General features: G+C 31.0%; 5 protein-coding genes and 1 long non-coding RNA gene across 6 annotated transcripts; all 6 read left to right on the forward strand.

Moving 5' to 3' along the window:
• Nucleotides 1-16950: 16950 nt before the first annotated feature.
• LOC107897224 (molybdate transporter 2) lies at nt 16951-18863 on the forward strand. The gene has a single exon (XM_016822597.2). It carries the CDS (start codon nt 17021-17023, stop codon nt 18431-18433), a length of 1413 nt encoding a protein of 470 aa, XP_016678086.2. The 5' UTR covers nt 16951-17020; the 3' UTR covers nt 18434-18863.
• A 7208-nt stretch (nt 18864-26071) lies between these two features.
• On the forward strand, nt 26072-30015 carry LOC107897225 (uncharacterized). Its single transcript, XM_016822599.2, has 2 exons — nt 26072-26275; nt 26378-30015. The coding sequence occupies exon 2, from the start codon at nt 26572-26574 to the stop codon at nt 29758-29760; it is 3189 nt and encodes a 1062-aa protein (XP_016678088.1). The 5' UTR covers nt 26072-26275; nt 26378-26571; the 3' UTR covers nt 29761-30015.
• Nucleotides 30016-34639: 4624 nt separating this feature from the next.
• LOC107896081 (uncharacterized) lies at nt 34640-35673 on the forward strand. The gene is made up of 2 exons (XR_001683584.2): nt 34640-34816; nt 35021-35673. It is a non-coding gene; the product is annotated as an uncharacterized lncRNA (long non-coding RNA).
• Nucleotides 35674-39896: 4223 nt separating this feature from the next.
• LOC107897226 (pleiotropic drug resistance protein 1) lies at nt 39897-47076 on the forward strand. Its single transcript, XM_041078743.1, has 24 exons — nt 39897-40509; nt 40621-40741; nt 40839-40927; nt 41025-41109; nt 41228-41387; nt 41502-41578; nt 41766-41819; nt 41923-42013; nt 42104-42405; nt 42495-42776; nt 42863-43179; nt 43301-43461; nt 43562-43665; nt 43755-43911; nt 44013-44081; nt 44181-44332; nt 44424-44756; nt 44943-45233; nt 45320-45403; nt 45508-45641; nt 45735-45962; nt 46044-46215; nt 46317-46571; nt 46653-47076. The coding sequence occupies exons 1-24, from the start codon at nt 40187-40189 to the stop codon at nt 46908-46910; spliced, it is 4299 nt and encodes a 1432-aa protein (XP_040934677.1). The 5' UTR covers nt 39897-40186; the 3' UTR covers nt 46911-47076.
• A 6377-nt stretch (nt 47077-53453) lies between these two features.
• LOC107896082 (probable inactive 2-oxoglutarate-dependent dioxygenase AOP2) lies at nt 53454-54772 on the forward strand. The gene is made up of 4 exons (XM_041078744.1): nt 53454-53856; nt 53941-54265; nt 54355-54601; nt 54641-54772. Exons 1-3 carry the CDS (start codon nt 53483-53485, stop codon nt 54595-54597), a joined length of 942 nt encoding a protein of 313 aa, XP_040934678.1. The 5' UTR covers nt 53454-53482; the 3' UTR covers nt 54598-54601; nt 54641-54772.
• Nucleotides 54773-59818: 5046 nt separating this feature from the next.
• LOC107897227 (probable 2-oxoglutarate-dependent dioxygenase AOP1.2) lies at nt 59819-61114 on the forward strand. Its single transcript, XM_016822601.2, has 3 exons — nt 59819-60268; nt 60350-60671; nt 60767-61114. The coding sequence occupies exons 1-3, from the start codon at nt 59895-59897 to the stop codon at nt 61013-61015; spliced, it is 945 nt and encodes a 314-aa protein (XP_016678090.2). The 5' UTR covers nt 59819-59894; the 3' UTR covers nt 61016-61114.
• The last annotated feature ends 10975 nt before the right edge of the window (nt 61115-72089 follow it).

Genomic DNA, 72089 nt, shown 5'->3' on the forward strand with positions numbered 1-72089 from the left:
ATTATTAATATATTGATATTATCTTTTTTATATTCTGACACATTTAAATTTTATTAATTATAAAAAATGATTTTAACATTATTAAATTATATCTATTTAATTGAAGTTTTTATTATTTTTAACATAATGATGTTATAGATATAAAATTTTATTAATTAATAATATATTATGTTATTTTTTAAGTAGAATTTTTAAAAGATATGATCAAATTAATTAATTTCACGTTAATATATTATTATATTAATTAATATTATTTTTATTATTATCATATTATAATATTGATAAATTATTATTCTAATGCCAATTTAGTAACATAATTAATAATAATTGATATTCTCGTTAATTTAAAAAAAAATTCAAACTCATGCTTTTATATATATAATATATATATTATAGATATCGTATAACACATTTTTATTAATAATTTTATTTTAATAAGGATTTTAAAACTGGTTATGTACTCTAAATCGTAAATTACTATATTAAGTTATTGTAATTTAAAACTTCAAAGATAATGTTGTTACGAGTGTAAAAATCTTAAATTTTCTAAAAGAATCTATTATGTATTTAATTATTATAATTTTATCCAAAAATTATGAAAATGCCCAAAACATAACAAATCTTATTAGAAAAAGACCAATATAAGAATTTAGAATTTAATTACTTATTTGTACGTTAATATGCTATATTCTAATTAAATGTAATTGAATTTATTTTCATATGTTTAGTTCATTTAAAGTTTAAAAAAGGAATAAAAATTGCATAATTTTATAGAGAGAGTTTAATAGTTCTACCTTAAATAAATAAATATTTTTATTAATTTTAATATAATCTAATATATCATGTGAACTATATTTTTTAAATAATAAATTACATATTTAAATAAGATAAATTTATTAAATTTAAAATTTAAAATATTTTATTCGTTCACTTTTAGTAGCTTTGGAGTTCATACTACACGATATGTTCAGTTTTTGGTGTACACAACCAGATTAAATAAAAATCATTGCGAATTACAAAATGTCCAAAAGGAAAAGGATAAAGAGAGCGACCAACATTAATTTCATTGTTTGAGGACATTCCTAAATGTTGGTGGCTAACATCTTCAATTGGCTGCAGGGAATCACCATTATACCCCACGGCTTCTGAACTTGAGGATCTAACCACTGGCTGGTCTATCAATGCAAGATATCACCCAAAGTCATAAATTAATTTCTTTTATTTAATATAATTTTTTAACAAAAAAAAATTGAATAAAAAAAGCTTATCACTTAATGTAAATAATTTTATTTTTTAAAAGAATTAATATATTTTTATTTTTTGTTAAAAATAAAATATTCAAATTATCATATTTATTTTTATCCAAAACTATCCAAAAGAATATAAAATATTATATTAATAAGATTAAAATTAAAAAAATTAATATTTACTTTTATTAAATAATATAATTATATTCAATACTTATATTTACTAATTTACCAAACAATTTTTAATATAATTTTAATACTTATAAAAATTAATGGTAAAAATTTATTACTTAAATTTTCAACTTTTAAAGTTAGAAGTTATTTAAACACACTCTAAACCTTTGTAGCTTTGAGTAAGTTGCAGCTCATCATATTGGAGAAGACTTGGAGAACTTGATCATAGTAGATGGAGAAAGCTAAGGATAACCAAAGCATGGACATGCCATTTGCTTGAAATGAGATATGAGGGTGAGAAAACAAAACCATAGAAAATGTTTGCAATTTTTCTTTCTAAACCATGCCATTAGTTTGTTTAGTTATAATTATGGTTGGTTGAATATTTCTGTAAAATTCAAACTTGTTAATTCACTCTCAGTCCGAATTTACCTAATTTTTTTTATTATTATTGTTTTATTTGTTATCTGCTATTATTTTAATATTGTTTTGTTGTCATTTTATTATTATATTGATACTATTTAATTATTATTGTTTAGAGAATATATAACTCTTGTTTTTATTATTAATTTTACTATTATTTTAGACATATTTGTTTGTTAAGTTACAACTATTTTAATATTATTTAAATATAAAGACTTTTTTAAATATATTTTTAATTTGTTAAAAAATATTTATTTAATATTTTTAGTGTATTTGATGTATTATATTTTTTAAATTTATTTTTATAATAAAAATAAATATAAATTTTTTATAATATGAGAGTGTGAACTCAAATTTAATATTTTATATCTGAATTCAACTTTAACAAAATTTTAACCTCGTTTTTCAAACTAAAGTCAAACCTAAAAACAAATCTAAAATATTATATCCACTCAACCTAACCCATAAAAACATGTCATCGTTACATGACAAAAGCAAACTAGGTGGCCATTAGGGCCAGTTGAACGATGCGCCTTCATACAACTCATTACTTTATCTATTTTTTTTAAAAATACTTTATCTAATTAAATAAATAATATATAATTGTTTTGGTGTATGTGTATTTTAATGAGAAATAGAGATTGTAATCTAATTATGTACAATTAGAGATCTTTATGGGTCAAGTTGGGTTCAGTTAGACTGAACTAAAAAATTATGTCTATTTATTGGGATTGGGCTGGGCTTGGTAAAAAAGGGTCTAAAATTTTACCTAAGCCCAACCTAAATAAAAATACTAAAACTCGGTCAGGCCGTATTAATTTTTTATATTATTTTAAATATATATAATACATAAAAATACTAAAAAATCAAAATAAATATTTTCTAATAAATTGAAAATAAATTTTAAAAAATATATAGACTTAAATAACACTAAGATAGATGCAATTTAACAAATAAATGCCTCTAAAATAATAATAAAAATTAATAAATGCCTTTAAAATAATAACAAAATTAACAAGAAAATAAATTTTATACAATATCCAAACAATAACAATAAAATAGTAGCAACATAATAGTAAAATGGTAGCAAAATAGAGAGAAAACAACAAGAAAATAACATTCGAAAATAAAAAAAATGTAGATTTTTTTCCAGGCCGAGCCCGGGCTAAAAATACCTTAATTGAGGCCCAACCTATTTTTTAAACGGGCCTTATTTTTTTGTCCAAGCTCATTTTTCGGGCCTATATTTTTGTCTAAACCCTCCCACATTTTGAGCAGGCCTTTGGGCCAGGCTGGGTAGCCCAGCCCAGCCCATGAACACCTCTAATGTACAAATAGTTTCAGAATAATTTGACCTAAGGTGAAGTTTTAAAATTTTTTAAGGTCGAAACTAAATTGTAATTTTTAAGATAATAGAAATATAATTTTTAAAAAATTAAATTAAAAATTTTAAAGATTTTAAAGATTCAAAATAAAAAAACTTTCCATTTTGAGAATGATACAACCTCTAAATTTGCCCTTGATTTGACCTTGCCAAATGTGAGTATCCCCAAGTAATATATAAATATGTAAAGACCCATTAACAAATTCAGTTTATTGAAAAATAATATTTTAAAAATATGTTTTGGTACTAAATAGTTTAATAAAATGTTTTCACTGAAAAATCTTTTAAAAAAATTAGTGGTGACTTATTTCAGTCAATTCATACTTTAATTTATTAGTTTAATCAATTCACAATAATTTAAGTTAATTATTTTTATAATTAATTTGAATATTGTTTCAAATTTATGATATTTTTATATCTAACACTTTAATCTTTACGGGATATTTATTTTTATACTCAAATTAAACTTATTGGTCAAATAATAAATTTGACCAAGCAATTTTCAGTTTCTTAACATGTAGACCCATATACATACTCTAACTATTGATTAAAAGTTTAATCTTGAATTGATGACCTTTACAAATGTTATATTATTATTATTCTGAAAAAAAAAATTCAATAATTTAAATCAATCTAATTCGAAATGATGTGAATAAAAAATAATTTAAATTCAAGTAAATTACACTAACATTCATTTAATTTTGATGTAGCTGACAAAACAGACACTTTAGTTTTAATTCAATCACTTAATTTTTAAAAAATAACAAATCAGTTACCCATTAACATTTTCAGTCATAGGTTTAACGAGACAGCTACATCAAAGTTGAGTAACGAAAATGACTGTCAGTATAATTTACCCTTTAAATTTAATGTAATGTTAAACTCAAAATGTTTTGAATTGAGAACCACTTAACCCAAATGACCAGGGCTTCACTAAAGTATATAATTAGAAAAAAAAAATTAATTTAATATAAATAATTTCCTACAATATAATTAGTTGAATTTTTTTTAATTTTATAACTTGTAATTACAATTTCGTAGTGTGATCAAATACGCAATTACGTATAAAATAATGTAATAATTATATTTTCTGAAATCTATAATTGTAATATTTATAAATTTGAGAAATGAAAGTAAAGTGTGAGAAATTATTATGGGAACATGGAGTGTATTTGTTAAATATCAAAATAATTCTTCAATATACAAAATATATGGTTGTTATGATACAGGTTTTGGGCTGGATTTTATCGAGCTCATGGACTGAGCTCGCAAGACAATAGGTACCTATATTTTTTTGTGATGTCATGCGTGAACCTATGCATAAAGCCGCATGAACATGTGTTAGATCTAAAATAAGAAATATTTTGACATGTATAAAATCTATTTTACCTACTAAATATATCATATTAATAAATAATACATATTTTATATAAATATACAAACTTCACCATTTAAGAGAAATACTCAATAATGATCATTTTGTATCATAATATATCTAAGATGGAATGATATGAAGATAAAAAATGAGAGAGAGAGACTTATACGAAGGATTTTATCAATTATCATCAGCTGGTCATGAATAGTAAATAAATGTAAAACAAATATTTGATAAATACCTGGAAATTGATCCTCGTTTTCCCAGTTGTCTCCCATGATCTCAGCCTCACCTGTCTGCTCCTATATTTTACTATATTTCATCAAACATATGGAGAGATTAAATCTACTGACTGTTAAGGATGGGAGTTCAAATGTTGCTCTTATATTTTACTTAAAAAATTGGCTGCACGTTTCACGACAAAAAAAGAAAAATAAGGCTTACATTGAGATCGACTGATTGACGTGGGTTTGAATTGACGTGGGTTTGAATTTTTTCGGTCAGCGAATTGAAGAAAGTGGCTCAATCGACCGATAAGTCCCAGCATCGACCGATAATATTCTTATATCGACAGATTATACCTACGGCTTGTGAACTTGAGGATGTAACCAGCAGTAGTTGGTTAATTTTTTTATTACTATTTATATATTTTAATAATTTTTGTGATTTTTAATAATTTTTATGATAAAAATATTAGGTTAAACAAAAAAAAAAGTAGCTAGTGATACCATCTTACTGATCTAGAAATTTATTTTAACATAATCAATGAGAAAAATTAATTAATGATAGATGGTTGAAATTTGATAGAGAAAATTAATTAATTTTTTTGGTGAGATATAAGCATTTAAAATATATATCATTTATGATTCAACATAGGGTATGAAGTATGGAGAAAGGATTGTATAAAACAGTGACGCCACGTCATCTGTATCTCTTTCCAATAGTTTTATGTCACATCAGTATTTTTATCTTGAATTTTAAGATTTTATCTTAAAAAAATCAAATCAAAATTAAAATACTAAAATTCAGGATAAAAATACTGATGTGACATAAAACTATTGGAAAGGGATACAGATAACGTAGCGTCACTGTTTCATAATCCTTTCTCATGAAGTATGAATATGGAAGGCAAAAAAAGAAAAAAAAAGACAAACAAACAGAAATAGAAGTTGACCTCTTATGTTACAACTACAGAGAAACTAAAGAAAGTATTTAGAAATAAAATATTACATTAGATTTGTCACTAAAACTTTTACAATACAAACATTTATTAAAGACAGACTCTTTAGGGTGCAATCCTACAATACGCCACTTCCACTGTATGCATAATAACCCAGTTTGCCGCTTTCTTGGCGTATTCCTAGTGTTGTCCCTCCTGGCGTATTCTCTTACCACACTACCTAAAACAATAACAAACCTTGTAAGTTCAAGAGAACTTGGTGAGCTTAAAGACAACATACCTTTGGGGTGGTGCTTTTAAAAATATGTTGAACATCTATCCACTAGTTATCCTTCTTAACATCTTACTTTTGTTGGCCGAGTACTTTCACAATTTAGGCTTACACTCACACGCCAATTACCATACTTCTAGTGTACCAGTTCTCTCTTAACTACGTGATTGACTTAAGATCTTTCCAGATATTATATTAATGTATTCTTTCTCTGAAAACCACAAATGTAGTTTTCACAAGAATATACCTTTAATGCCCAATTGACATGGGCTATTTCTTCACACATACTCTTATTTCAGAACGATTGTTCACAGATAGTATTTACTGGTAGATTCTTACACATTTGACGAATTCCCATGATAAATTGAATACCATCAGTTTACCAACTCAAATCATTTTCTACTTCAAACTCAATACATACTTATACTGATAATGAATTATCCAGATTATTTAGAATACTTACCTACATATCTATTACAAAAATGCAAATCCACTCCTAATGGCAAACAACTCAGATTCCATAAGATTTCAGAGTAAGACATAATACTATTCAGATATGACAGATACCAGATACCCAAATTTCAGCACTACATAATGCAAACAAACTTAAATTGTCAATTGCTTATATCTTTCACAACTACGAATACACCCATATTCAAGACTAACAAATTACTATAGTGGATACCCTTTTTGAACATACAAATACACCTTTTCAAGAACTTCCTTTCAAACTTATTCGATTACATCACTGATCTAATTCAACAAAATTAACGTTAGATGAATCATAACCTTATCATAGCAATATCACACACATAACACTTAGAATTTATTCAGTGTAACATCCCGATTTTGGGCCTAGTCGGAACAATGGTTTTGGGACCACAAATTCGATGTGAAAAATTTTATTTTTATTATATTTTTATGGTATACGATTTCGCAGAATGATTTCGTGAAAATTTCGTTCAAAAATTTCGATGTTTGGGCACTCAATTTAGTAAAAAGAACTAAATTGTAAAAAGTGTAAAAGTTGAGTTCTACATGTTAGAGGTGTCCAATTGTCATGAAATTTAAAATTGGGAGTCCTTATGTGGTAATTATACCATTAATTAAGTTGTGGACAAAAATGGACATGGTTAGGTATGTTTTAAATTGTTTTTCATTAAGGGTATTTTAGTAATTCGGCTAATAAAGACAAAATAATATGAAAAAAAGATGTCATCTTCTTCATTTTCATGCCTTGGCCGAAATTTTGAAGACCACCATGGCTAGGGTTTTTTTCAAGCTTTCCAAGCTCATTTATCAAGGAAATTGAGATTCGGGCTTAAATCGGGAAAATACAAGGTTATAGACTAAAATGGTAATTTGCCGTTTCTAGATCTGAAGTGGTTACTGTGTAAATGAGGTCCTGCATATGTTGCAGTAAAGGTTGTCTCGAAAGGGTAATCTTTTGATCTCATTATGGAAAGGAATATAACCCAAAAGGGTAATACTTGAAAAGGATTTCTGTATCCAAATGGTACAATTTGAAAATGTTATGTACACTTTGTATGTACACTTGAAAAGGTTATGTACACTTTGTGTGTACAATTGGAAAGGTTAGATATGCTTTGTGTATATCATATGAAAAGGAAAGGTATACTTTGTGTGTACCATTCAGAAAGAAACGTACACCTCGAGTGTACAACTGGAAAAGGAAAGGTCCATCGGAAATTCAATAATTCAGTGGTAATGACATACATAGTGATATAAAAAAAATGGCATGATAAAATTATCTATGCTTAGTTGATACTAGTATGATGCATATGATTGTCTTGTTTGGATGAGTGGTTGTGCCAAGAGATAGCACAGATACATACTCGAAACCCATGAGTATGTGTTTGACATGTGAAATGAAATGGACTTGTGATAAGAGTGTAAATGAATGAGTGATATTTATGAGAATAATTTCTATGACAAACTTGTAATGGTTATCATTAGACCTGCTCGTGCGGCCCGCCCGAAATGTGGGAGGGTTTGGGCAAAAATATAGGTCCAAAAAATGGGCTTGGACAAAAAAATGAGGCCGTTTTAAAAAAGAGGTCGGACCTCGGGTAAGGTATTTTTGGCCCGGGCCCGGCCCGAATTCACTAAATGAAAAAAAAATTCTGCTATTTTTTTGTTTTGTTTTTTAATGTTATTTTCTTGTTGTTTTCTCCCTATTTTGCTACCATATTACTATTAGTTTCTCCTATTTTGTTGCTATTATTTGGATATTGTATAAAACTTATTTTATTATTAATTTTATTATTATTTTAAAGGCATTTGTTAATTTTATTATTATTTTAGAGGTATTTGCTTGTTAAGTTGCATCTATCTTAATGCTATTTAAGTCTACATATTTTTTAAAATTTATTTTCAATTTGTTGGAAAATATTTATTTTGATTTTTTTAGTATTTTTTATGTATTATATATATTTAAAAATTATATAAAATAATATAAAACTAAATACGAGCGGGCCGGGCCGAGCCGGGCCCGGGTTTTAGTATTTTTATTTGGTTCGGGCTTGGGAAAAATTTTAGGCCCATTTTTTGGGCCCGACCCGACCCAATCCCAATGAATGGGCCTAAATTTTTAGTTGATCCCGGCCCGAACCCGGCCCATGAGCACCTCTAGTTATCATTATGTTGCACTAAGACAGATTAGGACAATAGCAGTGGTCCGACTTTAAAAATCCACTAAAATAATGGAAATTGAGTTAGAAGCTAAAAAAAATATGGAATTAAATCTTATCGGGTCTAGTTTCTGATAGAGGAAATGGTTTAAGTAAAGGAATCTTATATGATGAGATTTTGGAATTTTTGTGAAACAGGGTCAGAGTGATCTCGGACTCCCGTGTCTCAACTTTGGAAAAATCACTAAAAATTGTACAAAAATAATTATGAGTTAAAATTAATATGAATGAAATCCTTAATGAGTACATTTTCAAGAGAAAGAGACGGGAACATTATCCGAGTCTCGTACTATGACATATTTGATTTTTAGTGGATAAAGGTTGAAGCTGTCAGATAGCGAAACAGGGGAGAGTTTAAATAATAAACTGTACTTATTGGCTAGACAAAATATTCTGAAAATTTTATGGTAGGAAGGGATATGAGTCTAGTTTCTGGAAAAATTAACGGATCTTGATTTGGAGTCTTGTAACTCCGGATATAAATGATTTAATGACTGACTCGAGAAAAATAGCTTAGCTGGAATTTGAATAAATAGAAGAATTTGGAAATAACATGTTATCTCATTGCTTATTATTTTCATGTGAGCTTACTAAGCGCAAAGCTTACTCACTCCTTTCCATTTCTTTTAGTTTTGTCAGGTCAGCTCAGGGTTGGAGATAGTCGGAGGCAGCATCACACTATCGAGCCATTACTCTTGGAGTATTGACATGTGTATGTTAAATGTTTTCAGGTGAGTGGCATGTATAGGGACTTAGTTTTTCTATGATAAAAATTGTTGTGATTAGCCAAATGTATTAGCTTATATTGATTTGTTGTTTAAGCCATGAGATGTGGCTTATATTGATTTTGGCTTGTAAGCCTATTTATCCATGATAAGTGTTAATGCCTTGTGATTGTGCTCGTTCACTATGTATGAGAAGTATATGACATATGTACACGATGAATGCCTTAGGACCGTTCGAGGTGGTCATGGTCATGGAATGATTGTGTGATATGGTAATAAGTTATTAGTGCCCTAAACATGGATGTTGATGTATAAGTTAATAACCATAATATAATGATATAAGTGATTAATAAGATGACAAGGTCAAATGTATGTGTGTGCATGTGAAAATGACAAAAAGGCTTGAAAATTAACCTAAGTTTTAACCAAACGGGCAGAGACATGGCCGTGTGTCTCATCCGTGTAGAGGACACGGCCTCTCGCCACGGACGTGTGCCTTGGTCGTGTGCCCTTAAACGATTGTTGATGTCACAAACAGAGAGTTACATGGGCTGAGGACACGAGTGTGTCCCAAGCCACATGGACGTGTATGACCACACGGCCCAACCCACACAAGCGTGTGGCTCTCCAAAGCAAGAAAATTAGTTAAGTTGCCCAAAGATTTTCAAACTTCTCAGTTTAGTCCGATAGCACCCCGATGTATGTTATAGGCTTCGAAGGCCTGTATAAGGGACGATATGCATGTGTTTGAGATGTTTTAATTTTAGGCAAATATTTTGTGGCCCGGTTTTGCATGTTATGAATGTTTAAGTCCAGTAACGCCTCGATAACGCCTCGAACCTTGTCCCGGCATTGGATATAGGTGAGGGGTGTTACATTCAGAACTTACCATAAGGGCAGTGTAACGCCCCTATACCCGATCCAGCTGTATAGACCCGGTATAAGACTATTACATTTGGTGCCAAAGTGATTTTGGCTAGACATTGTATAATTCAATCAATCATACATAATGTATTAACTTATTTAACCCAAAAATTATTAATATAAACATTCGAGATTATTAATGAATGTTCGTTTGCGTTTGGAAATGATTTAAAAATTATTTTTAATCAAAATAGGGGCAAAATATCGATACTTAAACAAAAGGTATCGATACCTTATGAAAGGTATCTATACCATTGCACAAAATCGATACCAAAATAGCATTCTGGAACTCCAAAAATTCAAGTTTTGATGAAGGTACTAATACCTAGGCTTTAATATCGATACTTCCTAAAAAATGATACCAAAATTGCTCTCTATTTCTCAAATTTTGATTTTGGGTGCTATTGATACCTTGGTTATAATGACACAAAAATAGTTGGAAATTTTGCTAAAAAGCTCGCTACACTAACTTAAAACATTCAAACACTTCCAAACCAATTCAATTACCTCAAACTCATTAAAATTCACCAAAAAATCCATGAAATAACATCATATATGCATGAATATGTTAAGCTATTATAAATTCCTTTCAAAAGCTAAAAAAATATGCTATTAGATCACCAAAATAACAAGGTTTCCAAAGTTTGTATTTTTGGTCCATCTAACATTCACCTATACCAATAACCTATGTACATACCATACTAAACCCAAAATTCATACATAAAACCTTGCCTCTTGGAAAGGTGATGAGATGGGATACACTCGACCTCGATATTAGCCCAACGGGATCTACTGCATCTACGCGTTAGAGAATTAACGCGGTAAGCCTGTGAAGACTTAGTAAGTACTTCAAGATTTTTAAAATCTACTACTAATGAAAATATAAAATAAAATTATATCCATTTTATAGACATATAATTCATATCAAATTAGTCCCTAGAGTTCAACATTTTTCTAAAATCGTGCTTACCATTACTTACCGTAACCCATTAATTGATAATAGTTGAGTTACGACACTGTATCCCAATATAGACTAGTTGAACACTTAGGATATACGAAAATAAACCGGTAATGCATTGTTAATGCATATCATATATCACTAAGCACAAAGTGCAAATAACGATAAGCACCAAAGTGCAAAATAATAACGATAAGCACTAAAGTGCAAATTTTTACAATGATAAGCACTGAAGTGCAAAATAATACGATAAGCGCGCTAATTTTTCTTAATGTTATGCCATCAGTATCCTAATAGTTCGGAACTCGTCTACATGAGATTTTCTTATTATTAAATTATTTCATTCATTCACTTGACAAAATAATATAACTTTGTATTTTTCACGATTTAGTCCTTATCACAATAACACTAAAACTTGTAAATTCTCTTTACTTTTACTGCACACAACACTATAATTTTTACATCACTTCATTCAAACTCACTTTCCATATATTCATAATATCATAACATATTTTAATTTCTTTCAATTTAGTCCTTTTTTTATTATCACCACAATACGTCTTATAATGGTACACCAAAGTCAACATTCATAACATTTACATTATTTACCCCTACTAAAACTTATTATGATATCATTAATTTAGTAAATAAACTGCTTAATTAACATAAATTAAACAAAATTACTACTTGAAGTACTTACAACCAAAATTTGGATGATGGTTTTCTCTTCTCTTCTACTCCTTGTCCATTTCTTTTCCTTTCCCTTCACTTTTGTCCTCAAACTTCTCTTTTTCTTCAATTTCATAACAACATATAACATTTATAAGTTAAAACTAAAATCAAATAAACTTTTCTATGCTAGATTATGAAAATAAACATGTATGTTATGAGAGTTTCCATCATTCTACTTTAACTCTTTGAAAACTCAAAACCCTAACTCATGTATTTCTCTCTTTAACCCATCTATGCAAGTTTCCTCATGAAATAAAGTTTCTCATTAGTCTTCTTTTTAGATTTTATTAAAGAAATTTTAAAGAAAAATGAAGGTTTAAAGCTTGTATGGTTCAACAATGGAGGAATGGCATGAAAGGAAATAAAAGAAAAGTTGGATGGATTTGGGGGGTGAGTGACGATTTGGTGTGTTGGGAAAAGATGATATCTTTCATCTTTTCTCCACTTTTCTACACATTTTTATTAAATGGTCAATTTGCTAATAAGTCCTCAAGCCATCCATTTTTACACTTTTACCCATCATCATTACACCTTAAAATATCTACTTGTAATTCTATTTAGATATAATTCTATTTGTACAATACACATGTAAGAGTTAGGATAGAGGCTCACCTAATACTCACATTTACCATAGCTTGGAGTTCCAAACTCGATCATCTTTCTCAAACCATCAGCAGCAACTGCTTCATGGACATAAAACCATTATCAAAAACCTATTTATAGATAGATTGCTAATAGCTTAACTACAAATGACCCCCATACTGGACTTCTTATTCATAGCTTACTGTTAATACGCTTCCTAACCTCCTTACCCTTTCAAAAAATTTAATATGCAGAGATGCCATACTTACTAGAAGATCGAAACACTCACTTATTAAGCCAAAATCCTTAGTTTTCATTTTACAAAGTAAAGAGAACATTTAAGTTTAAAAAGAAAAACTAAAGAGTAGTATTGAAAGAAGGGAAAACCGTCCTCAATGTTCTTTTCTCACCATATATATATACACCCATCTTCTCTCAGTGGACTTTGACAAGTGTCAACTGTATGCAGTAATTGTCCTTTAATTGGCCTACAACGACTAAAAGAAATATAAATGAGAGTCTTATACATGCTATTTGACTAGTCAACTCATTAGCTCCCAACCAGATCCCATTGGAAAAATCCATTTAGCACAATGCTTAAGCAAACCAGACGTACTATACATTTGGTGATAACTTATATATGGCATGTAATATTCCACTAAAACTCTGAAACGCTCTTTGCACTCGTCTTATTCCTTCTCAGATGGAGATTGTTATGAGAACTAAATTTTGACATACTTATTTGGGCAAATACTCTATGCGCCCAACATCACTTCCTTAGAGGCTTAAAAATTGGCGGACTTACCATTAGAGTGCGCCAAAACAAATAACCTTCACAATTATATGCCTTACTTTCGGATCTGCCCGATTTGGGATGTGACATTGATGGTTCTGTGTTTGATTCAAACTTGTTTGAGCCCATACTCGAAGTAGTTTGTGGTATGAGAATATCGTAGAAGGTCGTTTGGTTGAAAGTTTGGAACGAAAAGGATTCTTATAGCCGAAAACACAAGTGCAATTTTGGTAAAAGGTTTATTACTATAAATATTATAAACCAGCTCAGTTTTTAAATTTTTAATTTTTTGTTGTGCAAGAAAACCATTTTCGAAACGAATTTTTCCAACAACATATTAACTAGATATTCATATGTTTGCTTATGTGACCCAGTTCACGTTCTAAGTTAGACAAATCAAGTGCTTCATCTTCAACTTTAGGAATTCTAGAAGGACGAGCATCAGAGCTTAAAGGAGCAAATGATGAAGGTGGTACCTTAATTTGTGACATTTCTGGAGGTGATTGTGTTGTCTGTGTACTTTTCTTTTTTTAAAAAAATTAATTATTGTCGACTTCATAACTACAATTTCTTAAAAGATAAAAAAAATTAATAACTATAAACTAAAATTAAACTATAAAATTTAAAACACAATAAAAACATTAATAAAGTTGCAAAAAGATGAAAAAAAAACTTAGAATATGAACCCAATGTCGCGTTTGAAGGAAAGGCGTTGATAACAGTAAATGTTAATAGCAATATAAAAAAATACATTTTTACTAGTTAACAAATTAAATTTTAACCTAAATTCATATTTAATATTAAATTAAGAAGTGACCAACTATTATCCAAAAACAATAAAGTTGTTTAGTGTTGGGACCCATTATATAATATATTATATAAATATTTAAAGCTTAAAAAATAACATATAAGGTATGAAGAACTTCAAAGTTGGAAGGGGAGGCAAACAGCAACATGGGGGCCGGGGATTATCAAAAATTCATTTTTATAGTTTTAGGGGTCAGACTTACTGGTCCTTAATTTTGTCACTGATATAGATATTATTAAGATGGTATTACAAATTAATTCAATATTAATTTAAGGTTGATGATAACATCTTAATAAGTAATTGTATTTATGTGTTTAAATTTTATTTTACTTGTAATATAATTTAATTTTTTCTTACAATATTTTATATATTTCACGTGTTATTATTGATAATTAATTTCAAATAATATATACATATATTTATAGTTTGTAATTATAACATCGAAGGTGACACCTTCCGGCTCGTCTCATTTTGGCGGAATAGGCAAATTTTGGCCACAGAAATGGAATAAGGAATTAAAAAGTTTGTTGGAATTTAAAATCATGGTTTGAATGAGATATAATTATACAGAAAAATAAAATCTCAATAAAGCAAGACAACAAAATTTACTTGAATAATACGTAGTATATACGTGTTATGTGTTGATTTATTTGAGTTTCGTTAAAACTTACCATGCGCATATTCCCTCGGATTATTCCAATTTCCCAGCGTTTCATTAGTTGAAAGGATAAATTCTCAGATTTTCAAAACTTACATAATTATTTTTAAAATTATCAAATTGTTATATTTTAATCATTTTGATAAAGGTTAATAATTAATTTAGTCTCTAAAATATTTAATTGATACTTTTTAATTTTTTCTTAATAATAATTTTAAAAAATTTAAAAAATAAACTGCTCAGATAGTCATCCAATCTTCAATGCGTTTTTATTTTGGTCATCAATTTTTTTTTTTGTTAATTTAGTTACTTCTATTAGATTAACTGTCATTTTTAGTCACTCTACCGTTCAAATGCTTTGGTCTTTGAATAAAATACTAACATAACAGTCTTTTGATTGGTATAATAACAAATTTAGCCTTTAACGCTTTACACATTTTGTAAAGTTGATCCTAATTCTAGAGAAATTCAATAAATTTAACTCTCAATGTTTGCACATCTTGTCAATTTAGTCCAAATCTAAAAATTTAAAAATTTTATAATTTTAGAAACTAGAAAATATATATAACTTATTATAAAAAAGACATAAATATATATAATTACATAAAGACTTAATTTCCATTTAGTCCTAATTCTAAAAAAATCAATAAATTTAACCCTTAATGTTTACATACTTTTCAATTTAGTCCAAATTCTAAAAATTCACAAAAAAATATAAATAAAATATTCAAAAACATAAAACATTCAAAAAATAATCAATCAAAACCAAAAATCAAAGTAAGTAAAGTTTTCTTAGTTATAATTCAAAAACATGAAAAATCCATTGCAATCGCACAACATTGTGGTTAAAAAATTACAAGAAAAAATTTTCATTCTCGTTACCAGATTTTTTATTCAACCAAACAAAAGAGAAACTTCATAAAAAAACATTCATCCGTTTGTTGAGCACTCACCATTAAACCCACACCCAAATTTGGTTTTTTTACAGACATACCCAAAATCGATTTCGCATTTTCTTTTAATGAGAAAAAGTCAATCAGTGAAGCACCGCTTAGCCTTAAGCATTTAAGTCCCTTAAAGCCCTACAATTTACCATTGGAATGGAGCTAGACATATTTCTATAAGTAAAGGCTTTTTCATTTGCATCCCTTAAACTAGTTGTTTGATCATGGTGTTGGTTGGATTTGGTAGTGATTGGCTCAAGCAATTAATTCAAGTGACTCATTTAGCTTGACGGGGTTTAAATAAAAAAAAAGAGAGAAAAGATTGATTTAAAGAATTCAAGAAAAATTGAGAGTTAAAATTTGTTGAACCCCTATTTTTTTTTTGTTAAAACTAAAGAATTATTAATTTGAACCCCTCAACTAAATTCATATTTAAGCCTTTATGTAATTATATATATATTTTTAATATTTAATATTTTGTCTTTTTATAATAAAATTTATATATTTTCAAGTTTTTAAAACTATAATTTTTTGAATTTAGACTAGATTGACAAAATTTATAAATATTGAGGGTTAAATTTGTTAGTTTTTTTAGAACCAAGACCAAATTTACAGAATGTGTAAATTATTAAGGGTTAAATTTGTTATTATAACAATCAAAAGATTGTCACGTCAACATTTTCTTTTGTGACCAATGTACTTTAATGGTGGACTAACTAAAAATGTCAATTAATGGGGTGACTAAATTAACAAAAAATTCTGGTGAACAAAATAGGAACACTTTAAAACTTCAGTGACAATCTGAATAGTTTAGCCTTTAAATTTTTTAGAATTATTAAACAGATTTTAAAAGTATGAAATTGATATTTTAGTTATAGTTCATGGGATAAATTGGTAATTAATTCTTTAAATTAATGTGTAACTTCATTTTTTAACAAAATTTAATCTGATGAGTGACTAAAATATAATAATTTAATAATTTTAGTGACAATTATGTAATTTTCAAAGTTGAATAACTTAAATATAATTTTAATGGTAATTGGTGTCGTTTACGCTACTTGAAAAGGCATTTCATTTTGGGATAAAGCGCAAGCAGTCCTAGCTCGCTGAAGTAGTGCTAGTGCTTCGATTATGGAGCAACAATCTCCTCCCTCCTCCTCCACAACCACAACCACCACCAGCACCACTCCTTTCCTCCCCCAACATCACCCATGGTGGCGTCGTCATTTCCACATGAAAAATTCCCTCTCCTCCGAACTATCAGGAGCAGTGGGAGACTTGGGGACTTTCATCCCAATTGTCCTAACTCTCACCTTGGTTTCCCACTTAGACCTCTCCACAACTCTCATCTTCACTGCCCTTTACAACATAACCACTGGCCTACTCTTCCACATTCCCATGCCTGTCCAACCCATGAAATCCATAGCTGCCGTTGCCGTCTCCGAAACCCCTCACCTTACCACCTCCCAAATCGCCACCGCTGGTGCCTCTACTGCAGCCGTCCTCTTCCTTCTCGGGGCTACCGGTCTGATGTCGACCCTTTACCGTCTCCTCCCTCTCCCTGTTGTCCGCGGGATCCAGCTCTCTCAAGGTCTCTCCTTTGCCTTCTCAGCCATCAAGTACATCCGTTACAATCAAGATTTCGTAGCTTCTAAAGCTACCGCCCCTCGGGCTTGGTTGGGTCTTGATGGTCTTGTTGTGGCCCTTTCAAGTCTCCTCTTTTTAGTCATCTTCACGGGCTCCGGGGATCATTATGATAGAAATGAATCTGATGAGGACCAACCCCGTCGCAGAAACTCAAAGAGGTTGAGAATTTTGGGTTCAATTCCAGCTGCTTTGATAGTGTTCCTACTTGGGTTGGTTTTATGTTTTATACGCGATCCTTCAATTTTTGGTGATATTAAGTTCGGCCCATCAAAAATTGGATTTTTGAGTATAACTTGGAATGATTGGAAAGTTGGGTTTTTGAAAGGAGCAGTGCCACAAATTCCTCTGTCTGTATTGAACTCAGTTATTGCAGTTTGTAAGTTGTCTGGTGATTTGTTTCCAGACAGAGAGCTGTCTGCTGCCAAGGTTTCAGTGAGTGTAGGGGTTATGAATTTGGTGGGGTGTTGGTTTGGGGCAATGCCAGTGTGTCATGGTGCGGGTGGGTTAGCTGGTCAGTATAGGTTTGGGGCAAGGAGTGGATGGTCGGTGGTATATTTGGGGATAGGGAAGTTGGTAATTGGCTTGGTATTTGGGAACTCTTTTGTTAGGATTTTGAATCAGTTTCCTATAGGGATTCTTGGAGTTCTTTTATTATTTGCCGGCATTGAGTTGGCTATGGCCTCGAGGGATATGAACTCAAAGGAGGAGTCTTTTGTCATGTTGGTTTGTGCTGCTGTGTCTTTGACAGGTTCTAGTGCTGCATTGGGGTTCGTGTGTGGGATTTTGCTGTTTTTGTTGCTGAAGCTAAGAAAAATGGAGTATTCTGGTTCTGCTCCTGGTTTTAGCAAATTCAAGTTTGAGTCTACCGTTGATGCCGAAACTAGTTCAATTCCTTAAAACTGCATTTATTTGGGCAGGATGCTGTATGTCGGATGATGAAGCTATGCAGGGTAATTTTGATCTTTCAAATGCAAGTATAAGATCATATTGTAGATTCCTGTGCAGATTTGATATGTATGTTCTAGACTAGCAAAATACTACCAGAAGCATATGATAGAATATAAACCACTGTGATGTATTTAATTCTGGCCTAGCAGTTAGTACATTATTTTATTGGTGCATATTGCCCGATCTGTTGCGACAATAATTGAAGTTTAATGTATCACCTTCCTTGGAAAACTAGTTCAGGTAAGCCAAGTTTCTTAAAACTTGTATCCTAGGGGAAGTTTTTCATTTTATTTATAGAAATCATAGGTATCAGAGCATGTGCTTCTATGTTGTTGAATCCGGAGTTCAGAATCTATAGGGACTGCCTGCTTTTCCAATAGTTTAAAGGGTAAGAATATTGTTTTCAGATGAATGTGTTGATTAGAAATCTCAAGTGACAAGAATGAATAATTTTTTACCAAAAGTGAAAGATGATGGTAGAACTTTCTGTAGTGGATCAATTTTAAGTTTTCTGTGGGATGCTTCTGCGGCATTAGAAATCGAACTGAATTGAATGAGATTCAACGAAATTTACCAACAAATGAAGTGAAAAGTTTTCAAGATTCAGGGATTCCTGAGACTTGATGGAGAGCATAATGTAGTTATTAGCTTTTGTTGGCAAACATGCTGAGTTATAGCCATAGGTTATGTTTGAACATATTATTGCTCTGAACTCTGTTAAGCTGAAGCTGAAGTGGTATGATGTAAAATAATTGAAGCTGGAAATCAAGGCAAAGGAAGCCATTGCCTGAAGCTACATTTCTGCTCTATATTATGGTATTGGGATGTATCTCACATTGGTTAGATTCTACATTGTTTGTGGCCCTTTTCAAGTTGGGTCTTTCCATTTACCGCTTATTAATTTTAAGTTGGATATCTTCTAATCTAGTTTCTTCATTGAATAGCGACCTTAAAGCTGCCTGAACATACATGATCCATAAAATTACATGTTACAAGAGAAGAATGCATAACATGTTTGTACATCAAAGGTATTTTTTTTGAAGTAAAATCAAAATAGATTAATAGAAGGGAGAGCGGGCAAACGAACTTAAGCCATCAGCTTACTCTATGCACCTAGACCTGGAATTAACAAATAAAGCATCGAATTCAAGTAGAAAGAAATCCCAGACCCATAAACGACCTATGCCAATCAATGTGGATAGCATGCAACAAAATTATTGTGCAAGTGAATGAGCGGCTTTTGGTTTAAGACAAAATGCATTAAACATGACTACGATACATTAAAATACAAGACACAAGCACAAATTATCGCCAAGTAGCAAGGTGTACATCCAGCCAGCCTTGATGTGAAAAGAAAGGACCACTGTTTTTGGTTGATTTCTTCAGGCATTGAACCATCATGGATTAGTAGATAAGAACCACACCTACATACGCGTAGCGATATAATTCACTATTAAAATAACATTTAAAAAATGTAACTGCAATGTTGTACCTCTACTTCTAATTTAAGCTGTCTAACAAGGTAGAATCACCAAGCTTGTAGGCTAAATATTGTTGTTCAGTGTTGATGATGTAGACATGGACATTTGCTATATTTTGAACTTTCCAATGGTCTTCATCAACTCCTGGTAGCATTCTTCTAACAAATTCTTTGGACATAAGACTAACTTCAAACACACTAAGGCATTTGATATGGCAGATGTCGGATGGCAGCATCTTCAACTGTTGACAAGACCCAATAAAGAGGTGTTCAACAAGATGGAGTGCATTTTCATCGATTGCCAATCTATTCAGCCTATCCAATTTCTCAAGGATTAAAATCTTGAGTGCTGGAATGTATCCACTCTCGAAATGAACTTGTGTTCCATTGCATCCCTTATAAAGAAAAAGTTCCAACAACTTGGGCAATTCACCAAGAATGTTGAGAGGAATCTAGGATAATTGCGACCAAAGTAGTCGAATCCGAACTAGGCACTTGAGATCGGAAATCCAATGGGGCAACTTTTCCAATCGTGCTTGAAGCCGAAGGCAATACAAAAGAAGAGGAGATGTCATTGATTGCAATTGCAGAGGTTCCTCCTCTTTTGCTGAGATAATCTGTAGTGATTGATGGAGGGACATTTGCTCAATAGCATTGCACAAAGCATCCCACCTTCTGATTTCAGGTTGGTGATTCCCAACTTTCTTAGATTCTTCAACTTTCCCAACTCGCTAACTAAATCAAAGCTCTTTCCTGCATCCACATCTACAAGATAAAGCTTTTCTATGGACTTTAAACTTTGAACATTGCCATGTATTTTCACCCCTTGTCGAATCTGAAAATTGGTATCGGAGTAGGCTATAAAATACTTCAGATTGGAAAGCTTATTGATCTCAAAAGGTAACTGATGCAGACGAGAACGTTTCAAATCCAAAGTTTCTAGTTTGTGCAACTCAGATAAGGACTTTGGTTTGTATCTCTTACACTTAAGTATTTCAGGTGCAACAGATTTCCCAATTCGGCAATTCCTCAGCCAAGCGATCCAATGGAGCTCCCTCAAAATCTAGTTCTTTCAAGAGTTTGAAATTGGCAAATATTGACATGAGCAGGGATTTGGGGAATTCTTTTACCGCAAAAAGATAATTGAATGAGCTTTTGAGCTACGGATGGTCGATGACAAGTTGTTCGAACCAATATTCTGGATTGAGATGTGCCGTGCTGTCTGGTTCAGATTTGTTAATTGCGTTGGTGAAGTTTGAAAGAAAAAGTTAAGTTCATCTGACTTGGAAAGAATGAGCTCATGCATTAAACCATGGACTCGACATTCTCTAACCATGCCGTTAAAATCGATCAATTCAACATGAACCAAGTTTTTGTTTATGAGCTGAGTCAAGGATTGTCTCGCAACATCTTCAGCTGTTGCATCATGTTGTTGTTGCTGCTGTTTCACAAAGCCCTCTGCAATCCACAACCGAATAAATCTTGCACAATTGACAACATAATCTACGGGGAACATGCCAAGAAACAAGAAACAGGATTTGAGATGGTAAGGCAAATCGTGATTACTTAAGGAAAGGATTGTTTTGATCCGCGTGAGATGGTTGTTTTATAGCTGTGCCTTGAGGCTATCGTTCAAGCTTTGCCATTCAACAACATCTCGGCCTTTAGTTGACAGCAGTCCACTAATGGCCACACTTGCAAGTGGTAAGCCTTCGAATTTTTTGGCGATATCAAAAGACAAATCCTTCAACTCCAAGGGATGTTGCTTCTCTTGGTCGAATTGAAATGCTGTTCTGCATAAGAGTTCTTGTGCCAACTGTAGGGTAGAGGTTTCAGCTCACGAACATGAACAAGTGCTGATGTTTTGCAAAACTCTGCAACGTTCCTGTTCCTTGTTGTCACCATAATTCTACTGCTTTTGTCATTACCAAACAATGCATATTGTACTTCTCCCCAAGTCTTCTTTCCATACATCATCGAACACAACAAAATACTCTTCTCCTGCAGAAAGTTTCTGCATTTTCCAATCAGCTCTTCCCCGTCCATTGCATTGACCTCACTGGGACAAGGGTCTTTCCTAGACTTATAAAATTACCTTATCATGGTCTTTAGTAGATCCTCCACCTTGTATGATTGAGACAGTAATACAAGCATGGCAGTCAAAGTGCCCTGTGGCGATCTGTTCATCAGCAACTTTCTTTGCCAGAGTTGTCCTGGCAACTCCTCCCATGCCCACCACTGAAATCGCAGTACGATTAGATTCACCATGTATCGATTCTCTTCCCAAATCTTTTCTCAAATAATCAATCCCCACAAGTGCATTGTTGTCAACGAAATGGAGCCCCATTTGTCACACCAAGTTTTATCCTCGGCACCACCTCCAAAGGTGTTGAAGCTGTAAGGCTTGCTCCTTTCCCGGATTTCACATACCCGTGTCTTGATATCTTGAATCTCTGAAGCTATTTCATGGTGTCTCTTCACACCCTTTACTAAACAATCTACTTTTGCAAGGAAAGCTTTGAATCCATGCCGGTGGTGGCGGTTTCCCACATGAAGCACGTACTCATCCATTATTACGTATATAACAAACATACGACTCCAGTTGCAGTTTTCTTTCTTTTTTCCATCTTCTTTTTAATGCAAAATTTGTTTATGCATTATCCATTCATAAATCTATACACTATATGCTATAATATCTATACTCTATATATTATAAACAAATTACAAGGTAACAACACTTATAATTCAACAATAACTTATAAATTCATAAATTAATAATATATTGTGAATGAAACTTTTGACTCAATAATAAAATTGAGATACTGAATATTTATATATGGATTTTCCATCATATTTATTGTGTTATTTAGTTCATTTGAATTACTAAAAAATAATTTTATATTGAAAACAAACTTTTATTGTGATTTATTTTATTGTTACAAAAGTATGATGGTACGTATCGGCAACTCTTTTTTAATTAGAGATTTGTGATTTTAATTTTGCTATAACACAAAAGTTGGGAGTGACTTGTCATGATAGTTCACACCGTAAGGGATGTGGAGAACTATTAATTTGGAGGCGGTTCGCATTGTAAATGATATAGAGAGCCACTAAGAATAATGGTTTCTAGAAATTTCATGAGCTTGGAAAGCTTTTTAGGAGAGATTTGGTACCACATTGGCTGATATTCTAGAGCCACTTCTTTTTGTGATGGAGAGAGCTTTTATAGAGGGGGAGCTTTGACGTGGGTCTTGCTGTTTAAGGTGACTATAGAGGCATGGGTATAACAACGGCATCCTAGTTGAAGGGAAGATTACAAAGTGATCTTCCCCAAGAAGATGCTTCTTGATAAGGGTTTAGGATTTCCTTATTGCTATGACGAGTCATTATGGGTCTTAAGAGACAAATTTGGGGATATGATGAATGTCTTAAGAAGTTAAACTTGACAAATACCTAAAAAGAAAATGATTATGTGATTTTAGTGATAACATGTAGTTGCATTCTACTTGAGAAATACCTAGAGAGCAAATTTAGTGAAGCCTCCCTTCAATAGGCATATGCTAGAAACAAAACTAAGGTCTTAAGAGGCCTTACTTGATGGGGAATTGGAAACTCAAAAGGCTTCACTAGGAGCGATATTAGAGCTTTCAATAGACTTCAGCTGAAGAAGAGTTGCTTTCTTAATAGTTATATGGTCGTACTTACCAATCCCTTTGACATATGGAGCAATGAGACACCTTAAAGACCAATTTGGTGAAGCACTCCTATAAAGGTGAAATATGAGACCTTAGAGGCAAGCGTGAAAGAAAAATGTCAAAAGTTATAGGACAGTTCACACTCTGATGGTGCCAAGAGATGATAATTTTTTTTAGGATCTAAGATGTTTCCATGCTATTTAGGAGATTTACATGCAATCTAGGTGGAGTTTTATTAGTTGTAGAATTCCTCTTTTGAATTTGATCCAAGAGGGAGGTCCACAGATATGTTTTTCTGACTAACTCCCCTTTTAGCTATAGTCTTGCATGGTTGAACTAGATATATATAAGGGGTACATAAATAATGAAGTCATACTTGAGAAAGGTCCGCTTGAATAAATGATGTAGACATATAATGAGAGTCTAAGAAGGGTATGCCTAGATAAATGAGGTATATATATATAATGAAATCTCTCTTGAGATGTTCGCCTAAATAGATAAAATAAGTAAATGATGATCTTCGTAAGAATAGATATATGTAGTGAACTCTTCAATGAAGGGGTTCATTTGAATGATTAAATTTTGAAAGAATAGATATATAATGAACTCTCTACGAAGGGATTTACCCGAATGAGTAAATTCCATAAAAGTAGATATGTAATGAGCTTTGTATTTTCCCTTGAAATCTTAAAGGCTATGCCTAGTGGAGCTAGCAGTTGCTTTTTAGCAAGCCGAAGCCTTAAAAGGCCATGGGTGCATGATAGGGTGCTAGAGCCTTTAGAGGGTTTGATGAACAAGCACTGGAGCCTTAAGAGGCTTCACCAAAAAACGACAAAGGGCCTTTGGAAAGCCTACGCCCAATAAGGCACTAAAGCCTTAAGAGGCTTCATTGAAAATGATATTGGAACCTGTCAGAAGCTTGTTGTTGATGAAGAGTTGCTCCTTTAAGAATCAATTAACCCCTAGTAAAATTATTAAAATATCTTTTAAGTTCTTCATGTCAACTTTTTTTCTTGTCATACGGTAAGTCAATCGTTACATCATTATTTTTTCTATGTTAACTGCCATATCATCACTTAGCAACCTAAAGCTTCATCAGAAAATTATATTTTAAGAGATCAATTAATTGCTAACTTTTGACCAATAACTCAATTGATTGTAGCTTTCAATCATAGGCTTGATTATTTTTTAATTATATTAGAAGGCCTTTTTTACTATTTAAGCTTTATTATTTAACGCTGGAGATAAAGGGTGCTTGGGATTGAATTTGGGCTCAATTTTCTTGTTATTGGGTTTTTAAAATTTGTTGTCCACTTTCAAAACCCAATGAGAAAAAAAGAGTTAAATTTGATAATTGATATATATTTATAAATTTATTTAATTTTATAATTTTATTAAAAAATAGGCTTATTTGTCATAAAGTTCTTAAAAATGTAAAAAAAAATCAATTAAACTCTTGTATCAAATTTGTACCTAATTAAACCCCCTGTTGTTGATTAAAATAATCAATTAAGTCCTATTGTTAATGATTTTCACCATGATCATGTTGACTGTTAAAATAAATTGACGGACAAATCACATGGTGACACATGATAGCTTTTGGTTTAATCTAATATTTTTCTCATAAAAATTATAAAAAAAACAAAAAGTTATAAAAATTCAGGAAACATTATTAAAAATATTAAAATTGATATAAACTTATTAAAACTATAAACATATAAAAACTTATAAATATTATAAAAATATAAAATTAATAAAATTTATTTAAAATAAAAAATTTATTAGAATTCTTTAAAAATAATAAAAATTGTAAAAAATTATAAAAATATATTAAAAACTTGAACTAGATCGGTTAGCCCAAAATCGACAAGGGTACCGGTTTGGGGAAAGCCATTAGACCGGTTGACTTGGGAATTGAGAAGTTGAACCGGTCTAACGGTTGATATCCTTGTCAATTTCTGTCTGATCAGTCCAACCGACTGATCCGATCTGATCCAATTCAAGTTTTTATGTTTTTTTAGTAATTTTTATAAGTTTATATCAATTTTAATATATACATTTATAATTTTTAATATTTTTATAGAATTTTAATATGTTTTTATAAAATTTTAAATACATTTTATTATTTAATATTTATAAGTTTATATAAATTTATATATATTAAATTTTTTTATAATTTTTTGATTACTTTTTATATATTTTAATAATTTTTGTGATTTTTAATAATTTTTATGATAAAAATATTAGGTTAAACAAAAAAAAAAGTAGCTAGTGATACCATCTTACTGATCTAGAAATTTATTTTAACATAATCAATGAGAAAAATTAATTAATGATAGATGGTTGAAATTTGATAGAGAAAATTAATTAATTTTTTTGGTGAGATATAAGCATTTAAAATATATATCATTTATGATTCAACATAGGGTATGAAGTATGAATATGGAAGGCAAAAAAAGAAAAAAAGACAAACAAACAGAAATAGAAGTTGACCTCTTACGCTACAACTACTTTCCAAGTCTTTCATTTTAAGCATTCTCTTAGATCCAAAGTTTCACCAACTGAATTTCCCAGAAATCTTTGCAACAGCTTTAACTGTTACTACCAAAATTTCAGGTTTGTTTTTTTTCTTTTCTTTTTATTCTACTAAATTTTGTTCATTGAATTTGCAAAACCACCCACCAAGCTATAAGCTTGAATCCGATGCTCTTGCTGTAGATCAACGCTTATGTAGTGACTACAACTTCAGTTTTGATGCGGACGTAGCAAAACTGCTGTATTTGTAAACTTCGCAAAACTGCTGTATTTGTAAACTTCGTTTTGTTCTTTGAGAAATTGGGTTTTGATTTTTAATGGTTTCTAGGAAGTGGGTAGCTGAGAAAAGAGATTGATTATTGAAAATTTTTGGAACCATGAGGAGTGTATATGTGACTGTTGTTGTTGTTTGTATAATGTGCGAGATGTTTATCTTAGGGTTGACAAATTATGTTCCAGAAGTGGAGTTTGAGTTTAAAAAAGAATCTTCTATGGAAGTGGAACACAATTATGAAAGAATCGGTGAGGTAAAGAAACATTGTAAACCAATTCTATCATCAGCTTCTGAATTCAAAGCTGAAGATAATAGGATAGCTGATATAAAAGAGGAGCTCAATTTCGGGTATGGGGATTGGTGGCAGGATGTTGGTGATGCTCCTATTATGCCATTTGATGATAGAGATATCCCTAAGAATTTGTCACAGCCTCCCTCTAATATATCTTCTTTCTGGATCACAAATGTCGATCACAAACATCGGACTAAGAAGTATGTAAGTGTCAGTGGCATTTTGATGTTGGGCATAACATTGGATACTTCATTTGCGGAGAGGCCATACAAGGGTAGTCCTCGATTTCAGATATGGCCTGCTCATACTCAGCTTGCAATTTCATTCGAAGGGATTTATATGGAAAACAAACGGAATGGTGGAGAAAGAGTGATTTGTTTGTTAGGGGATGCAATGTTGCCATCTCGGGAGTCTGACTCAAGCAATCCATGGGAATGGGTGAAGGACTCTGATCAAAACAACAACCAGGTACCCCTTTTGCAAGATGATCAAATATTGCTTGTTCTTCGCTACCCCTTGACACATACTTTGACAAATAAGGTGATACGAGGGGAGTTGAAAAGTTTAAATCCAAAGTCAAATGCTAAGTACTTTGATGAGGTTCACATTTTGGGACAGATGCTCAAGTCGACAAAATATGAATTTGGGTCTGAGAAGATTGTATCCAAGGCATGTGATCCTTATCCATATCGAGATAACTTGATGAGTTCTGGCATCAATGTTTACAAAGGAGGTAGTTTCTGTGCAATTCTTGAGAAAGTTACTAATAGTGGACCTTTCACTGTTGTGCCAAACTGGAAATGCGATGGCGCAGATGACTACTGTAGTAAGCTGGGTCCTTTTGTATCAGATCAAGAGATTAAAGCCACAAATGGGAGCTTCAAGGATGTCATGCTTTACATGCAGGATGTCAGGTGCAAGCCAACTAGTGGGCATCAAAATGATAGTGTGGCAAGAGTTGCTGCAGTTTTTCGGGCCACTCCTGCATTGGAGGATCGGTATAGAGTGCAATGGAGGTCTGGGCTTAGCAACATGACTCTAGCTGCTGAAGGAATCTGGAATTCTTCCAGCGGGCAGCTTTGCATGGTTGGTTGTCTAGGCATAGTAGATGCAGAAGGGAGTAGCTGTAACTCTCGTATATGTTTGTATGTTCCTCTGTCGTTCTCCTTAAAGCAACGAAGCATTATTTTTGGGAGTATTTCGAGTATTGATAGAAGTAATAAGCTATACTACCCTTTATCATTTGAAAGGTTACTGAGGCCCTCAGAGCTGTGGAATTATTTCAGAGTGTCACATCCTTATTATAGTTACTCAAAAATCCAATCAGCTGGTGCAATCCTAGAAAAAAATGAGCCCTTCAGTTTTGGAGCTCTAGTCAAGAAATCCTTGCTGCAATTTCCTAAACTAGACGACACTGATGACTTTTTATCCAGTCTTTCTTTTCTTGCAGAAGATCTGACCCTTCAAATTTCTGCAGCTCCTGATCCTTTTTCAAATTCTCATCCTCTGAGAGTTGATATTCAGATGGATATTTTCTCAATTGGTCCTTTGTTCGGGCGCTATTGGTATTCAAGAAATGAAACAACTGCAGGAGAGACACCTTACCGCAGTAAAGCTGAGTACACAGAAAAGCAGCTCCTTTTGAATGTATCAGCTCAACTAACCATTATTGGAAAAGATTATAGCAATTTTTCTGTTCTTTTTCTGGAGGGTCTTTATGATCCGCATTTTGGAAGGATGTATCTTGTTGGCTGCAGGGATGTTCGAGCTTCATGGAAGATCTTATCTCAGACCATTGATCTAGAATCAGGGTTGGATTGCTTGATCGAAGTCATAGTGTCTTACCCACCAACTACTGCACGGTGGTTGTTCAACCCAACTGCAAGAATCTCCATATCTAGTCAGAGACCTGAAGATGACCCACTATATTTTGGAATGATTAAGCTTCAGACTCTTCCAATTATGTACAGGAAGCAGAGGGAAGATATTCTCTCTAGGCGGGGTATTGAGGGAATCCTCTGTGTTTTGACTCTTTCATTTGCAGTTGCTTGCATTTCTAGTCAGCTGTTTTACCTCAATCAGGATGTTGATTCCTCTCCTTTTATTTCCTTTGTTATGCTGGGTGTCCAAGCCCTTGGGCATTGTCTTCCTCTTATTACTGGTGCCAAAGCTCTCTTCAAAAGAGAGGCTTCTGATTCTTATGAAATGCAATCTTATGACCTTGAGAAGAGTCAGTGGTTGAATTTGATTGATTACACGGTGAAGCTTCTTGAGCTGGTGATGTTCCTTTTGACTCTAAGGCTCTGCCAGAAGGTGTGGAAATCTCGGATCAGATTACTTTCACGATCCCCACTCGAATCACATCGTGTCCCAATTGACAAGCGAGTACTTATTGCAACCCTTACCATACACGGCATTGGGTACATAATTGTTCTGATCATTCATGCTGTTAAAACCAGACAGATGCCGCTTCAAACCGATAGGTTTATAGATTCAAGGGGTCATTCCCGAACACTACGGGAATGGCAAATTGAACTAGAGGAGTATATTGGCCTGGTTCAAGATTTCTTCTTGCTCCCCCAAGTCATTGGTAACTTGATGTGGCAAATCGATTGTAAACCTCTGAGGAAACTCTATTTCATTGGGATTACAGTGGTCAGACTTCTCCCTCATTTATACGACTATATAAGAGCTCCAGTTCCCAATCCTTACTTTGCAGAGGAGTACGAGTTTGTAAATCCGACATTGGACTTCTTCTCAAATTTTGGGGATGTTGCCATTCCCATCACAGCAGTTTTGCTTGCAGCAGTCATCTATTGTCAGCAAAGGTGGAACTATGATCAGCTTAGCCAGATTCTGACCTTCAAGCAATGTAGGCTTCTTCCTGCAAGATCAAGAGCTTATGAGAGGTTGTCTTCGAAGCCTTTTGAAGCTGAGCTTGCCTCTGATGTTAACCAGAGTACCTCAAATAAGCTAGAGGATGAGGATGATGAAGAATAGTTAAATTCCTTCTCAACATTACTGACAGAAACATGTGTGAATGTGTTTGTTTTCCAAGTATAACATGTTGGCATCTATCCTGCATATTTTAATCAATAGAAATCAAGAACAATTTTCTGAACTTGACCTTGCCTTTATCTTTTGTTTAATATCATCATATTATTGCTGCACTTTTGAGGGTGTATTTGCAAATTCTACTTGGAGTTGTATCTAACAATAATTAAAATGCTATCCAATATGAAACCTATTATGCTATGATCTATTGTTGATGATATGGTTACTTTTTCCAGGCAGTGAATGTGTTCTATAAAAAATTAATCCATATATATTCTGTTTCTCTGGAAATCTAAACTTGCTTTATGATAGACTGCAATGTGTAAGCCCAAATATCACTTGCTATACTTAGCGAAATCTATCATCAAACATAAAATAAACTTATTAAATTTTAATTAAAACAAATCATTAATCATGACATGAATAAACCAGTTTATGGGTCTGGTGGCATTTTTCCATCCAAATTCAAATTAAATAATATAATGTTTTAAAAATATTAATATTATTATTATTATTTGTCTTTTTTGATATCTAAACTTGACAATTAAACCTATTTTGATGGTCTTTGAACTTGAAAAAATATAAAATTTTAGTGATATAACACATTAATATTATATCATATTATCATCTAAAAAGAAAAATATATGTACGAAAGTGAATTTAATTATTTAATTCAGAGAACTCTATTCTCAAAACTAAATTACTATGACAAATTATATAAAACATGTAACCAATAAGTACAACACAAACACAAAAAAAATAAACAAATTAGTTTTCAAATTTAACCACAACAAGCTATGCAAATTAATGAAAAATAACGAAAATATAGCATTCATATGGAAATGTGTCAAAATCTACTTAAGAAATTATATTAATTTATATTTAGTATAGCGAAAATATATTTTCTTTATTCCACAAATAGAATTAAAAAAAATATTATTTTTATATATTTTTAATATTTATTTATTTTTAATATTTTATTATATTTTTATAAAACACTTGTTAACACTTTGATTCTACTTGTGAAGTTTAAATATTCCACTAGTAGTGTACTAAATATTTCCCTTATATAAAATAGTATAAACACAATCATGATACAAAAATAACATACACATTTTTAAAACGGAAAATTATTTGATGCAAACTTCACAAGTAGGGTTAGGAAGTTGATAAGTTAATGGTTTAGTCAAATATTAAAAAATTATTTTTTTAAGAAGAAACACACGGCAATTTTTTTAAATTCTTTGGGAATTAAAAAAATACACTGTATTAAATATTAACCCTTTTAAAAAAAGTATAACTAATAAAAAAAAGACAATTCTATAAAGAAAAAGAAAAAGGAAAAACAATTCTATGCAAAAGTATCATTGAGGTCCTTTTACTAGGAGTTAGATTTTATTTTGCCCCCTATATTCAGAAAATTAGTCATTGTATATTAGATCAAAGGACAAATTAATCATTTATGTAAAAAGTTTTAAACATTTTTATAGTTAAAAATTAGCATGGTTGACAAAATAATCAGAAAATTACACGTGGCATGCCAACGTCATGTCTACCTCATTCTGACTTATAGAGACTAATTTTTAATAGAAGAAATAAATGAAATTTTTAACAGAAGAATTAATTTGTTCTTTAATTTAACATACAATAACTAATTTGTCTTTTTTTTTAGTAGAAGAGTCAAAATGTATTCCAATTCTTAATACAAAGCCAACAATTCTCCTATGAATTCACAATATGATAATCGAACCAAATAGATATAAATAATACTGGATTATAGCGGATAAAAAAAGAAGCCTATATAATAAATTTATAAAAAAGTTGAAACAAAAATTAAATGTGACTTTACTTTAAATAACAGATTATAACGATTCTATCGAGCACATATATTTTTTTTATATAAAAATTGTATAATAACTAAAACATTTTAAAAGAAATTATAACCATAATTTCATATAACATTTATAAATTTTGTAAGTTAAGAAACCTCGAAATACTTAGGTGTTACTTACAAGGCCAAACTTTTTAAAGGAGTTGAAAACCACTAGGTTGAAACAAAAACTACAATTTACCCTAGTCTTAGTGGGTTGAAAACCACTATCTTAAACCAATGGCATGGTTGCAACCAGTTTTAAGCAAATATCATATTTAGATCAAATTCAAAATCATGAAAAATCAAAATACCCTGTAATGTTGTAAACATATATAAAATATATTTTAATACAAAAACAATTAAAAATAAATTTTTTTATAAATTTTAAACTTCATGATCATTTAGCTTACTTGAAACCATTAAAACTCAAAATTTATTTGATATTTTGACAATATTAAAAATGAATTTAAAAATTAAATACAGTAGTAAAACTTCGAAAATTGTTTTCTTAAAATTAGTTACCGAAAACATAAGTTTTGAAAACCAAAACATTGAAAATCATCACAATCTATCTAGATTTTCTAGATTATAAACTTAAAATTTTATATGTTTTAAATGCTTTTGAGTAAGTTAAAAATATAAAAGAAGAATGCTACCCTCAAAATAAAATTTATTATTTTATAAAACATAAATAATTTTTAATTGTTTTATAATTTAGTAGGTGACACAAATTTAATAAACAGTAAAACATATTGTCGAGACCATTTTTAAATCAAGTTTTGGAAAATGGGAATCGACTTTAAGAAAAACGAAAACGGGAGTCGCCACCAATTTTTTTAGGTGTGATTGGATCACCAATAAATCATTAGTTTTGGTTTACGAAATAAAAAGAACGGGTTCGGGAATCGATTACGTACGAGAAAGGATTAGCACCCTCGTAATGCCCAAAAATTGGTACCTAATTAATTATCAAATGTCTTTAAGGTCGGAAATTTAAAAAATTTAAGATGCAATCCTCTTTAGAATATTTTGATTTTGAAAAATTGGGGAACGAATCAAAATATCTCATCCAGTAAGTTAGAACACAATATTTTTAAGACATTCGAAACTAAACTAGCTTTTTTGAAAATCTCTATCTCAAAATGACAAAACGCCACATCCAGTAAGTTAGGACGCAACGCTTTGAAATTCTAAGACAGTTGCTCGTATTTTGAAAACCTTAAAAAACTTAGAAGGGTGCTTGACTATTTGAACTCAACGAGAAAAATTGCAACCCAATAAGTTAAGGCACTACTTTTCTCGAAATTTCCAAACACCAAGCATTGCCTTTATTTTTTTGAAAACTTTAGAGTCTCGTTTTTTTAAAATCGATGCATGAATGAGCATATTAACATAACATACGAGATAACATGTTATAATAATAGGTAAATAAAAGCACAATAGCATAATATCATACATTAACTAACATATACATATAAGAAACATTGCAAATTTTAAATAAGTAAAATATACATAAAACACGATATATATTTAAGAAGAATAGGTAAAAACACATAAACATGTAATTCATCATATATTTAAACATATTGATAATAAAAATGATGCATGATATACAATTTGACACATAAAAAAAATACAATAAAAATAATAATAGCACTCAACATTTAATAAAATTATGAGACCAACATCTAATATATTGACATAATATAAAGAAAGGTTCAATATATATATTAAAATATAAAATAAAGTGAGTAATTATTGATAAAAAAATACCTAAAATATAAATTAAAAAATGTTTAAAATAAGCTATATATAATAATATAATATGAATAAAATATAAGGAAATATAATATAAAATAATAAAAATATAATAAGTATTTTGCATATAAAAATATGGTAAAATAAATAGTATAAAAAAACAAAATAAATAATATATAAAAATATAAGAAAGATAGATATTATAAGGAATATTAAATAATAAAAATATAGTATGTAATAAAAATTAATAAATAATTATAATGAAATATAATATGGTATACGTATAATAATAATAAAGTAACAAATATTTTACCTATAGAAACATAGTATATAAAAATGTATAACATATAATAGAATTTAAAAATATATAATGTATAGCTCATATTATAGGTAAAATATAAAACAATAAATAGAATATGAGTAATTTTCATAAGAATATTATAAAATGAATAATATATAAAATATATAAAGAAAAGGTGTAATATATATAAATGGAATATGAATACTATTATAAATAAGGATAATATATACTATTATTTATTAATAATTTTTTTTAAAATTTATTTGCCATTTAAAAATCTAGTAAATAATAATACAATTTTAAAAAAATATATAAAGAAATATATAAAATAAGATATACAATATTATATAATTTATGGATAAAATATATGATAATAAAAAATAATGGAAAATAATAATATATATAGCTAATATTTATAAAAAATATATAAAGTATTTAAAGTAAATTAAAATATAAAAAGGATTAAACTTGAATTTAATTAGAAAATCTAAGGTTAATTTGCAAAATAAAAAAAAATTCTGGGCTTGATTTGAAATGCGCGTTAAATTCAGAGGACTCACTGGGCAATTTGCCCTAGTCCTAAACGACACCGTTTTTTGAATACTGTTTTAAAAACATCGAGGGGACTAAATTGAAACAAAATTAAATAATTAGGGCTAAATTAAAAATAAATAAGATGAAATTATAAAAATTAAAAAACAAGAGGGCCAATTGGGCAATTAACCCACTTTACGAAAACATGCCGATCCTCCCCGGTTAATCGGGTCAACACGCGGACCTTGGAAGCTTTAGAACGACACCGTTTCGGGCTTATTAGATTAAGCAGAAACGATGTCGTTTCGTTGAGGCTATATAAGCCAAATGTTAAGCTTCAAAATCATTTAGCACCTGGTTTAGAAAAAAAAAGAGAGAAATCCTCTGAAATTCTTCCCAGCCCTCTGAGCTCCGGCCCTAGGCCGGTCTGCTCCGTTCATCGGACCTCCGTGCTTAGCCTCACGCGCCGTCACCAACTCCGCCACACACGGCGGTCGGGATCAGAAAAGCTTCGCTTTTCTCGGCGAATCTCGAAGGTATCTTTCTCTCCTCTATTTTAATGTATTATATATAAGTTATTTACAGTAAAGCAATAAAATAAAAGTAGAAACAATAGATCACCTTCGTTTCTCTCGAAATCCTTCTGATATGTTATTGCAAAAATATTTGGAGTACAATATCTTTGTGGTCTGTTTCTCTCTATGTGTATGTTTTTTTCTAAAAAGGATCCCCTTTTACAGGTTACAAAAGATGGCTTTATAGCTAGTGTTTCATTACATAAGCGATTTCTTTCCATTTCTTGCCTGCTGTATCCACCGTATCTTTGACCGTGATCTGCTGAGATTCCTTTGTTTTAGTTTCCTTTTTCTTGCTCTGCTTTTTCGTATTTGCTGTGTTTCCTTTTCCATTTTGTAGGTACCTTGAAGATCTCGGTGATGGTCGTGCTGTTCGTGACGCGATTCGGGTTGGATAGAGAGACGACTGGTGATCGGGGCACTGGTGGGCATTGAAGGCCCTCGGGACAGCGCATTAATGGCGGCCTCGATTTCAAGGACTGAACAGACGCTCCCCGAATCCTCTAGAACTTATTGCGGCGCCATAGTGTTTAGGAAACCCTAGGGTTTCCTGCTTCCCTTAAGTCCTTTGGGCCTTTTGGGCTGTTTTAAATTTGGGCTAGTCTGATAGATGGGTTAAAACCGTCGTGTAATGTAATTGGGTCACGGGCACAAGTGGGTTGCTGGGTTTTAAGTTCTTGGGCCAGTAGTGTTTAGATATTTGGGCTTCGGATGTAAATGGGTACATGGGTAGCGACCGGATTAAATGTCTGGGCTCTGTTGTATTCTGGTACTTTGTAAATGAACTCTTAATAAATTAATATTTGTTTGCCCATTTATTTTCTTCTGTTTAAGCCCGGTCAAATTTGAGCTACTACACACATAGTATAGATAAATCTTTTAAATATTTAAAACTAGTTAAAATTTATAGTTGTGCAAGCTAATTAATTTTATCAGAGAAGGGTGGGGTTTGAATTTCTTTTAACAAGTTAAAAGGTAATGCGAACCCAATTTTTTAGGTGTTACTTACAAGGCCAAACTTTTTAAAGTTCAATTCTTTACATAAATAAAGGCTTTTCATGCATTAAAAGTTAAATTAAAATAAAATATATAACAGCTAAATCATATATTACTTTAAAAGAAAGAAAGAAAATATAAATATAAATTGAAACATGATATACTACATTAGAAAAACTCTTATTTAAACACTTAAAAAAATTTGACAATTATTTGAACACTTTAAAAAATTTAGCTTTCATTTAATCACTTTCGTAAAAATTCGATTCTTATATAATTAGTTTATAATGTTAGATGGATTTGGGTGCATTTGATATAGTCCTAAAAGTTAAAAGTTTAAATTTAAAGGGTTGGCAAAAATGGCAATTCCCAAACAACCACAATTTAATTTCGTCTCCCATGAATAACGAGGAGGATGGTTAAGTTAAATCAATTACATTGCAAGAAGGCATTGTCGGTATCATCATCATCGTCGTAGTGTTCAAATCTTGTTTTTATTATTCCTCTCTATGTATAAAAATAAATAAATATAGATATGTTAAAAATATTTTTTTAAAAAAAATTAAAACTATATTTGTGATTATACCAAAAAATATTTATATTAAATAAAATGGAAAAATGGAAAAAAATGCAAAAAATGAAAAAGAAAATATAAATTATGAAGACTTCCATTTAATTTGCAAGATGGAAGTTGGGAAGTAGTATTAATTGGGAGGAAAATAAAAGTAAAGAAAATGAAGTGGTTGTGCTTTCCATTAATTTCCTACCTTTTCTTCTTGTTTTTTTCTTAATGTTCATATTGATATGATCACCTGCTCACGTGACTTGTAAGGCCGTTTGAAAAGGTATGTAAAGATGTAGAAGCTAAGGACAAATTAACATTTAAATATATCTCTCTTTATCTATAATCACGGCAAAACAAGCACCGGCCTGAAACTTCGTTTATGTTAATCTGATATTGTAATGATTTGAATATGAGAAAATTTGAATTTAAGAGACCTCAAGTCTAAAACTGATTTGAGCCCAAACTCAAGAGAGATCCAATCTAAAACTCAAAAAGTCTGAATTTGTAATAAATTAATATCAATAATTAGGTTAAAATATGTCATAAGTCCTTGTACTTCTCACAAATTTCAAATTTAGTCACTATATTTTTATTTCCAATAATTTAGTCTAATACTTTTCAGATTTCAAAATTCAAGTTTAATTATTAACACTGTTAAATTTTTCTGTTAACTTTATTGATGTGATATTTTGAAATAAAAAAATACTCACTTGTAAGTCATATAACTAAAAAAGTGATGTTGTAATGAATTTAAATTTAACAAAATGATTTTAATGATTAAACTTGAATTTTGAAATCTGAAAAGTAGAACTAAATTTCTAAAAAAAAGTACAAGGACTAAATAATAAATTTACAAAGGATAGGGACTCCTAGCCTATTTTAACCTAATAATTAATCTAATTATATGATGATATTTAAAATAAAAAATGATAACTATTTAATTTATCAAAATATATTTTAAATATTATATAATTATATTTAAATTTATAATTAACAATAAATCCTTTGTGTTAAATTATAAATTAAAATAAATTTTAAAAATGAATATAAAATAAATTCTAAAGCAATTATTATATATGCATAATAAATATTCAAAGTTACAAAATTTAATTTTAATTATTACATAAAATATATAATGATCCAATAAATTAACTTAATATATGAAATCAAATTTACTTACCAAATTTGTTAAACTCTGGGTTAATGAAAAATTAAAATTTGCATATATTTATTGTACCCATAATTCATATGAAAAATATCATGAAACCCTCTTAAAATAATATTTCTTGTTAATTTGAGATATTTTGATGAATATTAAATTATTTGAATTATGAAACTGATCAAATAGCACGACTTTTGTATTCATTTTTAGTAGCTTCTAAAACTTTTATAACAAGTCAAAATGGGGTATAAAAGGGTACATGGACTAAATTTGGACAATTTGTTATCATATTTTAACATTTTATGATTTTTGTTAGAATTTTTTTATTAATTACTGATAATTATTATGATTTTTTAATAATTATTTAATAATTTTTGATAATTTTATATTTTTAAATAATTTGTTGCAACTTCTTAATAATTTTAGCATTTTTTATAATATCTTGAAGGACATCTTCAATGAACTAACAAATAGATGTCTATATTCAAATATATTCAAATAAACTAACAAATAGATGTCTATATTCTAATTTATTTTGCCAATCGCATGTGTCTATTAACAGTTAAATCGATTAATGACGGTTTTCATTATCAGAAGGGCGTAATTTTTTTTAATCATTAAAGGCTTAATTGACTTGAATCTTTTATGGATTTAATTGATTTTTCTAAAAAAAATTAAAAATTCTTTAACTCTTAAGACTAAATATAATAAATATATTTCAATATTTAAAATTTAATAATAAAAAAATTCAAAGGTGAATTTAGTAATATAATAGATAATAAAGATTATTTTTGTTAATTTAAAAATTTTACCGAAATCCAAATTTGTGCCTTATATAAATTCTAGATAATAATTCAAATAAATAAAATTTATATATGTATCATATAACCATAAATATTACCTACAAATAAACAAAAAATATTACATAAAAGTCCATATACATATCATATAATAATATTAATTATGTTTATAAAATTATTATATCTTATATTTTTTAGTTATGTTATATACAATTTTCTATTACAATAATATATATAATTTTTTATCTATAAGAAGTGAATTTGTAGGTGTTATCATAATGTTAAAGTAAAAGTAGTTATTAGGTTTTAAATATAATTTATAAAATATTAAAATTATTTGAATCTATTTAAGCTCACCTGCCCAACTTGAACTGAATCTGAAAAAATCAAAGGTTAAAAAAATCTAAATTTGAAAAGGCTTGAATTTAAAAAAACTTGAGCTTGAAAAGAATCTAACCCTGATAAAAATTTGTGCCTAAAAACAATCGAGTCCGAGCTAATCGAAACTCGAAATAATTTGAATCTGAAGACAACCTAGTCCAAATCTATATGAGCTCAAATATAATATTTCACTAGTTAAAAATCCTAATTAATTATTCATTTTAGCGGCTTTTAAAAATAAAATAAAATATTAATTATACTTTTATTTTTATTAATAAAATTTATTTTATGTATTATCTATGGAAATTTTAAATTTCGAATGGCACATAGCACTTTAGAACAAGTGAATGTATAACTTTATTTAGTACCACTAAAAACCATCCCATGGTGGCAGTCATCGTACAAAAGAGTTTGACTTTTTATTTTGGGTAAAATTTTAAAAAAAGTCCCTCAAAGATATTGCTTTGTTTAAATAAGTATTTATATATTTTCTATACTTAATAAATCCTTATTATTTTCAAGTAAAAGGTTAATTTATCTTAAGATCAGTTTGGAGTTTGTTTGAGTGCAAATTAAATGTTAGGACTTCTTCAAGTATTAAGTTAAAGATTAAAGGTTTACTAAAATAAAAAAATAAATAATTGGTGTCTTATATAAAAATTATGAATATTTATTTAAATAAAATAGTTCCTCTTATTTTCAATTTTAAGATAAATGTTGGAAAAAATACAAGATCGCATATCTACACTACCATATATATATATAAGAGGAAGACATTCCTCATTTTAATTTTTGATTATACAATAATTATCAATTTTATTATTTAATATCGAAATCGAGAGAAATTAGAAACATCTTTTTATGTTTTAAATTTTTTATTTAAATATTTTATTTTAAATAAAATATTTAAAAAATTATAAACATTAGATTACAGCTAGCCATACTAAATTATTTTGGTTTCTCCTAGTAACAACTAAAATAAAGATTTTGAGTGAGTAATAAATGTTAAAAATGAACCATCGAGTGGTGGCAAAGAGATGAGTCAAAGATGGGCGGTTCTTCAGTTTCCACAGTGTTTTTATTACGCGACAGACACATGGACTTTCACAAGTTTTTTGGGAAAATTCCTTGTTTTATGAGTATACGTAAGAAAACACGTTGGGAAGTATTGAAGATATGTATAACAAAAACTAACAGACTTCCTTTGAATATATATATATATATAGCAAGAACTAACAAAATTTTTTGACAACATACATCCTGTTTCTGTTTTCTTTTGTTGTTTCAGTTTTCAAAGTTGTAGTGTTTTTCCTCAATTTAAATTCTCGTTTTTTTCTTGGTTAAAACTACGTTCTTTTTGCTTTGATTTGAGCTCCTAAAACGTGAAGTTTTTGATAAGTTTTGGAGGGTGTTAGCGTATTTTCGTAATGCAGGGTGCTGATATTTATAGAGCTAGTGGTAGTTTACGGAGGAGTCCTTCGGCATGGATAAACAATGACCTGGAGGTATTTTCAAGGTCTTCTCGAGAAGAGGATGATGAAGAAGCTTTAAAGTGGGCAGCACTTGAGAAACTACCTACTGTTTCTCGTCTCAGGAAAGGTATATTGACTAGTTCTGAAGGTGGTGCCAGTGAAATCAATATTCATGACCTTGGGTGGGTAGAACGGAAGGCTTTGCTTGAGCGGTTGGTTAAAGTAGCAGAGGAAGATAATGAGAAGTTCTTGTTGAAGCTCAAGAACCGTGTAGCTAGGTATACAACTTTTTCTTTTTAATGTTTGGTTACTAGGAAAATGCAATGGAAAGAATTAAAGATCCAGTCTCATGTAACGATAACGGTATGAAATGAGTCCTTTTTTTTCAGGGTTGGCATTGATTTTCCCACAATTGAAGTCCGGTTTGAACATCTAAATATTGAAGCTGAAGCTTTTGTTGGGACCAATGCTTTGCCAACAATTCTTAATTTCATTACTAGTTTATTTGAGGTAGCAACCTGGAAACATACTCTCTACTTTTTACCATTTAAGAGTTTTGTTTTCTTAGGATCATTTCTCAAGTTTCACTTTGTATTGTAAATTACAGGGTTTCTTGATTGATATGGGTATTCTTTCTAGTAGAAAGAAAAAGCTGACCATCCTCAATGATGTCAGTGGCATCATTAAGCCGAGCAGGTAACAATGGTGATATTAATTTTTATTTTTATTATGAAATTAAAAGTTGTGGCGATTCTAGATTTACTCTGTCATTGTTCTCATGTACTTATTACAGGCTGACATTGCTTTTGGGTCCTCCAAGTTCTGGGAAGACCACTCTTTTGTTAGCTTTGGCTGGAAAACTTGATCCTGCTCTCAAGGTGCTTGAGAAATTTACCTTTTTCTTTTAATCGCTTTCCTATCTTGGCTTCTTGCCTTTTGCGTTAACTTCTTTGTCATTGTTTTGATATCTAATTTGATAGTGGAATTCTTTCGCAGTGTTCGGGGAAAGTGACATATAATGGGCATGGCTTGGATGAGTTTGTGCCACAGAGAACAGCTGCCTATATCAGTCAACATGATCTTCACAATGGAGAAATGACTGTGAGGGAAACTTTGGCCTTTTCTGCAAGATGCCAAGGGGTTGGAGACCGCTATGGTAAGTTTGATTGATTTCCAGCCCTTTTGATCTTTTTCCCACTATTGGAACAATATGAATGCTGTTTTTTTAAAACTTTAAATCTTGAAAATTTGTTGTTTTGGGGGTTTACAGAGCTGTTAGCGGAGTTGTCAAGAAGAGAGAAACAAGCAAACATTAAACCTGATCCTGATATGGATGTTTACATGAAGGTAAGAACTAAAATGCCATTGTACTATAAACTATGGATTGACATTTTCATTCATGACAACAGGAAAGAGTTGATTGATAATCAGATTTGGGATTTAAATTAAGATTGAATCTGTATGACAAGGATTTCCATATATTTGAGAGAACCATGTATTCTTCATCATTTACTTGTCTTTCCTAATATTTCAGGCAGTAGCAACAGAAGGTCAGGAAGCAAATGTAATCACAGATTATGTTCTAAAGGCAAGAGTTATAAAAATTTGAAGTATATTGAAAGACTTGCAAGAAGCACTGTTATAAATGAAAATTTCATTACTTATTGAGTACTTTGCTATAAATTTTATAGGTTTTAGGACTAGAAGTATGTGCAGACATTATGGTAGGAGATGAAATGTTAAGGGGTATCTCTGGAGGACAGAGGAAGCGTGTCACGACTGGTAAGTCATGATATCAATTAATCCATTCATTCGATATGTAAATTTCCCTAAACTTTTTATCATGAAATTTGAATCTGTTAAACCATTTAGGTGAAATGCTGGTTGGACCAGCAAAGGTACTGTTTATGGATGAGATATCTACTGGCCTGGACAGCTCCACAACTTTCCAAATTGTGAACTCCCTCAAGCAAACTGTTCACATCCTTAATGGAACTGCAATCATCTCTCTTCTCCAACCAGCTCCAGAGACTTATAATCTTTTTGATGACATCATTCTCCTTTCTGATGGCCAGATAGTATATCAGGGTCCTCGTGAACATGTGTTGAGCTTCTTTGAATCTATGGGCTTCAAGTGTCCGGAGAGAAAAGGAGTGGCTGACTTCTTGCAAGAAGTAAGTTTTGATGGAGGTTTTGATCCTTTTTTTCCATTGGGACCAAGTTGCTCTTCTATCGCATTTACCTTGACTTTGTTCATTTGCAGGTTACATCAAGGAAAGATCAACAACAGTATTGGGTACATAAAGATCAACCTTATAGGTTTGTCACAGCCAACGAATTCTCTGAGGCATTCCAATCATTTCATGTGGGAAAGAAACTTAGAGATGAACTTGGTGTTCCATATGAAAAGACAAAGAGCCACCCAGCTGCTTTGACAACCAAAAAATATGGTGTTGGAAGGAAAGAGTTGCTCGAAGCTTGCATCTCAAGGGAATATCTGCTGATGAAGAGAAACTCTTTCGTGTACATTTTCAAGTTTATACAAGTATGTACTAATGAAACTCGATTCTTGTACTACAATTATCAAGGTTGAAACAACGACTTTTAACTTTATTTTCTTTGTGCTACCAGCTATCAATAATGGCATTCATTACTATGACGCTCTTCCTGAGGACTGAGATGAGAAATGATTCAATTGAAGGGGGAGGAATCTATATGGGGGCCTTGTTTTTTGGCTTGATCGCAATCATGTTTAATGGGATGTCTGAGATTTCTATGACCATTGCTAAGCTTCCTGTCTTTTTCAAGCAGAGAGACCTCCTATTCTTTCCTTCATGGGCATATGCTTTACCAACATGTATACTCAAGATCCCCATCTCATTTTTAGAAGTTTCCTTATGGGTGTTTCTTACCTACTATGTCATTGGATTTGATCCGAATGTTGAAAGGTAAAGAAAATGAATTGACAATAAAAATATCGAGGAGAACTTGACTAGTACCATTTATAGTATAGTTGTTTGTTTATTAGCTCTGATCTAAATTTATGTGAAAGTGATTTGTCTGGCACAGGTTGTTTAGGCAATACCTCATCCTTGTTCTGGTGACCCAAATGTCTTCAGGATTGTTCCGATTTATTGCTGCAGCTGGTAGAAACATGGTTGTCGCTAACACTTTCGGAGCTTTTGCTTTGCTCATACTTTTTGCATTAGGTGGCTTTGTCCTATCACGAGGTACATATGAGAAGTCCTAAAAATAGCTCAAAAGATTGAACTTTTGATGGAAAATGGAATTTGTAATTGATTTTCTTTGTTCAATGTCACAATGTCACAGAGGATATAAAGAAATGGTGGATATGGGGCTACTGGATTTCCCCTATGATGTATGGACAAAATGCATTGATGGTTAATGAATTCCTTGGAAACCAATGGAGAAGAGTAATGTTTTGAATTTGTAATGTCTACTGATTTCTGAATTTCATCTCCTAATAATCTATTGATATTTTATGTTTTCTTTCATATTGAAGATTCTTCCGGGCTCAAATGAACCACTTGGAATTTCAATTTTAAAGTCTAGGGGTTTCTTCCAAGATCCACGGTGGTATTGGTTTGGAGTAGGGGGATTGCTTGGATTCATAGTATTGTTCAACTTCTTTTATACTATGGCGCTTGCCTATTTAAAGCGTGAGTATAGCTTTATTGGCAGCTACTTATAGTCTTAAGAACTTATATTTCTTTTAAATTAAGTGTTATTTTCTTACTCGTTTTTGCAAATAAATATGCAGCTTTTGAGAAGATTCAGGCTCTAATATCAGAAGAACTAGAAGAAAAAGAGAAAGCCGAAAGTAGCTCAGGTGGTTTAACTAGTTCAAGTATTAGAGCTCATTTAGTTTTTACATTCTTGTGTTTGTGTACAAGTTGATGTGTTTGTTCTAAATATAATTGAAATGCAGAGGTTCAAGATGACACTAAAACAAGCATCTCATCCAAGTCATCGTCTATGGATGAAGTAACCACTGGGAACAAGAAAAAAGGAATGGTTCTCCCATTTGAACCCCATTCCATCACATTTGATGACATTATCTATTCAGTTGATATGCCGCAGGTAACATAAACTTCCAATGTATGAATATCATATGTTTGTTCTTTTTATGTCCTAATAAAATAGTGTATTTGATTGGATTGAAACTATACAGGAAATAAAAGAACAAGGTGTCAATGAAGATAAATTGGTGCTATTAAAGGGTGTTAGTGGTTCTTTTAGACCAGGAGTTCTCACAGCTCTCATGGGTGTTAGTGGTGCTGGCAAAACCACTCTGATGGATGTGCTTGCTGGCAGAAAAACTAGTGGTTATATCGAGGGGAACATCACTGTTTCAGGTTTTCCAAAGAAGCAAGAAACATTTGCTCGAGTATCTGGATATTGCGAGCAAAATGACATTCACTCTCCTCATGTCACTGTGTATGAATCCTTGCTCTATTCTGCTTGGCTTCGACTACCGAAAAAGGTCAATGCTGAAACCAGAAAGGTTGGCATTCATTGCATCCTAAGCCTTTTCAAGTCTCTTACTCTACTTTGTTACAAGTTAGAGGTTTTTACTGAGGCAATAACACATTAATGATCCTAAGAGCAGAGGCAAACGAAATAACGCATTTTCCTAATGATTACTTTGGCTTGAATTATATTGATGTTTTATTTCACCTTGTGTTATTAGATGTTTATAGATGAAGTCATGGATCTTGTGGAACTGAATCCATTAAAGCAAGCACAAGTCGGTTTACCTGGTGTAAATGGTTTATCAACCGAGCAGAGGAAAAGGCTTACTATAGCTGTTGAGCTTGTGGCTAACCCCTCTATCATCTTCATGGATGAGCCAACTTCAGGGCTTGATGCAAGAGCAGCTGCAATTGTTATGAGGACAGTTAGGAACACAGTGGACACTGGAAGAACAGTTGTCTGCACCATTCATCAACCAAGTATCGACATATTTGAAGCATTTGATGAGGTGAGAAGTGAGAACTATGAAATATTAGTTTGAAAATAAGTTGGTTCTTTGCTTAATTGTATTACTGAGAAAACATGCCATTGCAGCTATTCCTTATGAAGCGGGGAGGACAAGAGATATATGTGGGGCCATTAGGACACCATTCCAAACATCTTATTGATTATTTTGAGGTGAGATAAAATGAAATACCAAAAATTACGAAGTTTGTTAACGTAGTCATTTCCCTGTTCATATTTACTATATCTATAACTTGATATATGTTCACCTACTTCAGGGAATTCAAGGAGTTAGCAAAATCAAAGATAGCTACAATCCAGCAACATGGATGTTGGAAGTTAGCACAACAGCACAGGAATTAGCTTTAGGTGTTGATTTTGCTGATACCTACAAAAAGTCAGAGTTATACAAGTAATAATCAACACTGCAAGAATCTGTTTACTTTTAACTCAACATAAGATTATATGAGCTTGAATTTAAAACTGATGAATGTCAATTGTTTAGGAGAAACAAAACTCTTATTAAAGATTTAAGCAAACCGGCTCCTGGTTCAAAGGAACTCTATTTTCCAACTCAGTTCTCTCAGCCATTCTTGACTCAGTGTGCTGCTTGCTTATGGAAGCAACGGTGGTCATATTGGCGCAACCCCGCTTATACTGCTGTGAGATTACTTTTTACTACTGTCATAGCATTGATGTTTGGGACACTATTCTGGGACCTCGGCACTAAAACGTAAGCTAAGTACAAATGCTCAGCTTCATCGTTGGACTTTTATCATATTCATATATCTATTGTCATATTGTAAATTTACAGGAGAAAAAGGCAAGATCTGGCCAATGCAATGGGTTCAATGTATGCTGCTGTTCTTTTCCTTGGTATCCAAAATGCTGCATCCGTGCAGCCCGTGGTGGCTGTTGAAAGGACAGTCTTTTATAGAGAAAAAGCTGCTGGAATGTATTCTGCCATGCCATATGCAATTGCTCAGGTAAGTCTTTTTCCTTTTTTAGTTGAAGAGTTCTCACTCTGGAAAGAAAATTGTTTAAAAATAGGTGCATTAGAATTGACTTTCACATCTTGCAACTGCAGGTTTTAATCGAGATACCTTATATTTTCGTTCAAGCTGTTGTGTATGGCCTTATAGTGTATGTGATGATTGGGTTCGAATGGACTGCTGCCAAGTTCTTGTGGTATCTCTTCTTCATGTACTTCACCTTATTGTACTTCACCTTCTATGGCATGATGGCAGTGGCTGTCACTCCAAATCACCACATTGCAGGCATAGTTTCCTCAGCATTCTATGGAATATGGAATGTCTTCTCTGGATTCGTCATCCCACGCCCGGTAAGTGTTGTTTTCTCAAGTTCTTAATATATTCACTCATTTTCCGGACAACTAACTTTTTCCCCACTCCTTAATTTATAGAGAATTCCTATATGGTGGAGATGGTACTACTATATTTGCCCAGTATCTTGGACCTTGTATGGGTTGGTTGTTTCACAATTTGGAGATATTCAGGATGTCCTTGAGAATGGTCAGACGGTCGAACAATACTTGAGAAATTATTTGGGCTTCAAACATGAATTCATTGGAATTGTAGCAGTTATAATTATTGCTTTCACAATACTCTTTGGTGCAATCTTCACTGTCTCCATAAGGTTGTTTAATTTCCAAATACGCTAGAGTTTTCTTTCAATCTTTCTAGTGTTTAGCAGATCCATCTTTATAATGCTAAGATATTAGAAAAGAAGCATGTCTACACATTTTTTTCATTACAAGCTACAATTTCTTACTTCCATTGTGACATATGTATACCATTAATCCATGATTAAAAGTTCTTTTGTTTTTATTTAACAAATCCAATGCAGTCTTATTCTTCTTTTTTTTTTTCATTTCTGTATTTGTAAATGATAAAAGAAGCAACTTCATGGCTGAAGATTCTTTTTATTGCTATGAGAACTCGTCTTGTCCAATTATGATCAAATCCAAATTTATCGGTAAACCTTTGATTAAGGTTTCAAAAAAGAAAAAAAAAATTCGAATCCAAAAAGTTTAATAATTTGAATTTGACTCCAATTCTGAGATCAGTTGATTTTTATAATAATTTATACTTAAATAATTATATTGATGAAATTTTTTAAATGAATTTAAAAGAAAATTTTGTACTTGTTAATTATTTGACCAAATATTCATCATAATGTTCACTTTTCAATCTGATAATTGTGTATTTATTAATTGGTATTATTTATAAAATTATGCTACACCCAAAATAAATTATTTAACAAATATATTTATATATAAAAAATGAGGCTTTATTTTAAATGAAAAAGTAGAAATATTAAAAAATAATATCAACATTTTATAAGAATATTATGTTTTAAATATAATAATTTGGGTTGAACCCCAAACAATTTATTTTCCATCACAATTATCAAAAAATAAAAAATAAAATAACAGGTCAAAAATTAAAATTATATCTTTTTTAATGGACTTATTATTGATGGAGTTGGATAGAAAATGAGATGATTATAAAAAGCTTAATAGAAAAATAATAATATAAAATAAAAAGCAATCTCAACCGACAATTAACATCAGCTGTAGAACAGGTTCAAGAGATCTTGCATTCAAAGACTTGGTCTACAGCAATATGCCCCCCCTCAAGATGCTTAGTATGCGGCAATGTCTAGCTTGAATAGATGGCGATCAAATGCTGGTTTCTCAAGTAGCTTGGTGAATGTATCTATTAACTGATCAGCTTGTTGGGGATCAACACGTATAAACAACAAAATAGAAAATGTGGAGAAGATCGAACACAAATTTTACATAAAAAACTCTTCTGAAGAGGATAAAAATCATGGGTAAAAGAAGTTTCGGCTTTTCACTAAATGAATAAACAAACAATAGTATAATATAGAAAAAATAAACTTAAATGTACTAAACGTACAAATCCAGACCCCGAAAACAAAACTATAACTCTTATAAAGTTCTCCAAAAAGGAGTATAAAATTCCCTCAATATTTATTACAAAAAACTCTTGTCAAAACTTATCTGCGACTACATCTTGTTGCCTCCCCCTTCCCCCCCCCAAAAAAAGCTCTACAGTACTAGTAATGGCCTTTTTAATTGGCATCACAAAGTAAGGATACAAGACCCCTTCAAATAGACTAAGATTAGAGGTCTAATCATTCTAAAATATCCTTAGAGTAATTAGAGTTTAACTGAGAAAAATAGCAGAGTTTAACTGGGAGAAGAAACTTGATTTATGTGGGGGAACATGTTGCAACGTCCCCATTCATGTTATCACAACATCGGGAAACTTCTCGTCGTGACGTCATCGTCTATTCGGCTGAATATACAAAGTACACCCCACAAGTAGCATACAAAAGACCAAATTGCAACTGAAGTGAAACTCCACAACAATATGTTTCATTCGATGCCAAGTTCCATACCTTTTACAACAAGTGACCCAACTCACCAAATTAGCAACTTCACTTTGTTATCAAAGATCTGGATCTCTCTTTTAAGTTTTCCTATTACAAACATAGCTTGAAAACCAAGTAAATTTCCTCGTTTTAGCATTCAATGCACTGTCGATTATAAGTTCCTTAATGAATGTATAAGTGCTAAAACTCTCTATAGAAAACTTATACAAATCTCAAATATTTAAACTACTTTCAACTTACTAACATACTATATTAATTACAATCAATCTTCATTGGAAAGTAGGAAGATAATCAACACGGAGAATATCTTCAATAAGTCTAGGATAAGTCTTCAAATCTTCTAGATATGTTACCAAGTTACCCGATTCGATCTAATCCAATCTCTTAAAGCAGTGAAGTCAATTTTCTTGATCCAATCCAACGCAATCTTTAAGATATATTTCTATAAACAGTTTGGACATCATAGATGAGCTTGCACACACTGAAAATATTAGCAAAGATCACAACTCAGGTTTTGTTTACAAAAATTGTCAATTTGTAAATATGGCAAGTTATGAGGCTAAGCAGTGCTAGATGTAGTGGGCACTAGACTTGTTCATTGGTCGAGCTACCCACCAAGCCTGAAATTTGGGAGGGTTTGAGCAAAATTATTAGGCTAAAAAAAATGAGCTTGGACAAAAAAATTAGACCCATTAAAAATATAAGCTAGGCTCGGGCTTGAACATTCAAGGCTTGAGCTCGACCTGACCCGGCTTGTTTTAAGTTTATAATACTTTATATTATATTATTTTTATATATTATGTAATTTAGAACACATTAAAAAGATAAATCTATACTAAATATATAATACTATTCTAATGTAAAGATTAAAATAATGTTAAGATGACTGTATAAAAAATTTCAAAGAAATAAAAAATGTAGAAAATTATTAAACATTAATATAATATAATATAATATAAATAATTTTTAAAAAATAAAAATAATATGAGAGGGTCTAAAATAAGCTTGGGTTAGCTTTTTGTAAATATGGGCGAGTTTGAACAAGTACAAAGTATGTTAATATCATATTTAGGCCTGGCTCAACCTGATTCATTATCACCTCTAATGGGCACCATGGTAGTAAATTTTGCATCGGTTCTGGTCATATTGACTGGTGCACATTGTTCTAGTGCTAAAAGAGAACAAGCAACACTCCTTTCTGCACTGGTGAAAATTTCGGTTGGTATTGATCGGCTGGAACATGGTGTATCAGTCAATGCATAAATAATATTAAAAAATATAAAATTCTTAACTATTTATTATTATGCTAAAAACGTAATTGGAAGGAATTGACTAATAAAAAAAGATTACACAGGAAAAAAAATTAACGTTATATACTTTTACATTTAAAATATAAAAATAAAAATATAATAAAATAACCCAATCACCTGGTTATCAAAGGAAAAAAAATCATCACTCATCATTCATTTCATTTATTGAAAAAATCCTCTTACCCATTGACTTTTTTTTTCTTGTTAATTTTGAATTTATTGAATGATAATTTTTATTTGTAGAGTATTGATGAATATTTTATATTATTGATGGATATTTCATATTAAAAATTTAGTTAATATCACTTATTTAATATTTGTAAATATTTTTTAAAATGTCAAGAGATTTGAAATGATACATTGAAATAAAACGATCTCGATACTTATAATTCTAATAAAAAAATGGTGCGTCCATCAATGCGATACTATCTTACTAAGTACTGCTCGTGACACTCGTCTCATAACTGCCTTAACATAAATTATTAACTATGACATTCATTATTTATTACAATAGTATTAATATGTCAATGCAATCTTTTTAATTATTTGTTAATATATTGATCATTTATTAATCTTATTAATCTAAATCTTGTAATTTATTTATATTACTTAAATGTATGACAAAATTAGTATCACAAGTAAATTCGACCTCACTTAAACATTCAATAAGGGTCCGTTTGTTTACATGTAAAAGGTTTTACGAAAAATATTTTCTGCATTTTCCTGTGTTTGTTTCACAAAAAATAGTTTGGTCAATGAAAAATGACTTATAGGTCAAGGTAAAATAAGCTTTTTCCTGTCAAATGACTTACCCTTCGAAAAGCGTAAGTCATTTTCCGGAAAAGAGTTCATCTATAGATAATTTTATTTTTTTTATAAAAATTAACTTAAATCAAGCTTAAAATTATTATATTGATAATAAGTTTTATTTTTATTTTTAAAATATTTAAAATATTATATTTTTTAATATTATTAAACAAACATATTTAATTATTTATATTTAGTCTTATAATAAATTATTAATATAATAAATATAATTTATTATTTTAATAAATTATTTAATATTTAAATTTTATTTTAATAATAAATTTTAAAAATAATAATTTTAAATAATATTATTCACATATTATTGAAAATATTCAATATTAATATTTTAATAATAAATATTTATTACAATTATAAATATATTAATAATAAATGTTTTGTAGTATAAAGTTTAAAATATGTCATATGTCTATGTACACTTCACAAATTTGTAATTTAGTCTTTGTACTTTTATTTTCAAGAATTTAGTCCCTGTACTTTTCAAATTTGAAAATCAAGTCCAATTGTTGACATCATTAATATTTTTGGTCAATTTTTGTTGATGCCACATTTTAAAATAAAAAATACTCACTTAGTAGTCATGCAATTAAAAAATGATGTTGTAATGAATCTGAATTTAACATAATATTTTTAATAAATGCAAAAACAATGTAAAATATAAAATTATAGATAAAAGTAAATTCAATTAAACAATGAAAAAAAAAGAAAATCTCAAATATATGTTTAACAACTTTTATGAAATATCTTTAAGAAATCTACCAAACAACAGAAAATATTTTACACAAATTCATCTAAACATCAGAAAATATTAGCTTTTTCAGAGAAGTAAATCATTTTTTGCAGAAATTAATTTCAGTGAAACAAACGGAGCCTAAATATTATTATGGAGAAATTTTTTGTATATAAAATTTATAAAATAAGATTTAAAAGAAGAAGAATATGTTTTGTAGTTGTGCCACATGTACTATTGGGTTGTTTTCGCCAGATCATTATGTATGGTGAAAGATGAGCCATAGACAAGATTGATGAAATGGAGAGAAATTTAATTAGTTTGTTTCAACAAACTTTATTCTTTGTACAACGATTAAAATTATTAAAAACAAAACACATGATTAACATCCTTTTAATTATATTTACGCCTAAAATGATAAATTGAACCTGCTCCTCGCTAAATTTCAAATTTTGATTAATAAAACAAGATTGAGTTTAATTAATTAGAATGAATACAAATTAATGAAGATATTTTTTATTCACTTGAGTTTGGAAAACACATTATATCGTTTAAAACAATCAATATTATCATCTTCTAATAATTTTGATAATGACCTGCTTAAGTTTTTTTTTTTATATTGACATGTTGCCTTATTTGAAAACAAATAAAAAATATTTAATGAATATGCATAATTTTGCGATTAAATACATACAAACTTAATAGCTCCAAATAAATAAAAAATATCATTAAACTCGACTATATTTCAAAAAAAAAAAAAAAAAGAAAAGAAAGTAATTGTTTTTACTTTATGGTGTGTTTATTAGTATTGCAATAAAGAGAAGAAGTTGTATGAAACTGTAATTCTATGTCATCTTTATCCTTTTTGAATAGGAGAATGACAAATCAGATTTTTCTTTTTATTGAAAAAGGATAAAAATGACATAGAATAATAGTTTTATACAATGTTTAAAGCTAAATGGAAATAGAGGGATGGTATGAGAGTATAATTTGGTTGAGACCTAAGAAAAAAAACCATTAAAATATTGAGATACAAGGGCTATGCCTATGAAGATACATGCATTAACAAGAAATCACACTTTAATATTAAAGCATTAAAATATCTTCAAAAAAACATCAAGTAGCCAAGTCACAACATAAAAAACAAAAGAGTGAGACGGTAAATGCTTGTAGAGGAGTTAAATTTGAAAACTTGGACTGTTACATTTTTACATGGCTCAAAGGTTCCCTTTGCATCGTTGCGTTTTAAAGTCTAGAGACGAAGATGCTAAGTTCTCCTCTTTGGTACAAAAAAAATGCCCTCACCCCTTTTAACTGTTCCTTGCTTATGCTTGTAAAAGAACCTCTCCTTAACTTCCCAGGGAGTTCATCTTTTAAACTAGAAAGATTTCCCCCATTTCCATCTTTTCAACCACATCTACATGTAATATTATATTATCTACGTTATAAGTTATAGATATAACCAGTTAACCATACACATATATATATTATTTAATTTAAAAGTTATAAAATTAACTTTTTCATTTTATATAGAGTTAAAAATATCACATGGCACTAAACAGATATAAGTTGAGAGTTAAATTTATTATTATATTGATTTTTTTAATGTCACGTAATAATTTTAATAAGAGTGATAAAAATGACCAAATTATGTAATGTGGGTGCTTAAATTGCAAATTTTTTTTATTTTTGGTGTCTAAAATAAAAGTTTTTGATAATTAAGTGACTATATGTATAATTTAACCTTAAAAAATACATATAATAAAATAATAGTTTAGGTAAAAAAATGGGGGGGAAAAAAAACATTACCTACCGGTACTTAGTACATTCAAGGATTTGCTAGAATTTTATTAATTTGTTTGTTTTTTTATTAACACCTATGGTCCTTTATAAGAATCATGAAACTTGAAGAAATCTTAATCTTATCTGGGTTTGAAGGCATTAATTATGGGTTCCGAATCAACGCCCACTCTTCCGATTCTAGATTTCTCCAATGCAGAATTGAAGCCTGGAACAGATTCTTGGTTGGTAGCATGCAAAAAGGTTACACATGCACTTGAACAGTATGGTTGTTTTATAATAGAATACGATAAATTTCCATTACAACTTCACAATCAAGTGTTTTCCCTCTTGGAAGAACTGTTCCTTCTCCCAACAGAAACGAAAATGAAGAACCGATACGAAAAGCCCTTGAATGGCTATGTCGGACAAATCCCCAAGCTACCTCTCCATGAAAGCTTGGGCATCGATAACGCTACTTCTATAGAGGGAACTCGGTTCTTCACCAATTTAATGTGGCCCCAAGGAAATGATCGTTTCTGGTATTCATCAAAAATTTTTCTCTCTCTCAAGTATGTTTTGATTTGTTACTAATTGGGTTTTCTCTTTATTGCATTGCTACTTAGTGAATATATTTCCAAGTATGCAAAGGTAGTAGCGGGGTTGGATCAAATGGTGACCAGAATGATATTTGAGAGTTATGGTGTGGAGAGATACCATGATGCTTATACTGATACAACAACCTACCTTCTACGGCTGCTGAAGAATCGAGCTCCACAGCAAAGTGAGCCTACTCTAGGGTTTATTACTCATACTGACAAGAGTTTTACGACGATACTTCATCAAAACCAAGTCAATGCTTTAGAGGTTGAAACAAGGGATGGGAATCGGATTAATGTTGACTTCTCATCTCCTTCCTCCTTTGTGGTCATTGCGGGCGATGCACTCATGGTGAGTCTGCGTAACATATTATATGCTACTTGTAATCTTACTCTTCCTACTGATTATCATTGTTCTTTTTGGTGTGTTAATTAATTTAGGCATGGAGTAACGACCGGGTACTTTCTCCAAGACACCAAGTAGTAATGAGCGGGAACATAGACAGATATTCACTGGGGCTATTTGCCTTCAACAATGGAACAATTCAAGTGCCTGAAGAGCTTGTTGACGACCTACATCCCCTCAAATATAATACCTTCGACCATTTGGGGCTCCTTCGCTTCTATCGCACAGACGAGGGATACAACTCCAAATGTCCTATTAAAGCCTATTGTGGTGTTTGATTTTCTTTATATATATATAGATATAGTTGATGTAATAATAGAACTTTGTCGTGTGAAATCTCTAATGTCTAGTTCGTAAATTCCTAGGTGTGGCTCTGGTTCCGCATATGTCCTCAAACTTGTATGAATGCTGCAATGGCTTTGTAAACTTTTATATTGCAATAACAAAGGACTTCAAAAAATTGGTAGACTTCACTTTTACTGCCGTTATGGATTATCATTATTTTCTCTTTTCTTTTATTCTGCTTCTCAACTAGGTAACAAATAATAAAGAATTTATCAGCAAAATTTTGATATGTTGGAAAAAAAATAAATTTGAAAGATTTTGATTTAACATGAACATATAAAACCTATATGCATGTGATACACAAACTAGTTGAAAATTGAAGAAGAATTTCATACTTATCACCAAATAAACATATGGTCCTTCAATTATATTTCTTTTCTCGTATTAGTATTTCAACCATCATTTTATTTTATTAAAAAATTATCGATCGATGTTATGACAACTTTTTCATTTTAAGAATAACTTAGACAGAAATAATAATTTAAATATGAAAGTGGGATAAACAAGTTTAAATGCTAAAGTAATAAAAAAATAAGAATTAAATTATAAATTAAACCATTTTAAAATAATCATAAGTAGTATTTATGTGTAATTTATTTACCACACAAGTTGTAATATATTTGAAATAAAGGTTTCTAAAGGCGACCCAAAAGAATAAAAGGTATACAGTGCCACTGACAAATATGCCGAGACGAAACATAAATTAGAGACTTAAAACAAAGGCACAGTAATGTCTAATTACTGGTAAAATCATGCTGTGAATCACATTTTCCTTTCTTTTTTTTTAGGGGTGATCATCAGATTTTGTCTTTTATGTTAAAAAAAAAAGTGTTACACTTATACTCGAATTTTATTATGTGTCTCTTAAGAAACTCAACATGTGTCCTCCAATAAAACTGACACCTCAATAAATCATGTATATTCAACTCGCTAAACATTGAACCTTAATTAAGTAAATCTCATATGTATCGCATATTTTTGCTAAGCATATATGAGGTTGACACAAAAAAATTTAGAGTCATTATCAATAATTTTTAAACTCATATCAAATATTATCTCCGATCATAAAAAAATTCATGCAACAACTCACGCTATGTCTTTTTCTTCTTCCTAACTCTTCCTCTAAAAACATTTTATCCCAATGACTCTCTACCTAATCACCATTAACCGGTTAATACTAAAAAAAAAAGATGGAGAAAAGCGAAATTAATATGTAATAATGTTGTTTGGTTTTCCATCAATTCATATGATATTGTTTAATTCTTTTTCATTGTACTTTTTAAAAACGTGGTACTAATAATTATTTACAAATTATGTTTAATGAAATAATTGATCAGCTTCAATATTAAATTTACAAGTATATGTTCATGCAAAATATTGCCGCATTGCTTGCTATATAGCGACTTGCTAGTACAATAACAATAATTTTTTTTATAGAATAATTAATGTAACACAACAGTGTTATAATTATGTCGGCAATTTTAACTTGTGTTTATTTTTTTAATATATTTCAAGACAAGATTAATTACTAAAATAGTTATTTTTGTTTGTCTCAAGATTAATTATTAAAATAGTTATTTTTGTTTGTCTCAAGTTATATTTTTGTCATTTATGTTTGAAATGTTACGTTTTAGTCACTTATGTTATCGTATTATAACATTTTGGTCATTGAACATTAATTGTCGTCACGTTAAATTATCATTTCAAGCAAATATTTTAAGTTAAATTATACAATTGATCCCATATTTTTTTCGTTTTGAGAAATTTAATTTTTTCTTTTATGTTCTTTGAACTTTCCTCTTTTTTTATTACTATTTTTCATTCTCTTTTCCTTCCCACTCTGTTTGTCTCCCTTTTCAATTTCTTTTAATTTAGTTTTTCTATATGACCATTCTCTATACTTTTATTTTTTTGAGCAATTTAAATTTTTATTTTTATTTTTTTTCCTTTTCTCCTTCCTGTCTATTTTTCTCTCTTCTCATATTCTTCACTTCAGAAACATAATATTTACCCACCAAATAAACCAAGTTCTTGTTTCTTTCACATGATTCTTAAATTGGATTTCATTGATCAAAACTGAATATCAATAATTCTTAATCAAATTTAATTTGAATACAACCTAATTTTGAGACTAAAATTGGATCTAACTAATCAATATAAAAAAAATCATATCCTTAATCAAATCTAAACATAAATTGAATTATTTATATTCAAAATTAATTTTTTTTCGTTTCCAAACTTTTATAGAATTATGTAGATCATTTCTTTTTTTTTTTTAAAATGTTCTGACTAATAAAATTAAGCAAACGATAAAATTAATTTAAACCTTCTTGGATATTCCCAAGCAAACTTGATTGGAAGCCAAGCATGGATGAACCGGATAGAGAAAGAGAGCATGGAACTAAACTGGTCTGGGTAAAGTTGAGGGTAAGTTTCGCATGGTGGTCGTTTTAGTCATTGAGAGTATAGAGCTCGTTTGAAGAATCTGTGAAACAACGTAGTTCCAAGAGGGCGAGAATGTTGTAGGTAAGATAGATAAGGTGGTCGTGGGGTTGGTAAGGAGGTTAAGAGAATGGGATCAAGAAACTTTGTTGAGGGTAGATTGCCATAAGTTACAGCTAGCAAGGTCTTCAAGTGAGGCTAGCTTGTGGACTAGGTCATTGAGATATCCAAATTGGTTCATTAAAGAGATGATGGACGATAAGTGTTTATAATTGTGGGGCGAGAATATACGAAACAAGTTTTATTTTGGCTTAAGCTCTCACCTTTTTCTTTCTTCATAAAAATAAAAAAGTTCTAACAAATGGAAAATATAGGAAAACTATGTTAAAAGAGATGGAGAAGGGAGGGGAATATAGGGAAAAGCTTAAGAGAATGGAAAGTAAAGAAAAAAAAAAGAAAGTTAAAAGAACATAAAAGAAAAAAAATTAAATTTCTCAAAACGAAAAAATATGGGATTTACTCTAAAATTTTTGTTTGAAATGATGATTTAACGTGACATATCAGCTTACCATTACATCATTAATGACAATTAATAGCCCAGTGATTAAGATGTTACAACACGTTAACGTAAGTGATTAAAACGTAAGATTTTAAACAGAAGTGACTAAAATGTAAGTTAAGGTAAATAAAAGTGACTATTTAGTAGTTTATCCATTTCAAGATTTATGGACACTAAATGAAGTGATTTGATTTATAGTAGGGGAGTAGATTACAGAGTCCTTAATTAGTGAGATATATATATATATATATATATTTATTCACAGATAAAAAAATGGTTGATTTATTATGAGATTATTGATTTTAAGGGGATTATTATGCATCTTTATCCTTTTAATATGTGAAAGATTACCTTGTTGAGTTTAACCACTCAAATTAAGTTTATAAAAAATATAGATTTTAGACTTTCATAAAGGTTTCACACTTAGAGCATCAAATCTATTCACCAACAAGTTTTTTTTTTTTTTTTGGTTAAGATGTATGTGTAGGATTGTCTCTTTCAGTGAAAAGAATGTTGGACTAATATAAGTAATCTTTTTATATAGAGAGTTAGTATTTGGTAAATTGGTAATATATATTTTTTAATTTCATATGAAATTATAAAAATTTGTCATGTGTCTTTTTTTTTAAAATATATTACTATACACTATAAAATACTTGTCAACCCTTAACTTTATTTGTGAAATTTAAAGATTTCATTTTGGCTCTTGAACCATACTTAATTTCTCATTTTAACATTTAAATTTTTTTATTTCGTTTTGGTAATTGAACTATCATACTGTTATATGTTTTAATTAAAAAAAATAATTATGCTAAAAAAAATTAGTTAGCCGTGGCATTTTTTTAACTCTACAACAAATTTAAAAAAAAAATGATTGATATATTTTAAATTAAACCTAAGTTAAATATAAATTAATGTTGAAAAAAAAAGTTATAAAGTTGTCAAAATAATATTAGCAAAAAAGCACAAGTTTTACATATATATATATATACATATATATATATATGTATATATTACTTAAACTATACAATGTTGTTATATACAATATCCATAAATCCTTCTTAGCTGATCGTAAAAATTGATCCTAACGGAGATGGCATCATTATTTTTTAACTTGATTGATTGGTGATTAAATTAATAGGTTAGGCCTGCATTTTGTGCCTAGAGGTGTGCATGGCCGGGTGGCCCGACTCGGCCCGAAGGTCAGCCCGAAAAATGGGAGGGTTTGGGTAAAAATATAGGCCCAAAAAAATGAGCTTAGACAAAAAATGAGGCCCGTTTAGAAAATGGGCCGAGCCTCGGGTAAGATTTTTTGGCCCGGGCCCTGCCCGACCCGATTTTAATATTAAATTATTTTAAAAAAAATTTATTTTAAATTTTAAGTAACTTTAGTATTTTATTTTACTCTTTTTGTTGTTTTTAATGTTATTTTAATATTGTAAAACTTTTGTTATTAATATAATTTAGTTCTTAATTTAATTTTAATTTATTTCAATTTTTCAATTTTAATATAATTACTTTTTATTTTATTTTTAATTTATGTATTATTTTAAGAATTATTTTAGTCTTATTTTTTATTTGTTTTTTGTTTTAATATTTGTTTTTATATTTTAAATGTATTTGATTTATTATATTTTAAAGTTTTTTATTTAATAAAAAAAGTAATTTTTTTAATATGGCCGGGCCGGGCTCGGCTGGGCTCGGGCCTACTATTTTTTTTCCGGGCAAGGCTTGGACAAATTCCTAAGCCCATATTTCGGCCTGGACCTTGTAAATGGGCCAAATTTTTTATGGGCCTAGCCCGACCTGGCCCATGCACGCCTCTATTTGTGCCCCAGTTGAACCCATTCTTCTTTGGTCCCCCAAAGGCTCTATCAGGCTTAAGAATATATAGTATAATTTGGAATAGTTGTCTGAGAAAAATAATAATTTATAGTACATAGATATTATTTATCTATTCATCTCTTATTGAGTAAACTTTCCAGGACAGGACATTGTTCGAAGATGGAATCTTTTCTCTCCCGATTCTTAAACCTAAAATAATATTTCATTGAGATAATATTCTTTTTTCAGATTTGATTTTATTGTTGGATGGAAATTGATCATCATCTTTCATTTGTCCTCTAAGTATACAAACATCAGCTTAGCTCTATAAATGGTTCATTCTTACAAGACAGTTCTTCAAACCTAATAGTACTACATACATAAAAAATTGTGTTTAGATCAGAAATGGGGTCCCAAACTCCTCTAAAGCTCCCAGTCATTGATTTCAGTAAGCCAGACCTAAAAGCAGGCAGCAATGAGTGGGATTTGGTGAAAGGGCAAGTCCAGCAAGCACTTCAAGAGTACGGTTGCTTCGAGGCTTTGTTCGACAAGATCCCTCTCCACCTTCGAGAGGCAATATTCGGATCCTTGCAAGAGCTTTTCGATCTCCCTTTACAAGCCAAAATTCGGAATGTTTCCAATAAGCCTTATCATGGTTACGTCGGCCAATACCCTCAAGTCCCATTATATGAAAGCATGGGCGTTGATGATGCAAACATTACTGAAAAAGTTGAAGCCCTGACTACTACCTTATGGCCTCAAGGGAATTCAAGTTTCAGGTTCTTTCCAATAATTTTAAACCAAACTCGGCTTAACTTTTGCTTTTAATTTGTCACCTAATGTTTCCTCTTTCTTGACAGCAACACTATACAATCTTTCTCAGAACAATTATCGGAGTTAGATCAAATTGTTAGAAGAATGATATTGGAGAGTTTTGATCTTGAAAAATATATGGATGAACACATGGGTTCAACCAACTACCTGCTCAGGGTAATGAAATATAAAGGGCCAAAAACCACTGAAACAAAGCTTGGATTAAACAGTCACACCGACAAAAACATTGTGACAATATTGTACCAAAATGAGGTTGATGGATTGGAGGTTCTGAGCAAACAAGGAGAATGGATCAATGTGAAACCCTCCAAACACTCTTTCACTGTTATGATCGGGGAATCTCTCTATGTAAGTCTCTTCTAGTTTTAACTAATTTGGATCATCGACAAAAGTTAATAAATTTAATTATGTTCATATCAAAATTTGTGCCATGAATGTTGCAGGCATGGTTAAATGGTCGACTGCACGCTCCTTATCATCGTGTCATGATGACCGGGGACAAGGCAAGGTACTCAGCCGGACTGTTTTCGGTCCCGAAAGCAGGTTACATAATAAAGGCACCAGATGAGCTAGTGGATGAAGCACACCCTTTGCTCTTTAAGCCCTTCGATCACGTTGACTTCTTGCGGTTCTACTACACGGAGGCTGGTCAAAAAGCTGAATCTGCTCTTAAAGTTTTTTGTGGTGTCTAGTATTTGATTTCTCTTTACAATAGTTTCTTACTTGTTTAATATCGATGATCAAACCCTTGTTAAATAAACAAATTGTGGGATGAAATAAGGGTTAATTTAGCTTGTTCCTTTTTTTAAATTGAGCTTCCGTTAAAAACTATAATGTGTAAAATCCAAATAAACAAACAATTATGAATTGAAAGCATCATAAATATATAAAAGTTGAAAATCAAATATAGTTGGAAAAAAGGTGTTTCTAAGCACAGAAGCATCACAATCAAATTAGTGTCTGAGATGGTGGGGACTCTTTCAAGCACCAATCGGAAAACAACAAATAAACATAATATAAAAAGGTGCGTAACTTACTCAATGAGATATATCTGCTCTTTTCAACAGTTACATAAAGTGAACTTGTAATGACCCGATAGTCACAGGTAATCGAAAAGTATATTTCCGGGTCTCTGTTTTCGTAAAACGGATTCGTAAATATTTATTTAAAATAATATCGAAGTTAGTTGGTTAGTTAATTAGGTTATGGTTAGGTGAATTAGCTTGAATTAAGTGTAATTGGGTAAAAGGATTAAATTGAAAAAAAGATAAAAGTTTAATTATAAATTAGAGAAAAAATGAAAGGACTAAATAAGAAATTAAACCTTAATTAACAAGTGTATGGTGATTGTGTGTACATGTGTAAAAATAAAATACATATATATAATAATATATGAAATATTTAATATTTAAGTATATTATATTATATTATATTAATAATAATTAGAGAATAACTAAATAAAATAAAAGAAAGAAAAAGAATTGAAAGAACATAGCAAAAACGAAACGGAGAAGGAAAGAAAGAAAAAAGGAAAGAAAAGGAGAAAGAATGAGAATTAGGGTTTCAAGGTTTTAAGCTCAATTGATTAGTTAACTTAGTTTTTCTTTTTTTTTTGTAATTTTTATGTTTTTAGAATTTTGGCATTAAATCCTATACAACCTATGTTGAAATTTTAGAAATTATTAAAATTTTAGATGTTGTCCATGTTGAATATTTTAAGTAATAAGGACTAAATTGATAGAATTTTAAGTTAGAAATGAAAAAGGGATTGAATTGTAGAATAAATTATAAGTTTTGAGTAATAGGGACTAAATTGTGAAAATTTTAAAATTTAGGGATTTAAGTGAAATTAGAGAGTTAAATCTAGTCTAAAGTGAAATTTGTATGAAAATAAAGAATTAAATGTAAAGAAATAAAGTTAGTCTCAGTTTAGGGACTAAATTAGAATTTAGGCAAATATTGAGTAAAAATTGAAATATTAAATATGAGATTGAATTGTGTTGTATTGGTGAATTTTTTAATTGTTTTAATTTCGTAGCTAAATTCGTACCGAAACCCTCGACTAAAATGGGAAAAGATAAAGTCGACGAGGAATAGCTCAAAATTTTCGGTTTGTATTTCTATAATCCGAATTTAGTTGTTAATTGTTATAATTTTTATTTAATGTATATCGTAAGTGTTGGGGTGAGAATTATTATGTTTTGCAATTGAAATTGATTGATTTAGTATGTGATGAATTTATTGAAGTTATATTGATTGAATTGTTTTATATATATATATTGAATATATTGATTATTTGAATTGAAATGAATATTGGTTGTATTTGAAAAGTGAATTATAAATTGAATGGATTGATTTTTGAATTGAAATGATTGCATGTGTAATTATGTGATTATATGAAAAATTGATATTGGATATAGATTGTTGTTGAATTGTGAAATTTAAACCCTATTAACTGTATCGGGCTGAGTCGGATATAGATGGCATGCCAAAGGATTGGAAGAGTTCAGGAATTTTTTCGACTTCAAGTCGATGAGACATTGGATGTCAAATTATTACTTCAGATTAATTTGATGAGGCACTGGGTGCCAATTTACTTCGGTTTAGCCGATGAGACACTGGGTGTCAACTTATTGCTTCGAATTATCCGATGAGGTACTGGGTACCAAGCTGGTTTGTTTTGGTTGGATCCGTGTATCCGTTCAAGCCCAAGTCTTGTTAATAGGGGTAAATGAATAATAAAGTCTTACAATTGATATTGAAATGAAATGATATGAGTAATGGAAGTGATATAATGAATTGAAAATAGAATGTGAAATATGTTGACAATACATGGAATATATGAGTTATATACTTATGAATTAAGTATGGTATGAAATGATGTATTCATGAATTGAGTATTGCATGACTGATGCCATTGTACGAATAAATATGGTTGATATGTGAATAATCATTTATATAACAATTGTGTGAATTAGGATTTTGTTTAATAAATGAAAAATGATAGTTGTGATACTAGACATTAATATGTCCTTATAATTATATATATATTATTTTTAAATATTCGGATTATAGAAATACTATTGAGTTTTTACTCAGTGTACGGTTTTGTTTTCCTTGCGCAAATTAGGTACAGTGATTTTGAAGAGCTGTAATTGAGGTTGTAAGCATTCATCTTATCACATCTCCAAGTGCCAAGAGGGTATGTTTCAAAATTTTAAATAGAATGACATGTACTTAGGAAGACCAAGTATGTTCTAAGTAGTAGGGACTAAAATATAATTTATAAAAATTTATTTTTTTAATATTCAAATATATTAGTGATTAGCCAAAATCACTTTGGCACCAAATGTAATATTCCTATATCAGGTTCTTTGGGTCAAATCGGGTTAGGGGTGTTACAGAACTTACTCAATCACACCCTATGATAATTTACCTCACACTTGTACTTTGAAAACTTGATACTCTCAATAGTAAATTCATCCCTTAAGAATTCGGCAAGTAAAACCACAATACAAATGACGAAAGCTCTTTACTGGGCTGACACTGACACTGAGAGACGAAAGCTAGGGGAGCAAATAGGATTAGATACCCTAGTAGTCCTAGCCGTAAACGATGGATACTAGGCGTTGTGCGTATCAACCCATGCAGTGCTGTAGCTAACATGTTAAGTATCCCACTTGGGGAGTACGTTTGCAAGAATGAAACTCAAAGGAATTTATACGGGCTCGCACAAGTGATGAAACATGTGGTTTAATTCGATGCAAAGCAAAGAACTTTACCAAGGCTTGACATACCGTGAATCCTCTTGAAAGAGAAGGGTGCCTTCATGGACACAGACACAGGTGGTGCATGGCTATCGTCAGCTCATGTCGTAAGGTGTTGGGTTTTTACTATCAATATACACTCATAAAATAAGGTTCCTCACTTAAAATAGATTAAGTACTGAATTCTCTTTGTACAATTTCCTATACAAATCTCTCAATTATATAGAATTTATTCAGACTTGCTCATATAAGAAGATCTATCACAATTCCTATAAAACAACCACTACATAAACCAAATACAATATGATAATAATGAACAAGATAAACAAGGATGCTTGGCAGTTAAGTCATTAGTGATTCAATCCAATCTAACTTCCTTGATTCAAGGGACTAGATAAATGTAATCTTATTCAATCCAATCACCAATAAGGTTCCCCAAGTAATATGATCTTTCATAATAGGCTAGATATCATTCGTACAATCAACATGGCCAAATAATCAGTTCAATAAATTGCCAACAACTTAAATATAAAAATTGTCTCCATACAAATTTGGTGGACAAGGGAGTGGGGACTCCCTCTAATATCAAGTTACTAGTTTCATATTTTTCAACAAATTAATATCATTATTTCAATAATAATCTCAAGCGATAAAATATTAATAATCTAACCTCCAGCCATGGCACTTGATTGGTGTAGAATTCGCATGCTTAAAATACTTTCAGTAAATCATAACCATCATAGAGATGGAATTGGTTGAATGATTGTCTCTATTAAATACCTCTAATTTTTTTTTCTAAAAGTTAACATAAAGTTTTCAGAAAGAACAAAAGAGATAGAGAAGAGTGGTTATTATCAAACTTTCTCTCACCTCATTTAACCTTCCACAAAAATATGGTATCATAAATTAACTCAATAGTAATTTTATTAGAAAAATATTTAAAATTAATATTTAAGTATTTAATAAATATTATTAAGTAAAAGTAATGAACTAAATTTTAAATGTACGGAGTGTATAGGGACTTAGAGCATATTTTAACTCAAAATTTTACTTTATAATTTAGTACAAATAAATAATCAACCCAACATGAAGTGTGGACCAAATATCATGTCTTTGTTTTTTATATACGTGCTAAAAGATGAGTAATAGACAAGATTGATGAAGGTTTATGAATGGAGAGGAAGTTAAAAAGTTTCTTTCAACAAACATTATTCTCTAATTAAATGTCCTATCAATTATCTAATTTGTCTGGTTTTGTTCACATGATTGAAGATACATTATCACTATTATCTAATGAAAACATGATTAAGATTATTTTAAAAAACACATGATTAGGACTCAATTATATCATTTTAACGATCCTGATTGTAATTATTTTAGTAATAATATAATAAATTACGAAACGAAACATTTCAGCTCTTCTTTCTTGCATTATTTGCAGCCCTAAAATGATATATTGAACGTGGTCCTCTAATAATATTTTTTTAACGTGGTCCACTAGTTGAAATGGTGCTCTATTGGGCTAGAATTTATATATACAAACAAATAATAATAGATATCAAAAGTTGATTAATAATTTATTCATAATTTATACTTTAAACCGCAAATTTGAGTCAATTATGTCTTTAAGACATTTTTTTAAGTTTCTTATAAGGGTATGGATGGAGATGCATAGTTGTAGGTATAAGTCCTATGGTTTTTGTAATGGGCCAAATCTGCCCGGGCCCATGTAAACACAAAACAAACAAAAACAAAACAAAAAAAATACAAAAAATATATAAAGCCCAATACATGACCCAAAAAACCAAACTTAATATCCTAGCCCAATAAGCCCAATCCCGAATAGCCCAAAAAGCCCCAAAACTTCAACACTTTCGGGAACCCTAGGTCACCCTCTTGCGCCGCAACAGCCTCGCAACGACCGTATCACCTCCGTACCCTAGCCTAGACCCGTACCCGAGCGCCAACGCACAGCCCCGTGCTCCGTACCTGCAAAAGAAAACAAACGAAAGCAGCAACAAGCCAATACAAAAGCAGAGGACAAAAATTGTTGTTTTCTTTAGTTATTCGGCTATAAAGCCTTTGATTTTCGATTGTAAAAGGGGACTCCTTTTTTAAAAACGGAATATACGCACAAAAAAAAACTCATTCGCATATTGAATAGAAAGAGATAGCAAAGAAAAGGTGATTTGAAACGCATTATATTTTTGTTCTTCGAATCTCCTTCGTCTTTTTTTCTTTTCGTTTTGTTTTTTCTAGTATAATGAAATAAAGTAGCTATTTTACCTCATGAAAGTATCATGGATTCCGTCTGCTTCGTCGAGATCGGAGTGTAGAAGCTATTCCACGGTCGAAATTGTCGCCCCTTTGAAGCTCGAATCTGTTCGTCACCACTGATAGGAGCAGATCGGCGCTTAGAGGGATAGTTTTAGGGGCGAATGTGGAGGAAATAAAAAGAGATCTAGGGTTTGCTAAATGAGAAGAAAGGGGGGCTAGGGTGATTCGGCCAAATTTGGCTGATTTTTAGCCTTTTTAAAAGAGTAAAAACGACGCCGTTCAAAGGGGGAAGGGTCCGCGCGTCAACCCGCTCCAGGACCCGTACCCACGCCCTTATACTTCAAATGGGTTATTTACGATAAAAGTTCTTCCCTTTTGCATGGTTATTCGATTACAGGCAATTTGCTTTATTTCTTTTTTTAAATTTAGTTCGGCAATTTTGGCGTGTTTGCGCTTTGGTCCGTGCCTCTGTGCTGCGTTTTAGAGCTGGGTTTATTCTCAGTTCTGGTCCCTGTATGTTGGCGCGCTTCGCGCATTGGTCCTTCGTGGAATGTTTTATTCGCAAATCAGCCGTTTTTTTGTTTTAATTTTATTTGAACTAATTTACCCATACACTCATGTATTTTAATATGCTTTGTATGTTTCGTATAAATGTTTTATGTGTGCTATTTTATGTATACATATATACACGTATATAGTTTGTACTAAAGCTTTGTTATAAATGTATATATATACTATTTTCAATTTCATATTATTTTCCTACACATAGTTTTCTTCATATACATATGTAAGTATGCCTTCAAAATTATTATATAATTTATAATAAAATTAACTTCAGCTTGCATGTATTTCTACACTTTTACAAGTAATTATTTTTAAAAGTTATACGTATATACTTATAATTGGTAGAATCATTATGTTTTTTAAGATTATATCATATTACACATTATTATTATTTGTAATATATTTTAAACCTTTCATATCACAAATCCTCGTTTTTCAAAACCATGTTATTTAATGTTTTGGTATGATATCCGATTAAAACATTCATTTTATAATATGCATTAAGTACATATCCCTAGTTCTTTTTACGAATAGATTTAAAATGCATCAATTCGTTAATTTGCATGTCGTATGAATTATTGGTTCATTAGATCGTCTTTGTTCCGACATCGTTTTATACCACTTTGACTTTTAAATTCTATTTGTTCTACATGTATTTTGTGGGTTGTTCTATACTGTAGCATATACATTATTATTGCATGGTATTCATCTTATTGATATGTCAATTGTCATTCATATGTGATTGAAATTAGGTCATAATTTCTAGCTAATTATATTTAATTGCTCATTTTCTTGGTTGATCGATATTCTCATTCATCAAGTATGGTATCTTATATGCGCCTATTATCCCATCTCATCGTTTTCATTTGGTTTTTCAAAATGTGGTTTTATAAAATCTAATTTCTACGATTAATTTCATCTCATTTCAAATCGAATTAATACGTTTTAAAGCTAGTTTTATAAGCATTCATTCAAAAATTCTTCAAAAACGAAGACGAGATTCGTTGTTTGGCAATTCGCGGAATCGTGCCCTAACGTGTTGGGTTGCAATTTCGCGTTTGCTCAAAATAACCGAATATCACTTCAAAATTTCATTCATGTCTTTTAAAATTCTTCAAAACGAAGGCGAGATTCGATATTTAGTAATTCGCGGAATCATGCCCTAACGTGTTGGGTTGCAATTTCGCGTTTGCTCAAAATAATCGAGTATCCCTTCAAGATTTCATTCACATATTCTAAAAATTATTTAAAACGAAGGCAATATTCACATTTGAAAATTCGAGAATCATGCCCTATCGTGCTGGGTTGTGATTTCTCGTTTGCTCAAAACGATCGAACATTCATTTATATTCTCACTCATGTTTATAAAAAATACTTAAAAAAACGAAGACGATGTTTAATGTTTGGCCATTTGAGAATCGTGCCCTACCGTGCTGGGTTGCGCTTTTTCGTTGGTCCGAAACAATTGAAGATCCCTTCGGAATTTCACTCACATTTTTTAAAATCTTTCAAAATGAATGCAATGTTCGATTTTGGCGATTTGAGAATCGAGCCCTATCGTGCTGGGCTACGTTTTTTCATTTGTCCAATATAGTCGAATATCTCCTCGGAATTTCACTCATATTTTTTTAAGGTGAGGCAATGGTCAATGTTTGGAAATTCGAGGAATCGTGCCCTACTGCGTTGGGTTTCAGTTTTCCGTTGGACTAAATAGTTGAGCATCCTTTTGTGATTCTCAAATTATAAATTTTTAGACGTCGAAACAAAAAGATTTTTGACAATCAACTCAGGTTATTCAACTTTTATTAAAAAGAGCCACATTTCAAAAAACATTTTTTAGACATAAGGATAATATTTAATTGATTTGGTACCAATTTTGGGCGTAGTGAGGGTGCTAATCTTTCCTCATGCGTAACCGACCCCCGAGCCCGTTTTCTAAAATTTTCGTAGACCAGAGTCGTTGTTTTAGTAAATCGCAAATGTTCTATTAAAATAACCAAATTCTTAGGTGATCCGATCACACCCAAAACAAAAAGATCGGTGGTGACTCCATGCATTTTTTTTTCAAAAGACGATTTCCCCTTTTTTTAAATTTAAAATTTTTAAATCGAGGGATGGTTTTGACAGCTTGGTGACTCCGCTGGGGATTAGAGAGAGTCTAGCCATAAATTTGATTATTTGTTGTCCTTTTGTCAGAAATTGAAAATTTGTTTTTTGCATTCGATTATATGATCGTTTTGATGTGGGTATAGTAGAATGATGTTGCATTGCATTACATGACCACTGTGGTTACACCTTCTAAGTGGGAGTAAGAAACTACGTTTTCGTGAAGTTTTCACCTCTGTATGGGCTAGTGGATTGCTTCCGGGGTACATCCGTACCTATGATTTCGTGAGATTTTCATTTCCGCATAGTCATAGGAAAATGTATCCCCCCGAACCGAACTCGATTTACATGAGCCTATAGTGGGTGAGGATCGAGGAATCTGCTGGTTCGGGTACCCTTACTCTAGAACCAAGCAACATATAGAGAGACCTAGGAGCTTACCCTAGGTAGAGCCACTCTGAACCCCTAGTGATCACTCGATTAGGTACTTTGTTTGTTGTTTATTTCTGCACTAATGTGTTTTGTTTGTTCATGATTGCATTGCATTACATCATCATAGAAAGAAGGTGTTGATTCATATTCAATTGCTAAATAGAACAATTTGTCATAAGAAAACAAATTTCTTAATAACGCGGATTACAATACGGTTGTCCGAATTTGGTCCAAGTGAACATGACAGAAGAAGGCTAACAGTTCGTGGAGGAAAACAAAACTTTACCTAAGGATTCAAGCTGATAAAGATTATCCAAAAGCCGTCGCATCCCGACTTTCTTAAAGGAGCTAATTAACATTACGAGGATAGTAATTTGTGGCCTGGATCAAGCAAAATGAGCCAGTAGAGGCATGCATTGGAAGCTTGCGAGATTTGACTTTCATGAAGAAAGGGGATCAGTGCCTTCGCCTCGAATATGAAAGCAAGGCTGTATATGTAATTCGTTTTATGAAAAAGAATTTGTTTTATAGAAAAGTTGTTCTAGGGGAATTGAATTCAAAATCAACATCTTCCTTTCCTTTGCATTCATCCCATGTATTTACATTGCATTGCATCATAATTAGGTAAAGTTATTTTAGAACCGACTAAAGATATGGACCAAAGGTTGGAGAGAATGGAGCAAAGGCAAATACAGATGGAAGAACAGTTGATCGAAATTCAAAAAGATATGCGAGAAATGCTAGAACTCCAAAGAAATATGATGGGCCAGGTAACCCATTTACTGGCCGGAGAATTCAAAAAAAAGGAGTGGCCTAGTGGTCAATGGTGGGGATGATGTTGAAGAGATCATTTACTCCTCAGGCTTTACCCCAATAAGTGTCCCGACCCAACCAGACATGCAAGGGGTACCCGCTGTTATTGGACACCAATATCAGACGGATACATCAACACTGATGAGTTTCTCGATGGGTTCAGGTTTTAACCCGAAAGATGATCAAGCCAAGCCAGTTGCTCTGGCAGAAACAAAAGCAAGGGGAGAGCGGACTTTAACGGCCCCGAAAAAGAAAGAAAAGAAGCCAAATAGTACGAGTAGGTATAACAAGGGTCGTTCGGAGCCGATTATAGCAGGCCGGCCAAGGTTAGTAGCTACCAGCCATCAGGCCTCCTCAAGGCAAGAACCCAATCGAAAATCGAACTCAGAAAACCCCAATACACGCCCATTCCAATCACATACGTAGAGTTGTACCGCGTTCTATTCGACACACGTGTTGTATCCCCTTTTTACATAAAACCAATACAACCTCTGTACCTTAAATGGTATGACGCAAGTAGCCGATGTGAATACCATGCGGGAATCACGGGGCATTTTATCAAAAACTATATCGCTTTTAAGAAGCTAATCGAAAGATTTATTAAATTGGGTATTGTGGAATTTGATGGTCCCTCTGGAGCGGGAAATCAGTTATCCAACCTTTCTGTTAAAGAGGCAAATGTTATGAGTTCCATGCTGGATTGGGGCACGAGATTTAAGGGTGCATCGAGCTCGGGACTCTAATGCAAGACCTGGTATTGGGAAACCCGACCATCAACGATGTATCAGAAGAGGAAACCCGGGAGTAGACTTTTCTAAGTTTCTGTCTTTACGTACTTAGGGTGTTTTGAACAATAGGACTGTGAAAAGGATCTTTGTATTTTTTAGAGCTAATCTAGAGTAATATTCAAAACACACTTGTTGTTTTAAGCCTAGAAGCAACAAGAATCCTTTTGTGAAATAGGCTTATATCCAAAATCTTTATTTCAATGAAATACATGTTTGAGTAAATATTCTTTTATTCTTTCTATTTTATATGTCTATTCTTAGATTCTTTCATTCATGATCATACCATACAAATAATCATTTATAGAATCATTTATTCTTTGAAATATGCCTTCGTACCTCTAACAGGTCTCTAGATATCAATGACGTGAGCGACGCTGTCATTAATTCTGAGTCTTTTTTTAGCAAGATATGTGTCTAGAGGGATCTCAGGACCTTGAAGATGACAGAGATTGTGACTTATTTCCTGATTTGTTAAGGACGGTAGAACAAGATGAAAAAACTGATCCTGCTTTACAAAGGGTCAATGGACATTGTGAACAAAGGGCAAAGATTCAAACCAGAGTCACCACAGGGATAAAATGAATTGTCTTTGAGTTACTTCAAGAAATTCAAAGATGTTTTCACATGATCATGTCGAGATATATTTGAGATATTAAGATCCGTGGATGATACAAAATGTCTATACAGTGCCAAAAGGACACATGTTAAAGGTTTCATGGTAGCTACACTAATCATAAGGTTTAGATATTGTTGATCCACCATGGAAAAGGATTACATTGGTTAAAGCCACATTCATTTCTTCACAAATTTTCCCTATACGAGGCAATGATGTTATCAGGCCATTCTCATCAATTCATCTTGGCAGTCACGAAGGGGGTGAGGGTCACTTCATGTGTTAATAATTACAAGATTAATAGTCGTCAAATTTCAAATTTTAAATTTAAAAAAAAAAAGAGAAGAAAGAAAAAGAGAAGCGGTTGTTGACAAGTAATGTCAAAAAAGATTATCTTCAAATACAT

This window comes from Gossypium hirsutum, chromosome A10, assembly GCF_007990345.1.
Source record: "Gossypium hirsutum isolate 1008001.06 chromosome A10, Gossypium_hirsutum_v2.1, whole genome shotgun sequence".
Lineage (NCBI taxonomy): Eukaryota > Viridiplantae > Streptophyta > Magnoliopsida > Malvales > Malvaceae > Gossypium > Gossypium hirsutum.

What these genes read in the sequence shown, in the direction of transcription:
- LOC107897224 (XM_016822597.2), top strand. Translation starts at nt 17,021, where the DNA reads ATGGAGCAACAATCTCCTCCCTCCTCCTCCACAACCACAACCACCACC.
- LOC107897225 (XM_016822599.2), top strand. Translation starts at nt 26,572, where the DNA reads ATGAGGAGTGTATATGTGACTGTTGTTGTTGTTTGTATAATGTGCGAG.
- LOC107897226 (XM_041078743.1), top strand. Translation starts at nt 40,187, where the DNA reads ATGCAGGGTGCTGATATTTATAGAGCTAGTGGTAGTTTACGGAGGAGT. An exon ending in AACTTGATCCTGCTCTCAAG is followed by an intron (nt 41,110 to 41,227) that starts GTGCTTGAGAAA and finishes ATTCTTTCGCAG; the next exon opens with TGTTCGGGGAAAGTGACATA. An exon ending in TGGGACCTCGGCACTAAAAC is followed by an intron (nt 45,963 to 46,043) that starts GTAAGCTAAGTA and finishes GTAAATTTACAG; the next exon opens with GAGAAAAAGGCAAGATCTGG.
- LOC107896082 (XM_041078744.1), top strand. Translation starts at nt 53,483, where the DNA reads ATGGGTTCCGAATCAACGCCCACTCTTCCGATTCTAGATTTCTCCAAT. An exon ending in CAAGGAAATGATCGTTTCTG is followed by an intron (nt 53,857 to 53,940) that starts GTATTCATCAAA and finishes ATTGCTACTTAG; the next exon opens with TGAATATATTTCCAAGTATG. An exon ending in TTGCGGGCGATGCACTCATG is followed by an intron (nt 54,266 to 54,354) that starts GTGAGTCTGCGT and finishes TAATTAATTTAG; the next exon opens with GCATGGAGTAACGACCGGGT.
- LOC107897227 (XM_016822601.2), top strand. Translation starts at nt 59,895, where the DNA reads ATGGGGTCCCAAACTCCTCTAAAGCTCCCAGTCATTGATTTCAGTAAG. An exon ending in CAAGGGAATTCAAGTTTCAG is followed by an intron (nt 60,269 to 60,349) that starts GTTCTTTCCAAT and finishes CTTTCTTGACAG; the next exon opens with CAACACTATACAATCTTTCT. An exon ending in TGATCGGGGAATCTCTCTAT is followed by an intron (nt 60,672 to 60,766) that starts GTAAGTCTCTTC and finishes TGAATGTTGCAG; the next exon opens with GCATGGTTAAATGGTCGACT.